General features: G+C 42.5%; 2 protein-coding genes across 2 annotated transcripts; one reads left to right on the top strand and one right to left on the bottom strand.

Annotated features, from left to right (window-relative positions):
- Positions 1–32,163: 32,163 nt before the first annotated feature.
- Positions 32,164–41,981, bottom strand: slc25a29 (solute carrier family 25 member 29). The gene is made up of 5 exons (XM_038962821.1): positions 41,663–41,981; positions 37,426–37,469; positions 35,470–35,553; positions 34,473–34,680; positions 32,164–32,931 (listed from the first exon to the last, which is right to left on the bottom strand). The coding sequence occupies exons 1-5, from the start codon at positions 41,688–41,690 to the stop codon at positions 32,363–32,365; spliced, it is 933 nt and encodes a 310-aa protein (XP_038818749.1). The 5' UTR covers positions 41,691–41,981; the 3' UTR covers positions 32,164–32,362.
- A 782-nt stretch (positions 41,982–42,763) lies between these two features.
- On the top strand, positions 42,764–47,797 carry slc25a47a (solute carrier family 25 member 47a). Its single transcript, XM_038962850.1, has 6 exons — positions 42,764–42,970; positions 44,317–44,360; positions 45,574–45,645; positions 45,767–45,946; positions 46,772–47,042; positions 47,249–47,797. The coding sequence occupies exons 1-6, from the start codon at positions 42,934–42,936 to the stop codon at positions 47,560–47,562; spliced, it is 918 nt and encodes a 305-aa protein (XP_038818778.1). The 5' UTR covers positions 42,764–42,933; the 3' UTR covers positions 47,563–47,797.
- Positions 47,798–70,683: the final 22,886 nt, after the last annotated feature.

Genomic DNA, 70,683 nt, shown 5'->3' with positions numbered 1-70,683 from the left:
TAGATGAAGGAGGGGTTGAGGTCAGGAGGTGAGGACAGATTCTCTTAAGGGAGTAATAAAGGTTTGTTATCCTGTTACCCTCTTTATTAGCTTCCTGTAGAGCCATAACATTTAAGGATTGGAGAGAAGGAGGAGTGTCTTAAGTGGGATGTAAATATCTGATGGGACAAATGTTGGGTTGTCTGATTACAGCTGTACAGAACCTTTGGGAAGAATTAAACTTGGTTGAAGCTTCTCTAGTGTCCATGGGTTATTTACTCTGAAAAATAAGAACCTAACAGCATGCATTCATTTGCATCAAGCCTGTCTTGAGCATTTGGCCATGAATTCTCATCCACATCACAGTGAATGTCCTCTTTGTTCATGCACGTTGGCAAAAACCTTATGGCATGGCGAATCCAAGCTTGACATTAGTCTGCATTGATGTCGTCGCATGGCTCATCCATGCCCAGAAGGAGGGTGGCACGGTCATGGGGATGGCAATTGTACACCTTCCACATCCATGCTGAAAAAAATCCTCAATGGGGTTGAGGAAAGGGGAGAATGGGGGCAGGTATAAGGTCATGAATCAGGGATGGGTCTGAAACCATGCCTTGTGTGGAACCTGATATTGTCCCACAATATATTTGTTAATTATTTTTACAGTATAGTTCCAACATAATACTGTGAAGTAGCATGTGCATCAAATAGTAACAGAGATAGATGGGAGGGGTTGTCACGGCTGTTGAAAGATGAGGATCAAGGTGCAGCGTGGTGAGCGTACATTTCCTTTATTTTAATCAAAATGACGCCAAAAAAACAATAAACACTACAAAACCAAACCGTGAAGCTCAAAGGCTATGTGCCCTAAACAAAGTCAACTTCCCACAAAGACAGGTGGGAAGAAAGGCTACCTAAGTATGGTTCCCAATCAGAGACAACGATAGACAGCTGTCCCTGATTGAGAACCATACCCGGCCAAAACATAGAAATATAAAATCATAGAAACACAAAACATAGAATGCCCACCCCAACTCACGCCCTGACCAAACCAAAATAGAGACATAAAAAGGATCTCTAAGGTCAGGGCGTGACAGGGGTCGATGGTACTGAAGGATTGGATTAAAAACAAACTAAAGATAACTATTGTAAAATACATTGTGTCCGTAAAATGTATATAGTGTGTACTGTATAAAATGGAAGTAGAAACCTACGTGTTGTTGTCCATTAGTTTACGACAATTAGGGGAAGGGTGCTAGGGTTAGGGGGAAATAATTAAGGAAATATTTTTTTTTAAAGATATATACAGTACCAGTCAAAAGATTGGACACAGCTACTCATTCAAGGGTTTTTATTTATTTTTACTATTTTATACATTGTAGAATAATAGTGAAGACATCAAAACTATGAAATAACACATATGGTATCATGGAGTAACAAAAAAAAAGTTAAACAAATCAAAATATATTTTAGATTTTAGATCCTTAAATGTAGCCACCCATTGCCTTGATGACAGCTTTGCACACTCTTGGCATTCTCTCAACCATCTTTACCTGGAATGATTTTTCTTGAAGTTCCCACATATGCTGAGTACTTGTTGGCAGCTTTTCCTTCACTCTGTGGTCCAACTCATCCCAAACCATCTTAATTCGGTTGAGGTTGGGTGATGTGGAGGCCAGGTCATCTGGTGCAGCACTCCATCAATCTCGTTATTGGTCAAATAGCCCTTACACAGCCTGGAGGTGAGTTGGGTCATTGTCCTGTTGAAAAACATATGATAGTCCTACTAAGCGCAAACCAGATGGGAAGGCATATCGCTGCAGAATGCTGTGGTAGCCATTCTGGTTAGGTCTGCCTTGAATTATAAATAAATCACTGACAGCGTCACCAGCAAAGCACCCCCACACTATCACACCTCCTCCTCCATGTTTCACGTGGGAATCACACAAGTGGAGATCATCCGTTCACCTACTCTGCGTCTCACAAAGACACGGCGGTTGGAAACAAAAATCTCAAATTTGGAGCAAAAGACAGATTTCCACCAGTCTAATGTCCATTGCTCGTGTTTCTTGGCCCAAGCAAGTCTCTTATTATTATTGGTGTCCTTTAGTAGTGGTTTGTTTGCTGCAATTCGACCATGAAGGCCTGAGTCACGCAGTCTCCTCTGAACAGTTGATGTTGAGATGTGTCTGTTACTTGAACTCTGTGAAGCATTTATTTGGGCTTCAATTTCTGAGGCTGGTGACTATAATGAACTTATCCTCCGCAGCAGAGGTAACTCTGGGTCTTCCTTTCCTGTGGCGGTCCTCATGAAAGCCATTTTCATCATAGCGCTTGATGGTTCTTGCGACTGCACTTGAAGAAACTTTCAAAGTTCCAGATTGACTGACCTTCATGTCTAAAAGGATTTATGGACTGTCGTTTCTATTTGCTTATTTGAGCTGTTCTTGCCATAATATGGACTTGGTCTTTTACCAAGTCCATAATAAAGAAAAAGCCTTGAATGAGTAGCCCAAGCCTCCCCCACTTCTCCTTCACCCAAATCCAGATAGCTAATTTTCTGAAAGAGCTGCAAAATCTGGACCCCTACAAATCAGCCGGGCTAGACAATCTGGACCCTCTCTTTCTACAATTGTTGCAACCCCTATTACTAGCCTGTTCAAACTCTCTTTCGTAATATCTGAGATCCCCAAAGATTGGAAAGCTGCCGCGGTCATCCCCCTCTTCAAAGGGGGAGACACTCTAGACCCAAACTGTGACAGACCTATATCTATCCTACCCTGCCTTTCTAAAGTCTCCGAAAGCCAAGTAAAATTTTATCATTTTTATTACGTATTAGGGTACCTAAGGTTTGATTATAAACGTTGTTTGACTTGTTTGGAAAAGTTTATTAGTAATGTTTGGGATTCATTTTGTATGCATTTTGACGGAGGGAAACTGGGTGGATTATTGACTGAAGCGTGCCAGCTAAACTGAGTTTTTATGGATATAAAGAAGGACATTATCGAACAAAAGGACCATTTGTGATGTATCTGGGACCTTTTGGAGTGCCAACAGAAGAAGATCATTTATTATATCGCTATTTCTGACCTTCGTGGTGCACCTGCCTGGTTGAAATATGTTTTTCATGCTTTTGTATGCGAAAAACATACAGTTTTTATGTGAGTAAGTCATTCCGTTAAAAAAAATCATGACAGCTTTGATGGAAACAGGAAGTTTCGTTACAATTTTATATATGCTGACAGGTAATTTGTTCGTTCGACATTGTGGGATCTTTCTGTGTCGGTAAAATAAATAATGTGAGAAATGGCGGTGGAAACGGCTTTTTATCCAAATATTGATATACCTAACCATCATATCAAAGTAGACTTGAAGTATTGTGATTATATGGCGTGTGGTCCTCACAGATAACCATCTGTCTCCAGACTTGAACCCCATTGAAAACCTGTGGCCTGAATAGAAGAGGGAAGTCAATAAGTGCAGACAAAGCACATCAAGGATCTGGAAAGATTCTGTATGAAGGAATGGTCTAAGATCCCTCCCAATGTGTTCTCCGATCTCATAAAACATTTTTTAGAAAAAGGTTCTGTGCCAATATTGCAAGGTGAGTTATTGAAAGGTATTGAAAACGGGGGCCAACAATTTAGACCCTATCTTTTTAAGTAAAAAATATTACTTGTTAAACAAATCTCTTTAATTGAGAAATTGTATTAGTATAACATTAAAGCATATAATATAGCTCAGTATTTGAAGTATTTATTTTATTGAATTGTTTGGTAATCTTTATCAAGGGTGTCCAAAAATTTGGACCCGACTGTATGTGCAAAATCCACATCAACCTCAACCCAAAAACAGTGTCTCTGTTCCATTGGTATCTTAATATGACATTGTGTAAATATGTCTCAAGATTAATTTTCTCTCTCTGTGAGGAGGAGTAGGAAAAGTCGGACCAATGTGCAGCGTGGTAAGTGTCCATAATTAGATTTTTTATAAATCAACATGAACACAGAACAAAAAAACACGAACAAACAACCGAAACAGTTCTGTATGGTGAAACACAGACACAGAAAATAACTACCCACAACCCATAGTGGGAAAACAGGCTACCTAAGTATGATTCTCAATCAGAGACAACGATCGACACCTTCCTCTGATTGAGAACCATACTAGGCCAAACACATAGAAATATAACACACAGAACAAAACATAGAATAACAACATAGAATGCCCACCCCAACTCACGCCCTGACCAAACTAAAATAGACATAAAAAAGGAACTAAGGTCAGAACGTGACATTCTCTCAATTCAATTCAATTCCCTTTATTGGCATGACGTAACAATGTACATATTGCCAAAGCTATTTTGGATATTTACAATATAAAATAAATAAAAATGAGAATCAAAATTGTCAACGGGACAACAGTAACAACAATAACCAAGGGTCAAAATAACCATACATTGAACAATAACAATAAACATACAGTAGAGTACATGTGCAGGGTGATTGGTCTGTCAGACACTGTCCCTCAACTTATGGCAGGCAGCAATGTAGTGCGCTGCCAACCCACAGCTCTCTGCGTCCTCCCCCAACAGGATGGGTAGCCTATCATCGTCAGAGAGGTCTTTGAAACCTTGAATAAGGGTTTCAAATTTGAGAAAATGACACTCTAATTGTTTTATATTTTTGACATTTTGTCAGGAAATGCAGCTCCGTCTCAGGTTCTGCTGTTGTGCAGTGGTTGCACAGCCTTTCCTCTACAGGGAGCCAGGTTTTCCTGTGTCTACCCTTCTCAATGGCAAGGCTGTGCTCACTGAGCCTGTACTTTGTCAAGGTTTTTCTAAGGTTTTGATCAGTAACCATGGTCAAATATTTAGCCACGGTGTACTGTCGATTTAGGGCCAGATAGCACTGCATGTTGCTTTGTGTTTGTGCTTGTGTTTCCCAATAAGCAATGTAGTTTTGTTTTGACTGTTGTAATTTGGTTTATTCTGATTGATTGGACGTTCTGGTCCTGAGGCTTCAGTGTGTTAGTAGAACAGGTTTGTGAACTCAGCCCCAAGACCAGCTGGATGAGGGGACTCTTTTCTTTGCTCAGCTCTTGGCATTGCAGGGCTTGGTAATGATATGAGAGGGGGTCACTGTATTTTAGATGTTTCCAAAACTTAATTGCTCTTTTTAAATTTGTTATTATTAGTGGATAATGGCCTAATTCTGCCCTGCATGCATTTTTTGTAGTTTTCCTCTGGACATGTAGGAGAATCTTACAGAACTCTGCATGCAGGGTTTCAATGGGGTGTTTGTCCCATTTGATGAAATCTTGTTTTGCAAGTGGACCCCACACCTCGCTGCCATAAAGTGCAATTGGTTCAATGACATATTCAATTCGTTTTAGCCACATTTTAAGGACAACAAAGTCAAATTATTGGAGTGGCCATCACAAAGCCCTGACCTGAATCCTATAGCAAATGTGTGGGCAGAACTGAAAAAGCGTGTGCGAGCAAGGAGGCCTACGAACCTGACTCAGTTGCACCAGCTCTGACTGGACGAATGGACCAAAATTCACCCAACATATTGTGGGAAGCTTGTGGAAGGCTACCCGAAACGTTTGACCCATTTAAACAATTTCAAGGCAATACTACCAAATACTAATTGAGTGTATGTAAACTTCTGACCCACTGGGAATGTGATGAAAGAAATAAAAGCTGAAATAAATAATTCTCTACTATTATTCTGACATTTCACATTCTTAAAATATAGTGGTGATCCTAACTGACCTAAGACAGGGAATTTTTACTGGCATTACATGTCAAGAATTGTGACAAACTGAGTTTAAATGTATTTGGCTAAGGTGTATGTACACTTCTGACTTCAACTGTAGATGCATGAAAGGGATAATTTGACCAAACTGTGTGGACATCAAAACCCCCTCTAACTGGCTCAAGAAATGGCGTTCAACGCGGCCCTGTCCTGCACCACTTCTATGTAGAGACCTGAGTCCGAGCCAGCAACCAGTGTACAGCATCCAGTTGAAGTCATCAACTGCCTTTTCTCTCAGGAGTGCAACAGAAGTCCACATGGAGTGAGCATGGAGAAAGATTTGTTCCAAAACTTCTCTCATATTGCTGGTATACTGGTTGGCAAATGGACAATACATAGTAGGAGTTGTGGTGGGGTTCAGGTGAGACATTGAAATTGGGACATTGTCATGGGCAACCCACTTTGAACTGTGAAGCTATCTGAAGAAAAATGAAGAAATACCAGAAGATTGAGTGCCGGGGAAGGAGAGGGTGGGTTGGTCAACTGTGCCCGTAATTTATATAGACTTGTCTAAAATGGTTATTTTGGGGAATCAGGTTGATTGAGGAGGTTTACACACTGCTACATTTATAGTTAGACTAAGAATGCATTGAGATACCGATCTGTCATAAACATGCCACTCACGACAGTGTAAGACAAAGAATAAACGGGGACAGTAATGATAAAAAGTTAATACTGGTAATAAGTAGTACAAACGGTCTATATATGATCCTGTTTGTAAATGTACAGTATATTCTAACTGCATTGGTGTATGCTAAGTTGAGGGTCTTGAATTTGTGTGACAGACTCAACGTGGAGCACAAAATTTTGGTTGAATAACATTGATAGTAGGGGTTATATTTTACCATGTTATCAGAATTCTAATGTTAAAGCATATCAATAAATATGGCTTTCTGGATGATACAGTACAATTGACTTGAGCATGTTTTAGTATGTTTATAACTATGTAAGTGGACTAGCAGTGGTGACTAACGTGTTATGAATTAGATAGAATGATTCATTGTGCAAAATGAATTTGTAGCCGGAGGCTAAGTACATATGGGGACAGAATGTTTGCATAAGAGTGTGCCAAATGATAGGTGACCATTGCTGAACATTCATACCCCAGGGTGAAGGTAACTTTACTATTGTAGTGGAACATCTGAAAAAGCTCAGTGATGATTGGAATCCGTTTGGATGGGTTCAGTCATTATTTGGTGTTATGGGAGCTACAGTATTTAATTGGTTGATTTATGGCTTAGTTTGTTTTTTACAATAATGCTGATTATAACTTGTGTTAAGAAATTGTGCAGCAAGCAATTGAGACTATTCTTTCCATGCCATTACTGACCCCTGAAGGAGCCGCCTCAGAACTCCATTTACCTGATTTATTTCCTATGTCTGATTACATGTCTGATGAAGACGATGATAATCCATAACGCCAAGGTTAAAACATTAAGTTAAGGGCCTATTGTCATGGTGACCCTGTGGCAATATGGACAGTCTCAACAAAGCTCAACAAAGTATGTACTGATGTTTGAATTTATATGTTCCTTTTCCCCTTCTGAGAATGAATTGCACTATATGAAGGGTTGAAACTCAAAGACATTTACAATTGTAATGTACTAAGTGTAAGAAAGTATTTTCTTTTCCCTCGTGTTAATGCTTGTTTAATGGAAATGCTTGTTAGTCATTTTCTATTAGGTTGAGACTTAGTCTCAACAGGGAGGAAATGTCGTGGAAAATTACATAATTAGTCATGCTATCCCGTGTTTTACTGTTTAAAGAATTGTCTCTTGTTATATGCTAGTGATTTTTCTAACCTGATACAAACTTGTCTTGGTGTGACTTAGTCATCAGGCTGGGCTTACAGCTAAGAGACATTTGGGTGCAACCGCAGCATGTGAAATCCTGTGGGTTTAATATCTACAGAAAGTCCCATGTATGGAACCTTGCAGAAAGGAGTACAATATAGTGTTTGTTGTTGTGAATGCAGTTAAACGGTTGAGCCCTCGGGCTATCAACCTTGTGCTAAAGTATCTTAAGTTTACACAGACAATGAATGACCGTTTACACACTATTTGCTGACTGCCACATATATAGAAAGGGGTTGTATGTATTTTCTCTATAAAAACATTGAACCGGCACTGTTCGTTGAGCTTTTCAACTATGCACTGTTGAGTGGATAGTTGATTCTCCATTTTTGCAAATCTTATAATAAAGTGTTGTTTGAAAGAATCTGCAGTCTCTCTTCCCTTTGATTAGATATTCCACGACAGTGCACATAATTAATAGTACTAATTAGACTTTAACTGAACATTTAAGTGATGAAAAGATAAGTAAAAGTAAAACAATATAAATAAATTACCAAAGCCCCTGTTGAGTGTACGCTCAGAGTGAGGTCTTCCTTAAGAGGGCCACAGCTGGGGTAACTACAGTGGCTTGTGAAAGTATTCACCCCCTTGGCATTTTTACTATTTTGTTGCCTAACAGCCTGGAATTAAAATATATTTTTTGGTGGTTTGTATCATTTGATTTACACAACATGCCTAACACTTTGAAGATGCAAAATATGTTTTATTGTGACACAAACAAGAAATAAGACAACAAAACAGAAAACTTGAGCGTACATAACTATTCACCCCCCCAAGTCAATACTTTGTAGAGCCACCTTTTGCAGCAATTACAGCTGCAAGCCTCTTCGGGTATGTCTCTGTAAGCTTGGCACATCTAGCCACTGGGATTTTTTCCCATTCTTCAAGGCAAAACTGCTCCAGCTCCTTCAAGTTGGATGGGTTCCGCTGTTGTACAGCAATCTTTAAGTCATACAACAGATTCTCTATTGGATTGAGTTATGGGATTTGACTTGGCTATTTCCCCTTAAACCACTCGAGTGTTGCTTTAGCAGTATGTTTAGGGTAATTGTCCTGCTGGAAGGTAAACCTCCGTCCCAGTCTCAAATCTCTGGAAGACTGAAACAGGTTTCCCTCAAGAATTTCCCTGTATTTAGTGCCATCCATCATTCCTTCAATTCTGACCAGTTTCCCTGCCGATGAAAAAATCCCCACAGCATGATGCTGCCACCACCATGCTTTACTGTTCTCGGGGTGATGAGAGGTGTTGTGTTTGAGCCATACATAGCGTTTTCCTTGAAGGCCAAAAAGCTAAATTTTAGTCTCATCTGACCAGAGTACCTTCTTCCATATGTTTGGGGAGTCTCCCATGCCTTTTGGTGAACATCAAAATGTTTGCTTATTTTTTTCTTTAAGCAATGGCTTTTCTTTGGCAACTCTTCCGTAAAGCCCAGCTCTGTGGAGTGTACGGCTTAAAGTGATCCTATGGACAGATACTCCAGTCTCGGCTGTGGAGCTTTGCAGCTCCTTCAGGGTTATCTTGAGAGCGGGACGTTAGCAGCAAGTCTATAGTTTGTGGGAGCCTAGACTTGTGGTGTGGTTTCTGGGAGGTTAGAGAAGCGTTGAGGATCCCATGACAGGAAACAAAAGTTTAAAAAATTGGTTCCGCTGGTAGTATGTTTGGAGAGCTGCTTCATAGCTGTGGAGTCCTTGAAAACACAAATGGAATGGTTGATGTGAGTACCTAAGAATTTCTTACGTTTTATATGGATTCTGTGAAGATATGAAAATAGGATGAATTGTATGTGTGTATAACTGATTACTGGAGATTTGATAAAGTAATACTGGGAATATAATGAGATCAATTTAAACAACCCATACGTATACATACGTAGGTTTTGAGTTGGTCCCTTTAATTTGATAAATATGAGGTTTAAGCACTATTAAACTGTCTACATAGTCTGAGCAGTTGTCTCAGAAACTGATTGGATGTAACGCTTGTTGTCTGGAGGAGAAGAAGAGGACCAAGGTGCAGCGTGGTAAGTGTTCATATTCTTTAATTAAAATACGTAACACTAAACCAAAACAACAAACACGACAAACGAACAGTCCAGAAAGGTGAAACAAACACTAAACCGGAAACAACCACCCACAAACACAGGTGGGAACAGGCTACCTAAATATGGTTCTCAATCAGAGACAACGATAGACAGCTGCCTCTGATTGAGAACCATACCAGGCCAAACACACAGAAATACAACACAAGGACAACAGAACACCAGACATAGAATGCCCACCCAAACTCACGCCCTGACCAACCAAAACAGAGACATAAAAAGGATCTCTAAGGTCAGGACGTGACATTGGAGTGTGTCCACTTTTGGTTAACTTACCCTAACGATGAAATTATAAAACGCTTATTGGATTTTCTCCATCCGGATACTACATTTGAAATGAAACTGCCCTTAAGGCCTGAACATTCGTTTTTTCCTTCCCAATATGAGAAGTTGCTAGATTTATTGAATACATATTCTTCCATAAAGTTAGAGCGAATTAAGATGGAAACTTGACGTAATTTAGAACGTCATACAAAGCCTAGGGTTTCCATCAAACTAAGTATCATTGCAGAGCTAATGTGATGTAGTAAAATAACTGAAATATGTAGCTTGAGAAAAGATAAGCTTTTATTACAAGGAGCAAGATCTGGTTTTAAGTCAATGAATGTCAATTTAACTCGTTGACTGCTAATCTATTCCTTTTGCGCATGTGAGAATCTCTGCGGAGACAAGCATAGCGAGGCGATTTCGAAAGTAATATGTTGTCTGTTGCCTACATGGTCTGCTGGAATAACATATTGAGAATATAGTCATATTTAAATAACTGAATCAAATAAGGGACAGTACCTACATCTAATGAATTCTAATAATAGTGCGATAGAGCTGTGACCATGATCATAATTGATATCTAAACATGGGTATTACTTATTGCAGGATACAACTGCAATGAACTGAAGTTGTGGGTAGTAAATGGCTGTAGTATTGTGCCCACAGAAATGTATTTTTTTCCTTTTTTTCTTATGGATTGACTGATGTATTTTATAAATTTGTCGCATTACATGTTACTTTTAAAGTCTTGGACATTTCATTAGTAGGAAGCTGAAAGAGAAGAGATAATTGTCAAGTTTGTTTTTAACCTTACGATAGAGGTAAGCGCAGAATGTTTGAGAATGGGTTATATTTTTTTCCTACTGGTAAGAATAGAAGAGTTAATTGGGCTCGCTGGGCTATATCGTGCTGTAAGGGATGGAGTGGGACATTTGCAGTAGAGGTCTGTCACAGCTGTTGAATGAAGTAGACAAGGTGCAGCGTGGTGAGCGTACATATTACTTTATTATTATGACATCGACAAAAACAATAAACAATCCAAAACAAACCCTCGTTGCGGGCCCCGGACTGAGCACCCTCGTAGCGGGCCCCGAACTGAGGACCCTCGTTGCGGGCCCCAGACTGGGCACCCTCGTTGCGGGCCCCAGACTGGACACCCTCGTTGCAGGCCCCGGACTGGGCACCCTCGTTGCGGGCCCCTGACTGGGCAACGTCGCTTGGGCCTGCAACGTCGCTGGAGGCTCCGTACTGTAGAACGTCGCTGGAGGCTCCGTACTGGAGAACGTCGCTGGAGGCTCCGTACTGGAGAACGTCGTTGGAGGCTCCGGACTGGAGACCGTCGCTGGAGGCTCTGGACCGGGGACCGTCGCTGGAGGCTTCGTGCCATGACTCCTCACTGGAGGCTTCGTGCCATGGATCATCACTGGAGGCTTCGTGCCATGGATCATCACTGGAGGCTTCTTGCCATGGATCATCACTGGAGGCTTCTTGCCAAGGATCATCACTGGAGGCTTCGTGCCATGGATCATCACTGGAGGCTTCTTGCCAAGGATCATCACTGGAGGCTTCGTGCCATGGATCATCACTGGAGGCTTCGTGCCATGGATCATCACTGGCGGCTTCGTGCCATGGATCATCACTGGCGGCTTCGTGCCATGGATCATCACTGGCGGCTTCGTGCCATGGATCATCACTGGTGGCTTCTTGCCATGGATAATCACTGGAGGCTTCTTGCCATGGATCATCACTGGAGGCTTCGTGCCATGGATCATCACTGGAGGCTTCTTGCCATGGATCATCACTGGAGGCTTCGTGCCATGGATCATCACTGGAGTGAGGAGACGTATGGGCAGTCTGATACGTGGAGCTGCCACAGGGCTCACCAGGCTGGGGAGACATACAGGAGGATTAGTTCTGGGCGCAGGCACAGGACTCACCAGGCTGGAGAGACATACAGGAGGCCCTGTCCTTGGCAGAGGCACCGGATATACTGGGCCGTGGAGGCGCACTGGAGGTCTAGAGCGTAGAGCCTGCACAACCCGTCCTGGCTGGGTGGTTATCTTCACCCTGCAAATGCGGGGCGCTGGCACAGGATGCACTGGGCTGTGCAGACGTACCATAGACACAGTGCGCAGAGCCGGCGCAGGATATACTGGGCCGAGGAGGCGCACTGGAGGTCTGGAGAGCAGGGCTGGCACAACCCCTCCTGGCTGGATGCTCACCCTAGCCCGGCAGATGCGGGGAGCTGGAATGTAGTGCACCGGGCTAAGAACGCGTACTGGAGACACCGTGCGCTCCACCGAATAACACGGTGCCTGACCAGTACGACACTCGCCACGGTAAGCACGGGGAGTTGGCTCAGGTCTCCAACCTGACTCAGCCAAACTCCCTGTGTGGGGGGCTGCCTCTCGGGCTTCCTTGCTAGCCGTGGTCCCTCGTAACGTTGCCGCTCTGCTTTCGCTGCCTCCAGTTCCTCGCGTGGACGGCAATACTCCCCAGCCTGCCTCCAGGGTCCCTTACCGTCCAGTATCTCCTTCCATGTCCATTTCTCCAGATAGCGCTTCTCCCCCTTACCACGCTGCTTGGTCCCTTGGTGGTGGGAAGTTCTGTCACGGCTGTTGAATGAAGTAGACCAAGGTGCAGTGTGGTGAGCGTACATATTACTTTATTATTATGACGCCGACAAAAACAATAAACAATCCAAAACAAACCGTGAAGCTTAAGGCTAAGTGCCACAAACAAAGTAAACTTCCCAGAAAGACAGGTGGGAAAAAGGTCTACCTAAGTATGGTTCTCAATCAGAGACAACGATAGACAGCTGTCCCTGATTGAGAACCCTACCCGGCCAAAACATAGAAATACAAATAATAGAACATAGAATACCCACCCCAAATCACACCCTGACCAAACCAAATAGAGACATAAAAAGGATCTCTAAGGTCAGGGCGTGACAAGGTCTGAATAGTTTGATCGGAAACACTCTGTGATCATTTCTGATTACTGGTGCTGGGTTTTATAGTTTAGGTAACACCAGTGAACTTGAGCAGGAAGTTAACCTCTCTGGGATATGTGGGACGCTAGCGTCCCAACTGGCCAACATCCAGTGAAAATGCAGAGCGCCAAATTCAAATCAATTACTATAAAAATTCAACTTTGATGAAATCACACATTCTATATACCAAATTAAAGCTACACTTGTTGTGAATCCAGCCAACAAGTCATATTTCAAAAATGCTTTACGGCGAAAGCAAACAATGCTATTATCTGAGGATAGCACCCAAGCAAACAAACACAGACCATCATATGTCAATCCTCCAGGTGCGACACAAAACGCAGAAATAAAGATATAATTCATGCCTTAACTTTGACAAGCTTCTTCTGTTGGCACTCCAAAATGTCCCATAAACAACACAAATGGTCCTTTTGTTCGATTAATTCCGTCGATATATATCCAAAATGTCCATTTATTTGGCGCGTTTGATCCAGAAAAACACAGGTTCCAACTTGCGCAACGTGACTACAAAATATCTCAAAAGTTACCTGTAAGCTTTGTCCAAACATTTCAAACTCCTTTTGTAATACAACTTTAGGTATTTTTTAACGTAAATAATAGATAAAATTGAAGACGGGATATACTGTGTTCAATACCGGAGGAAAACAAAGTGTAGCTAGCTTTCAGGTCACGCGCCTCTAACAAAGAGTACACTTCTCTCTACCCTCATTCTGAACAGTGTTACCTTCTTCATTTCTTAAAGGAAAAACCTCAACCAATTTCTAAAGACTGTTGACATCCAGTGGAAGCGATAGGAACTGCAAGAAGGTCCCTTAGAAATCTGGATTCCCAATGAAAACCCATTGAAAAGAGAGTGACCTCAAAACAAAAAACCATCTGAATGGTTTGTCCTCGGGGTTTTTCGTATCATTTTTTAAAATTAAATTTCGTAACGATACCAGGATAATTTTATATGGTTACGGAAAAGAGAGACCAGTCATATAATATAATATGGGAGTTAATTGTTAGACTTGGTGGCGAGATACATTTTGCTGTGTCTAGGGGTAGCACATGCTAAATTAAGCGCACATAAACGTTGGGGTACATTAAAACAAACGATTAATGATTTGAGGGACTACAGGGGACTTATTGTCAGGTTTTGTTTGTAGTTAAAACTTTTGGCTTGCTGTATCAGTGTAGTATAGTGAGTGCTAACAAAATGTTTTGTGTTTTTTTTCTGGAAAAATGGGGGTTTCATTGTCTCTCTTTGAAATGTTTCCCGGGGCTGTGGTCTTGGAGAGAGCAGTGAGTGAGATTGGCCATTTTTGTTTGTTTTTACCTTAAGGTTTGCAAATACCCACACACACAACACACTTGTTATGACTATTTGTTGGTGTTTTTAAAATACTATGTTTGATTTCATTGTGAGTGTTCTATTTCATTTGGGTTTAGCGAGTTTTCCATTTGTCTTTGTGCCATGGTACCTTAAAGGGGCACACACACACATGGAATTTTCTGAAGTTTTCCTTTTCTCAGTTTTAATTGAACACGTGAATTCACTTGATAAGACAAGTACTGGAAACTTACTGGAAACCTTGGATACGAAATGTATGAAATGTTTGACTGTGTTTTATTCATTTGTCAAATATAGTAAGAAACTTATTTGAATGGTTTGTATGACCTCTGTCCTGACTTTCCTGTGTGGTTTGATCACACAGGTAATTTGTAATACTAATTTGAAGGTAATTTGTAATATTGATAATTATGATGAAGTTTATAGTTCTTAGCCATATTTGTGATTTTGACCAACGGGAAGAAGGAGAGGGCATTACCTTTGACTAAGGGTAGGCTGTCTTAAGTCTGTTTTCCTATGACCGTATGGGTACAATTATTTTTCTTTATAGGAGTTATTAAGTGTAGTGATTCTAATTCTATTTTGTTATTTGAAATTATTTTGTTTAATTTTTAACAAGTAGTATTTTTATTTTTTATTTTTTACACATTACTCACATTGGGAGTCATGTGTCAAAAGGGGGGGTAACAGTCCTCTGAGGTTTTGGATTGAAGTGTACACGCCTTGATATGTAGGAGTGTATTGAGTGATATGTGAAGGAGTGTATGGTTGTGTTGTTTGTTCTATTCTGTTGTGATACAAATCTGACCAGATGAGGTCTGCTGGATTGTTGGGATTTCTCTCAATGGGTTATAGGTCTAACTTCCTGATCCTGTGGCTCTGCTGTGAAGTTGACAGCGTGATGGGGAGTATAAGCCAATTTGAACAAATAGTTTCAATAGAATGTGTTGTTATTTTCTTTAACATGTTATAGACATTGGTATTAAGAATAATTAGTCAAAGTAATAAGTAAAGTAAAATATATTTTAAATTTGAGATTCTTCAAAGTAGCCACCCTTATCCTTGATGGCAGCTTTGGTCACTGTTGGCATTCTCTCAACCAGCTTCACCTGGAATGCTTTTCCAACAGTCTTGAAGGAGTTCCCACATATGCTGAGCACTTGTTGGCTCACATCAACACCATCATCCAAGACACTCTGGACCCACTCCAATTCGCACTCAAAACTGCCCTGTCCCACCTGGACAAATGGAACACCTACGTGAGAATGCTTTTCATTGACTAAAGCTCAGCGTTCAACACCATAGTGCCCTCCAAGCACAACACTAAGCTCAGGACCCTGGGACTGAACACCTCCCTCTGCAACTGCCCCCAGGTGGTGAGGGTAGGCAACAACACATCCGCCACGCTGACCTTCAACACGGGGGCCCCTCAGGGGTGCATGCTTAGTCCCTCCCTGTACTCCCTGTTGGCCGTACATGACTGAATGGCCGCACATGACTCCAACCCCATCATTACGTCTGCCGACAACATGGCGCTGGTAGGCCTGATCACCAACGTTGATGAGACAACCTATAATGAGGAGGTCAGAGACCTGGCAGTGTGGTACCAGGACAACAACCTCTTCCTCAACATGAGCAAGACAAAGCAGCTGATCGTGGACTATAGAAAAGGAGGGCTGAGAATGCTCTCATTCACATTGACGAGGCTGTAGTGGAGCAGGTCGAGAGCTTCAATTCCTCTGTGTCCATGGTCCAGACCATGGACACAGAAAACCATTGAAAGTGTCTTGACTGGCTGCATCACTGCTTGGTATTGCAACTGCTCAGCATCCGACCACAAGGCGCTGCAGAGGGTGGTGCGTACAGCCCAGTACATCACTGGGGTCGAGCTCCCTGTTATCCACGACCTCTATACCAGGTGGTGTCAGAGGAAGTCCATAAAAATTGTCAAAGACTCCAGCCACCCAAGACATAGACGGTTCTCTCTGCTACCGCACGGCAAGCGGTACCGGAGCGCGAAGTCTGGGACCAAAAGTATCTTGAACAGCCATAAGACTGCTGAACAGTTAATCAAATGGCTACCTGGACTATTTACATTGACCATTGTTTATTATGTATCCTGATTGCCTAGTAGATTTTACCCATACCTACATGTACATATTACCTCAAATACATCGTACCCCTGCACATTGACTAGCTATTGGTACTTCTTGTATACAGCTTCATTATTGTTATTTTATTTTGTTACTATTGCTTTTTCCCCCCTTTTTTTTAACTATTCATTTTTTTCTTACCTTTTAACTCGGCATGGTTGGGAAAGAGATTGTAACTAAGCATTTCACGGTAAAGTCCACACCTGTTGTATGTTTTATCCGGCGCATATGACAAATTACATTTGATTTGTTGGCCCATCAGTCAAGAAACGACCTAAGACAAATCATCTGAAGTTTCCAAGCTGATGTACATTTTTTATATATATACTTAAATCATAGATCATTAACATATTTGAACATATTTAAGTATATCTGTGATAAATATACTTAAGCATATTTAAAATGATCTAAATTGGAACAATTTGAAACACATTTAATGTATATGTATTTATATTTTATTCGCATTTAAGTATATTAAATAGATCTACATTGAGATGCTTTTGTTGTACTTAAATAAAGAACAAAACAAATATACTTCGAATACACCTTAAGTACATTTTATGTTTATTCCTCGTAAATTAGAAATATACTAAAATGGTATTTGAATTAGAATTCCTGTATTTTACTTACACAAAAATCATATTTATGATGTGTTTTAAGTATACTTTTACAAATACAACTGTACTCATTTAACACATTAGCCATTGTCGTGGAAATTACAACACAGTTAAATGAACAGATCTAAATTGATATCGGCCGGAGAGGTTACAACAAACGTAATACTCAAAGTACAAGTCTGTCAGAAGCTCTGAAGGGGTGCTCCCCTACAGCAATCTTTATACTCATGCACAAACTAGGCATCTCTGCTCTTAAGGTGAAATAGGCTGATCATGACCTTGAACACATAGTTTCTAGGCTTTGGGCCAAAGTAACAATGTGTCCCCATCTTTGTGTTCTTCTATCAGTCCCTTCCCTGAGAGCAGTCACAGAACATCCTTACACAATAACAAGAAACAATACGCTACATGTAGTCATGCATTTGCAGAGACACAGAGGACGCTAATATTTACAGTACACTCCCTCCTTTTATCACTATAAGTGATAACAAAAATGTATTTAGCTTCTTAACATACAGTACCAGTCAAAAGTTTGGATACACATACTCATTCCAGGGTTTTTCTTTATTTTTTACTATTTTCTACATTGTAGAAAAACAGTGAAGACATCAAAACTATGAAATAACACATATGGAACCATGCAGTAACCAAAAAAGTGTTAAACAAATCAAAATATATTCGATATTCTTCAAAGTAGCCACCCTTTGCCTTGATGACAGCTTTGCAGCTTTGAAGAATCTAAAATCTAAAATTAATTTTGATTTGTTTAACACTTTTTTGGTTACTACATGATATGTGTTATTTCATAGTTTTGATGTCTTCACTATTATTATTAAATGTAGAAAATAAAAAGTGAAAATAAAGACAAACCCTTAAATGAGTAGTTGTGTCCAAACTTTTGACAGCTACGGTACGTTCAGTCAATCATCAGGAGTGTATTCAGTAAATACTAATTATTACATACAAGAGGCATAACAAAAGGCAAAAATCCATCTTAATTTTTTATCCTTTTTCCATTACCCTTTACATTATAAGTTTTCTGTTGTTTAACAACCTAGCTTAAAACCTTCAGTTACTTCATCAAACATGGATACTAACTCATTGTTGTATATTATCATCCATTATAGGGGGAAAGTTCCTGGAGAGACAGCAAGTTATCAGTATCACCCTCACAAGTACCCCCTTTGACCAGCCAATAAGTAGTCAAGTGCCTCCCTGTTTTGCAGGGTGACCTTGGGGAGTGCTTTCACTTCCTCATTCAGAGAAAACAAGGCATCTCTAGTAGCATTTCCCATTTTCTCAACTTTAATAGACTTTCTAAACTTTCTAAACCTTAATAACTCACATTTCCTGGTGCTCCTGTAACATAATCATGTACTACAAGAGAGCAGCTATTGCTGTCATTAATCAACACAGTACAATTACAAACATTTTCACCCAAATGGTTTCCTTTAATACACCATGTGGCTACCAGTGATCCTACTATAGGGATGGGTGTGACATTGCAATTGTCTGGTCTAGGTTGTGGACATCTAAAAGTACATTGAAAGATAAGTCATAGGGTAGGGATTCCTTGTGGGGGGAAGTAGCCAATGACAGTATTGGGGGACAACTTGTTAAGTTCACCCCAAAGGAAACCCCTACATATGGAGACCCTTTTCTACTCCCACAGGACCCCACCCACATACCCAACAATAAGTCTTATATGAGGTGACATTTGCCACCATTTCAGCTGGAGAGAAAACAGATTCCCTCCCTCATCTTGACCTTTTACTTATCTTTTCCTTCAGCTCACTTCTCCGGGTCTGTGGTGGTCCCTTCGGCTCACTTCTCCGGGTCTGTGGTGGTCCCTTCGGCTCACTTCTCCGGGTCTGTGGTGGTCCCTTCGGCTCACTTCTCCTTCTGGACCACTACTCTGGGTCTGTGGTGGTCCCTTCGGCTCACTTCTCCTTCTGGACCACTACTCCGGGTCTGTGGTGGTCCCTTCGGCTCACTTCTCCTTCTGGACCACTACTCCGGGTCTGTGGTGGTCCCTTCGGCTCACTTCTCCTTCTGGACCACTACTCCGGGTCTGTGGTGGTCCCTTCGGCTCACTTCTCCTTCTGGACCACTACTCCGGGTCTGTGGTGGTCCCTTCGGCTCACTTCTCCTTCTGGACCACTACTCCGGGTCTGTGGTGGTCCCTTTGGCTCACTTCTCCTTCTGGACCACTACTCCGGGTCTGTGGTGGTCCCTTCGGCTCACTTCTCCGGGTCTGTGGTGGTACCTTTGGCTCACTTCTCCTTCTGGACCACTACTCTGGGTCTATGATGGTCCCTTTGGCTCACTTCTCCTTCTGGACCACTTCTCCGGGTCTGTGGTGGCCCCTTCGGCTCACTTCTCCTTCTGGACCACTACTCCGGGTCTGTGGTGGTCCCTTTGGCTCGGCACTTTCATCTTCACCTGAACAGTCACCCACTGGAGGGCAACCAACTGTTCCAATCAACACAATAGTGCAGATCCAGACAGCAAGGCCACACAGCCTAAAGGATTGGACTCCCTCTCTCCTCCTCAGGGGCAGGAACCCGTCTGCAGAGGAGATGTGTCGCGCTGCATGAGGCAAATGGTGGTCACACATTCTAGCTAAGATCTGGTTCATCCAAAATACTGTCTGTAATCCAAGTCACTGGGAGGCTGAGGTTGGTGGATCGAGTGAGCTGAGGAGCTCTGGGCTGTAACGCGCTATGTTGAACAGGTGTCCTCACTAAGATCGATATGGTGCTCCTGGGGGAGTCTGGTACCACCAGGTCGGCTATAGAGGGGTGCACTAGCCCAGGTTGGAAACTAAGCAGGTCAAAGCCCACATGCTGTCCAGCAGTAGGATAGTGCCTGTGAGTATGTGTTAAAAATATCTACTTCATGGTGGCAACTGCCTCTGCGATACAATAACTTGAGCAGCCCACAAGAGTAAGAAAAGTAAGCAGACAAACTATATTTAGCAGTGAGTGAATAACACATTCATATCAACGCAGCAGACATCTATTTTACTGGGATGTGTATTTTACTGGGATGTGTATTTTACTGGGATGTGTATTTTACTGGGATGTGTATTTTACTGGGATGTGTATTTTACTGGGATGTGTATTTAGCTGGGATGTGTATTTTACTGGGATGTGTATTTTACTGGGATGTGTATTTTACTGGGATGTGTATTTAGCTGGGATGTGTATTTAGCTGGGATGTGTATTTTACTGGGATGTGTATTTCGCTGGGATGTGTATTTTGCTGGGATGTGTATTTAGCTGGGATGTGTATTTTGCTGGGATGTGTATTTTACTGGGATGTGTATTTTACTGGGATGTGTATCTTACTGGGATGTGTATTTTACTGGTGTATTTAGCTGGGATGTGTATTTTGCTGGGATGTGTATTTTGCTGGGATGTGTATTTTGCTGGGATGTGTATTTTACTGGGATGTGTATTTTACTGGGATGTGTATTTAGCTGGGATGTGTATTTAGCTGGGATGTGTATTTTGCTGGGATGTGTATTTTGCTGGGATGTGTATTTAGCTGGGATGTGTATTTTACTGGGATGTGTATTTGGATGGATATTTGGATACTCTATAGCTCTAAGGACGGCGGACGTAAAGGTAACGTAAAGGTAATGGCGGACTGAACGAAGTTATGTAGAGCACCTCAAGATAAAACATAATATTCGAAATATCTGCTAAATTAGACTAAAATATTAGCACTAAATAATCTGGTGGGTGATAACCTTCAATCTGGATAATAACACAAAACAAATCCTAAGATTAGAGACATTTATCGACAAATATTACGAAAACAAGCAACACCCAAACATGACGGAGAGTAAGACAGGGGAACCGATTCAAAAACGAAAACGTGACTCCTCAACCGACACTAATGATTTAATATTCTCACCACCGGCAATGGTAAAGGTCGAAACCGATCTGTTAAAATCAATAAATGACAAACTGGGTATACTTGAATTAGTTAGTAAAGATATAAAAGAGTTGAAGGCAAGCCTAGAGATGAGTGATGAAAAAGCTGCGACATTGGAGAAGGAAACACACGCGCTAAAAGGGACAGTCAATAAAATTGAAACCGAAATGAATGAAATTAAAAAGGAGAACACCGTTCTGAAGGAATGCTTACTAGACATACAAACTAGATCCATGAGAGAGAATTTGGTACTTACAGGTATCCAAGAGAAAGAAGGAGAGGTTCCTGAATCTGTAGTTAGAGAGTTCCTTTTTGCAGCGCTTCAGATTCCACGCGAAGTTATCGACAAAATCCAACTTGAACGTGTACACCGCCTCGGACAGAGAGGGCAGAGGTACGAACGCCCAATCGTTGCCAAATTTGCTTCATTTAAAGATAAAATAATGGTTAAAAGCCTGGGTAAAAGACTTGCTGGGACCAAAATTGGCATGAATGATCAGTTTCCGAAAGAAATTGCAGAACGGCGCAAAGTTCTGTATCCAATTTTCAAAGAAAATAGATTAAAAGCGAAACGAGTAGCTCTCGTCGTTGATAAACTATATATTGATAACCAGTTGTTCAGAGACACAAAGACTACTCCATGGTTATTTTAAAAATTACAAAGTTCTCATAGATGAGGAAAATAAACACAATTCAAGCCCGGTTATTGATTGTAACAATACAATACAAAATATAGCTTTTCTATAAATCTTCATATATAACTAATTGAACACAAGCACTATTTCTACATAGTGAAGATAAAAACTAAGTAAACAGAAGGCACAGTATGTGTGGATGGTGTGGTGTGTGTTTATTTTTATTTGTTATGTTTGGAAAGTTGAGTGAGTGAGTAATGAAATAGTTGCATATCCCAGAGCCAGTGTATTGCTGTGGGCCGGGTATGAGAGGGCTTTCAATGTTGTTCAGATGATGGATATACTTTTATAATGAATTATACGTCTTATTTATTTATTGTCCTATCATGGGGAACTACATTTTTAAAATAAATTATATCTAATTATTTATTATCCTATTTTAATGGTACGGTCCATGGCCCTATACCCTAGACACCCACATGAATGGCCCAGATACTAAGGAGAAGTCCCTAACTGTTTTATGTGCATGCTGTAAGCGGTCTGTATGCAGCCAAAATGAGGTCAGGGACCAAGAGCAGCACTGCCCCCTCAAGATTCTGAGCCTGCTTGGCAGGGTTGGTCCTGCAAAGCCAAAGCCCCCTAAAGGGAGAGCATAATAAACAAGGAAATTCTCAAAGCTGCTAATGAGAACCTTGACGACCTTGTACCTAGCCGGTGGGGATTCCGGTGGGGTGCCCCCACCCAGGCAGTGGCAGTGCTGGCAACACTAGCTGCAGTAACCCATGGGGAGGGGGTCACACTCGGACATTCAGAGAGGGGGTATATTATTGTGGCCCTGGTGGCACGAAATCAAGTCGGACTGCATGGAGATGCTTGGGAACATGGTCAAAATGGATGACCGTATTGTGGGTGTTTCAGGAAGAAGGTGTACATTTGACCTCCATCATTTAGGATGTGACAATGGTAAATAAATCTCTACATTTATGCTCATTTTTTGCGCGGTCTTGCAGGCCTTCTCATGCAGCTGCAACTGCAAGTACATTTGTAAATCATGATCCATCTTGAGTTGGGCTCTGGGATGGTGCAATTGTTGAGAGGGTGAGCTTATGGTTGTGTGGGGGTAAGGGCTGAATGTGTGTGGGTGTATGTGTGTATCCCACAACTGTTGCGAAGGAAGAAGTAAAAGATGTTAGGGACTATAGAGGATGATTCACAGCAATATGTAATAAAAATAGAGGTGAGGGCGATGGAAATGCATTTGGCAATGGATCTGCTTCGGTTCGGTGGATGGCGCTGTGTGCACTTTTCGAAGGATGGATCCCAGTCGGTCCGGGGCTGTGCGATGCGGGGGGTCGGGGGTGGTCTGCCGGTCATTGGGATGACAACCCAACTCGAGATGGGGGCTTTTGGCGGGTGGAATAGTGGCGACCAATTGGAGGTTTGCTTAGTGGAGATGCAAATGTCATGGTACAACTATATAGACACTCAATCATTATGTTACTTTTTAATAGGACGTTTACAAACATATATTTTGATAAAAATAATTGAAAGGTGTGTCTCATTATGGTAAGTGGTGAAATAAGTATAGCCAGTTACAATTGTAATGGCTTAGCAGATAATAAGAAAAGACGATCAGTATTTACCTGGCTAAAAGAGAAGGATTATAATATCTACTGTTTACAGGAAACCCATTCGACAGTTTTAGATGAAGTTTTGTGGAAAAAGAACTGGGGGGGCGAAATATATTTCTCCCATGGGCAAAGAAATTCAAAAGGGGTGATGGTTTTAATTAATAATAACTTTGATCCAAATGTGCAACTTGTCCAAACAGATCCTCAAGGTAGATGGATTATTTTAAATATGTTATTGGACAATAAACATATATGGCTTATTAACCTATACGGTCCGAATAATGATGATCCAAGCTTCTTTGACAATATATATAAGAATGTATCAACTCTACAAGCAACACTAGACTCTATTATTATAGTGGGAGATTTTAATACGGTCTTAAATACCTCTATGGACCGGAAAGGAAATCACACTACAAACTATCACCCTCAGGCACTTAAGGAAATCAGGAATGTCATGGATATATTGGAATTAGTGGATATATGGAGACTTAAATACCCTGACCTAGTGAGATATACATGGCGGAGGCTTAATCAAGCTAGTCGCCTTGACTACTTTCTTATATCATTCTCTCTGGCACCAAAAGTTAAAAAGTGTTTGATAGGGGACAGAATGCGGTCGGACCATCACATAATTGGCATATATATTACTCTTACAGAATTTCCACGTGGGCGAGGATATTGGAAATTTAATCAAAGCCTACTAGATGATAAATTGTTTAGAACTAGGACAGAAGAATTTATAACTGACTTTTTTAGACATAACATAGGTACAGCAGATCCCCATATTGTATGGGACACTTTTAAGTGTGGCTTTAGAGGCCATGCAATTCAGTACTCATCTATAAAACAAAAGCAATTTCGATCAAAAGAGTCCATATTAACAAAGGAAATTGAAGGACTAACAGTACAGTTAGATAACAATAAAAACGGTACCATAGAGGCACAGAATAAGTTAGAGGAAAAACAAAAAGAAATGGAGGAACTTATTCAAGAAAGATCCAGTGTAATATATTACAAAAATAAAGCGAACTGGATGGAATATGGGGAAAAATGCACCAAATTCTTTTTCAATCTTCAATATAGAAATGCTACCAAAAAAAACGTATTAAAACTTGTTACAAATGATGGAGTCACGCATGATTCACCAAATGATATTTTGAAAGAGGAAGTAAAGTACTTTAAGAATATATTTTCGTTTCAGGCTCCTCCATCTCCACTAACTGAAACTAATTGTATGGATTTTTTCCCTAATAATAATGTAAAATTAACATCTGTACAGAAAGACTCATGTGAAGGCCTAATTACAGAGGAGGAACTACTTGATGCAATTGGGGCCTTTAAGGATGGGAAAACTCCAGGACTGGATGGCATACCAGTGGAAGTATACAAACATTTTTTTGATATACTCAAAGGACCATTATTAGCTTGTTTTAACCACTCCTATATAAATGATAGATTATCAGACACGCAACAAGAAGGTGTGATATCATTATTACTGAAACAGGACCCAAGTGGTATATATAAAGATCCAGTCCATTTAAAAAATTGGAGACCTCTTACACTTCAGTGTTGTGATGCAAAAATCCTAGCAAAATGCTTGGCGCATAGAATAAAAAAAGTTTTGTCAGATATTATTCATCCTAATCAGACAGGTTTTTTACATGGACGATACATTGGAGATAATATAAGGCAAGTACTGGAAACAATAGAACACTATGAAATATCGGGGACACCAGGCCTGGTTTTCATAGCTGATTTTGAAAAGGCTTTTGATAAAGTACGACTGGAGTTTATATATAAATGCCTAGAATATTTCAATTTTGGGGAATCTCTTATAAAATGGGTAAAAATTATGTATAGTAACCCTAGGTGTAAAATAGTAAATAATGGCTACATCTCAGAAAGTTTTAAACTATCTAGAGGAGTAAAACAAGGTTGTCCACTATCGGCATATCTATTTATTATTGCCATCGAAATGTTAGCTGTTAAAATTAGATCAAACATTAATATTAAGGGATTAGAAATCCAGGGCCTAAAAACTAAGGTGTCATTGTACGCTGATGATTCATGTTTTCTTTTAAAACCACAACTAGAATCTCTCCACGGCCTCTTAGAGGATCTAGATACATTTGCTATCCTCTCTGGATTAAAACCAAATTATGATAAATGTACCATATTACGTATTGGATCACTAAAAAATACACATTTTACATTGCCATGTAGTTTACCAATTAAATGGTCTGACGGTGATGTGGACATACTCGGTATACAAATCCCAAAAGAAAGAAATGATCTCACTCCAATAAATTTTTATAGAAAGTTAGCAAAAATAGATAAGATCTTGCTACCATGGAAAGGAAAATACCTGTCTATTTGTGGGAAAATCACCCTGATTAACTCTTTAATCATATCACAGTTTACCTATTTGCTTATGGTTTTGCCTACACCTAGTGACCTGCTTTTTAAATTATATGAACAAAAAATATTCAATTTTATTTGGAACGGCAAGCCAGATAAAATTAAAAGGGCCTATTTATATAACGAATATGAATTCGGAGGGCAGAAATTATTAAATATTAAAGCATTAGACCTCTCACTAAAGGCATCAGTCATACAAAAGTTATACTTAAATCAAAACTGGTTCTCTAGTAGATTGGTACGAATGTCTCATCCTATGTTCAAGAAGGGCCTTTTTCCCTTTATTCAGATTACACCTGCTCACTTTCGGTTGCTTGAAAAGGAAATAATCTCCAAAATATCTTTATTTTTTAAGCAAGCCTTAGAAAGTTGGTTGCAATTTCAGTTTAATCCACCTGAAAGGACGGAACAAATAGTACAACAAATCTTGTGGTTAAATTCAAATATAGTAATTGATAAAAAAACTGTATTTATCGAAGAAATGTTTAAAAAAGGTATAATTTTTGTGAATGATATCATAAATAGGACTGGTGGAGTAATGTCACACATGCAGCTAACACAGACATATGGAAATGTCTGCTCTACCCAAAATTACAACCAATTAATTGCAGCATTACCACAAAAATGGAAGAGGCAGGTGGAAGGGGATAAAAGTAAGGAACTTGTATGTCGGCCTTATATTAAAGAACATAAATGGTTAAAGAAAAGTGTGATAAATAAAAACATATACCAATTTCATTTAAGGACCAAAAAACTTACAGCTGTGCCATATAAATTGCAAAATAGTTGGGAAGAGATTTTCGATGTACCCATTCCATGGCACATGGTGTATGAATTGATACGCAAAACAACGCCGGATTCAAAACTTCGAATTTTTCAATTTAAATTATTGTACAAAATTCTTGCAACTAATAGAATGTTATATATATGGGGGATACAATCTTCCCAGCTCTGTAGATTCTGCTGTGAGGAGGCAGAGTCATTAGACCATTTATTTTGGTATTGTCCGCATGTAGCTCGTTTTTGGTCACAGGTCCAGGAATGGTTGAAGAATTGCAACATTTGCGTAGAACTAACGCTACAGATAGCAATACTGGGGGATTTGAAAAGCCATAGTCAATCAATCAATAATATAATAATTATTTTAGCAAAAATGTTTATTTTTAATTTACAATCCGTGGAAGCTATGAGAATAGGAAGATTCAAATCTTTTGTGAAGCATCACAGCACAGTTGAAAAATATATGGCAAATAAAAATCCGAAATGGATGATGTTGGAAGATAGCTGGGAAAGGTTGAGTGGAGCTGAAGGGTGGGACTAATAACAAGATAAACAATGTAGGGCATACGGGATCTGTGAAATGTGTATAGGTGCGGAGCTATTGTGAAATAGCACAGTTACAAGTGGAAATCAAACTGGATGGATGGATTTTACTGGGATGTGTATTTAGCTGGGATGTGTATTTAGCTGGGATGTGTATTTTGCTGGGATGTGTATTTTGCTGGGATGTGTATTTAGCTGGGATGTGTATTTTACTGGGATGTGTATTTTGCTGGGATGTGTATTTTGCTGGGATGTGTATTTTACTGGGATGTGTATTTAGCTGGGATGTGTATTTAGCTGGGATGTGTATTTTACTGGGATGTGTATTTTGCTGGGATGTGTATTTTGCTGGGATGTGTATTTAGCTGGGATGTGTATTTAGCTGGGATGTGTATTTTGCTGGGATGTGTATTTTGCTGGGATGTGTATTTTGCTGGGATGTGTATTTTGCTGGGATGTGTATTTTGCTATGTAACATTATAAAATGCAGTATGACAGTAAAACTATTGTTTTCAAGGCAAAGGAATAATGACATGCAGAAAGATCTTAATCTGAGTCAGTCGTTTATTGATTTTCAAATGTTCTACAAGTCAAACTTGATGAACCAAAGCATGAGATACATTGACTGGCTCAGCTTCGTTAGTTTGTTACAAAAATATCAGTGTCTCCATCTTTTGAATCTTCCTTTTCCAAGCTCATGTTTGTAACAGCAAAACCCACAAGATAAGAGAAAGACAACAAAACAAATTCTGGTCAAAATCAAACATTGAGGACACCACATCTAACAGATTGAAAAATATAGGTTTTATATATATTTACATTTTCATTCCCCCTTTCAAATGATCTAACAGATTATCATCACACAAAACTTAGATCACATACTTTGTTCGCATCTTCCCAGTCCAAATTATTTTCATATGCCAGTTTTTTACTTTAGCCTCTTGTCCAGGACTGGAGGAGTATGAGAACATTAAAATGATCACAATAAAGCCCAATAAAACATTATGGTGACAAACACATAATGTGATACAGTATATAAAAAATATTAAAATGAACAATGGCAAAAACTGAATGTCACTAAGCAATATAATATTTTCACTACCCCACAACCACAATCCCAATTCACCAATTCAGCAGACTGCAGGACATCAGTATTTCAAGGGTTGTGGCTGTTTAATCCAAGCAGCAAACTACCTCGAACCAACCAAAATATATAGAAGAGAAGCTGATTGTTACAGGTCTCTAGTACATGTTTGTTCTCCTCCTGGTAAAAGTCAGAGACCATTTTGTGGGGTAACATAATGTTACATTCAACAATTCAGTACATGTGGATATGTTAGAGACTGTCATTATGATGTCACTGTCGCTGTTTTAGAGAATGCCATTATGATGTCATAGCTCTTTTAAAGAACATTACTGTGGTGTCATCGGAGATTTTCCTGAATCCGTTTCAGAAGGTTATGACAATGATAGTTATTTACTGCAGCAACACACTAGAGACAATTCAGTTTTGTGTGTGTGTGTTCTCCCCCCTTACAGTGAAGGAATAAGAGAGAACAGAGTCATTAATAACACATGAATACTGTGTCAAAGCTACCATGCTGTAGGTCCACAGATGTGTATAGCCTACTATATTAATACCCTCATACAGGAACAGCATGCAAAATGTCCCCATCATACATATCGCAGAGAGATCTGCCAATCTCTGCAAATACGACTAAGTATCTCACAAACCAGTAAAAACATACATTACCAGTCAAAAGTTTGGACACACCTACTCATTCCAGGGTTTTTCTTTATTTTTACTATTTTCTACATTTTGAATAATAGTGAAGACATCAAAACTATGAAATAACATATATGGAATCATGTAGTAACCAAAAAAAGGTGTTAAACAAATCAAAATATATCTTATAGTAGATATTCTTAACTGTAGCCAACCTGACAGCTTTGCATTCTCTCAACCACCATCATGAGGGAGTCACCTGGAATGCATTTCAATTAACAGGTGCGTCTGGTTAAAAGTTCATTTGTGGAATTTCTTTCCTTCTTAATGCATTTGAGTGAATCAGCTGTGTTGTGACAAGGTAGGGGTGGTATACAGAAGATAGCCCTACTTGGTAAAAGACCAAGTCCATATTATGGTAAGAACAGCTCAAATAAGCAAAGTGAAACGACAGTCCATTATTACTTTAAGACATGAAGGTCAGTCAATCTGGAAAATGTCAAGAACTTTGTAAGTTTCTTCAAATGCAGTTGCAAAAACCATCAAGCTCTATGACGAAACTGGCTCTCATGAGGACTGCAGGATAAGTTCATTAGAGTTACCAGCCTCAGAAATTGCAGCCCAAATAAATGCTTCACAGTGTTCAAGTAACAGACACATCTCAACATCAACTGTTCAGAGGAGACTGCGTGAATCAGGCCTTCATGGTCGAATTGCTGCAAAGAAACCACTAATAAAGGACAGCAATAAGAAGAAGAGACTTGCTTGGGCAAAGAAACACAAGCAATGGACATTAGACCAGTGGAAATCTGTCCTTTAGTCTGATGAGTCAAATTTGAGATTTTTGGTTCCAACCGCTGTGTCTTTGTGAGACGCAGAGTAGGTGAACGGATGATCTCTGCATGTGTGGCACCCACTATGAAGCATGGAGGAGGTGGTGTGATGGTGTTTTGCTGGTGAAACTGTCAGAGATTTATTTAGAATTCAAGGCACACTTAACCAGCATGGCTACCACAGCATTCTGCAGCGATACACCATCCCATCTGGTTTGCCCTTAATGGAACTATCATTTGTTTCAACTGGATAATGACCCAACACATCTCCAGGCTGTGTAAGGGCTATTTGACTAAGAAGGAGAGTGATGGAGTGCTGCATTAGATGACCTGGCCTCCACAATAACCTGACCTCAACCCAATTGACATGGTTTGGGATGAGTTGGACTGCAGAGTGAAGGAAAAGCAGCCAACAAGAGCTCAGCATGTGGAAACTCCTTCAAGACTGTTGGAAAAGCATTCCAGGTGAAGCTGGTTGAGAGAATGCAAAGCTGTCATCATGGCAAAGGGTGGCTACTTTGAAGAATCTCAAATATATTTTGATTTGTTTAACACTTTTTGATTACTACATGATTCCATATGTGTTAGTTCATAGTTTGATGTCTTCACTATTATTCTACAATATCGACTGAGTAGGTGTGTCCAAACTTTTGACTGATACTGTATATCAACTCCCCATTAGAAATCCTCTAAAATGACAGAGTTAACAGTAACAGATATACCAAAGTCTACATTATGAGGAACAAGAGACACAGATAGATTAGTTAACAGCAACCACAGTAACATTCCGGCTCAAATAATAAAACACACAAAAATCCTCTAGAATTTGCAATATTTAGACATTTTGCCAATCACATCTTTAAAAACAAAATACAATGAATCTCACATTTATACACAAGTAAAACACCAAAGACAAAACTTCCCATTACTCAGTAAAACACAAGCCATGTCCCAAAACAAAACACACAAGATACATTACATTATTGCCAACTCTAATAGGGATTCACACTTGTGCTTCAAACACAAAACGTCACATTCGGGGCTTTCATTCAGTTTTCAGATATCGCTCAGGTACATTATAGGTTGCTTTTCAGTTAGGACATGATAAGTGCTTTAACTCAACTAGTACCCTACATGTGAATCTCCTGAGAGGCCAAAGTAGACTAACGAATAGTTACTGTGCAAAGACAGAGCTATAAAAGGATAAACTGCATAACCATACCATTACAGTGCTTGTTGGTATACATGTGGTTGTACCAGTTAGTACCAGCGACTTAACCTTAACTCTTCTGGTTTATTTGAGAAATACTAGGGTCTGAGAGAGAAAGTGGCATATTAAGCTTTGGGTTCAATCTCAGTCTCACTACATTCAATTTTCTTTTTTTGTCGCATCTTCCAAAGATATAAGTGCTTCGACTTCTCCATTTCAGTAAAACTGTTCAAACGTAATAAGGCAGGAAATAACGGTTACTTTAAACATTATACCCCCCCCCCCCGCCCCCAAAGTAAATTATATATACAAGTCAAGCGCAGTCTTAGCCTGCAAATCTATAGATCTACACTACTGTTCAAAAGTTTGAGGTCACTTAGAAATGTCCTTGTTTTTGAAAGAAAAGCAAATTTTTTGTCTATTAAAATAACATCAAATTGATCAGAAATACAGCGTAGTATCCGCAAAACACCAGTCTCAACGTCAACAGTGAAGAGGCGAATCAGGGAAGCTGGCCTTCTAGGCAGAGTTGCAAAGAAAAAGCCATACCTCAGAATGGCCAATAAAAAGAAAAGATTAAGATGGGCAAAAGAACACAGACACTGGACAGAGGAACGCTGCCTAGAAGGCCAGCATCCTGGAGTCGCCTCTTCATGGTTGACGTTGAGACTGGTGTTTTGCGGGTACTATTTAATGAAGCTGCCAGTTGAGGACTTGTGAGGCGTCGGTTTCTCAAACTAGACACGTACTTCTCCTCTTGATCAGTTGTGCACCGGGGCCTCCCACTCCTCTTTCAATTCTGGTTAGAGACAGTTTGCACTGTTCTGTGAAGGGAGTAGTACACAGCATTGTACGAGATCTTCAGTTTCTTGGCAATTTCTCACATGGAATAGCCTTCATTTCTCAGAACAAGAATAGACTGACGAGTTTCAGAAGAAAGTTCTTTGTTGCTGGCCATTTTGAGCCTGTAATCGAACCCACAAATGCTTATGCTCTAGATACTCAACTAGTCTAAAGAATTCCAGTTTTATTGCTTCTTTAAAATCAGCACAACAGTTTTCAGCTGTGCTAACATAATTGCAAAAGGGTTTTCTAATGATCAATTAGACTTTTAAAATGATAAACTTGGATTAGCTAATACAACATGCCATTGGAACACAGGAGTGATGGTTGCCGATAATGGGCCTCTGTACACCTATGTAGATATTCCATTAAAAAAATTGCCGTTTCCAGCTAACATAGTCATTTACAACATTAAAAATCTCTACACTGTATTTCTGATCAATTTGATGTTATTTTAATGGATTTTTTTTTATTGCTTTTCTCTCAAAAACAAGGAAAATGTTTAAGTGACCCCAAACTTTTGAACGGTAGTGTACATATAGCTATATCAGGAGTCTATGGGTTTCCATACTCAGCGATTCAAAGGGCATTGGGTCCCAATGGGTTTCCCTCCCTCCCCCACCCCACAGTAGAGCAGCTTTGGTGGGAGTAACACCTCCAGACTCAGGTCACAAGCTGGAAGCCTGGGTCTGCTGCGGTAGCTGTGTGTGGTGAGCTGTGTTGGGGGGCCCCAGCTCACAGTCTTTGGGCCCCTCTTCCACTCCCCGTGCGTACAGCAGCACCAGCGTGACGGTGGCGAAGGTGGCAGCATTGACGGGAAACGCTCTGAGCAGGGTGGAGGTAAGACCTCGTGTGAACACTCTGAGCCCCTCTCTCCTCACGCTCTGCCGCACGCAGTCAGCGATGCTGGTGTACTGGTAGACCCCACCCACCCCATCCGCCTGGAGGCGGGACTTAATCACGTCCACTGGATAGGTGGAGAGCCAAGAGGCAATCCCGGACATCCCACCGGCGAATAGCAGTTTGGGGATCATGTAGGGGTCGTCAGGTTCACAGCCAATGGAGCGAGTCAGGACGTCATAGGCCAGGAAGTAGACTCCGAAACCGGGGGTTTCTCGGACCAGCGTGGTAACCATGCCACGGTTCACCCCCGACAGCCCCTCCCGCTTGTAGATACGGGCCAGACAGTCCAGGGAGTTCTTGTACAGCTTCCTCTTGGACTTCTTCTCCCCAGTGCCTTAGTAACACAGTATACTTATAAATACTAGTGATGGGTACCAATATGGAAAAGTTGACTCTAGGACAAACATGAAATAGGTGGCCATATATGTTTTGAAAAGGTTTTAATAGTTAGTGCCATTGGTGAACCCTTTAAAAACTGATGCTATAGACGGGTGGGTTGACAACGTCACCAAAATGATGCGTGCGCATCGCAGAGGCAAAAGGCAATGTGTTGTTATCATTCTGAATGGTCAGATCTCTAGCAGTAATGACAAGAAGCGGCCATGTGGAGAATCGTAGCTGGCTTGTTTCAGCTAGTTGTATGTTGTTCTTGAAAACATGTCTTGTTTTTAGGTGTTTTCACTTATGTCACATCAATGCTAATATGGCAAAAATGTGCTAGTTAGCTAACCAACAACTGTGACTATGTATTAGAGAAAAAATGTGTGTGTATTGTGTTATAGTTTACAATATAGTTAACATGTTGTCAATAATCCTTTGATACTAAGGCAACCCACTTTGTTTTGCCCCAAAGTTGAGTATGCATCGTCTTTGTTGCTAAACAACCCATCCGTCTATGGTGCACACGCTTTCCAACAGTGTAGGGGCAGTGCACCGAGTACATTATGCTAGCTAGCTCAGATAAGCTAAAATGACAAACTTTTGACAACTAGCTAGAAACGTTTGCTAACTAGAACAAAAACATCTGCACAAACATTAACTACACAGAATGTGCTTCTTAGAAATTATTGTTTGCTAAAGAGGTAGCTAAATGGCTAGCTTGAAAAGGCAGAGTACAATCCACAAATTGTTTAACTTGCTGGCTAGTTAGCCAAGTTGCTCCACCACCAAATACTGGGGAAACCAATGAATGAAACATGGAACACTTTTGCCCAGTAAAGTCTTCATGCAAGTGTTAACAACAGTTTTTGTTATCTTAAAGTAACAAATACCTCATCAAATCATGATATGGCACTCTCCTAAGGCAGTGTGCATGCTTGCAACAACGGTATGCTTACCACAACATACTTCACTCAAATCAATATGATATCGAATTATCAAAATTGGTCCCCAAGGTTGTCAAAAAAATGTCTAATACTTGTTCATGACTTTCTTCATAACATATAGCAACTTCAATTGAAATACGTGTGTGCATCTTTTTACATGCATGGGCATACGAGGACATCTAGTGGTCAGATGACCTGGTTTATACCTCACCATGACACGTGTAAACAAAAGCATTTTTTATTTTTAATTCAGACCGTTTTAAGCAGTCTTTTCCGAGTATTAAAATGGTGCTTTCAAGACAACTGGGAAAGCAGAAAAAAACCAGAGGTCAAATTATGATGTTGACCTCCAGGTCGGCACTCTAGAAAGATGCCGGAGGTTCCAGCTTGGAATTCTGATTTGGATGAGCGTTCAAAACTATTTTTCCCAGTCAGAGGTCTTTTTCCCCCTGAGTTGCCGGTTGTCTTGAATGCACTGAAGTCTGAGATTTTTGAGTTCCCAGCTGTTTTGAACGAGACATTAAAAGCCCATTATTTTGATAATCCCTACCTTGCATCTGCATGCGTGTCTTGGCCAGCTCCATGGGGCAGCAGATGACACACTGGATGGTTCCGGCTGCGGCCCCGGCCAGGAACTGGTTCATAGGGGTGTCATGGCCCAGGTAACGCATAGCGTTTCCCTGCACTCCAAACACTATGGCGTTGATGAAGGTTAGGCCCATTATGGGGGAGCCGATGCCTTTGTACAGCCCAAACATCTGGGGTGGGGGGTGAAGGAGGGAGAGAGAGATGGGTCAGGCAAAGAGAGGGTGAAATGGAGAAATTAAAAACATTTGATATTTCAGGCTATGGACTCATGTGGAGCATGAAAAGAGCGAGACACATAATTCTAACTCAACGCATGTTGAAGAATTAATTTATAAACTTGTTAAAACCCTTATAAAGTTTTAACAGAACACAAACCAAAATACGTATTCCCAATGCCCATATTTACTACAGGGCGCTACGTTTACCTTTTTTTACAAGGAGCATATGTGGAAAACGTAGGCGCACACAAAGAATTTAGGAGCACAATGTAAAATATTTGGGGTAATAAGGGTAGAATCCTTCATTTTTCAAGGGACACTAATGCTCTAAAATAAAAAGTGCTCTTGAATAAAAATTCCAGGTCACACAGCTAAATATTTTGGCGCATTTGCGAGTAAAATGGTCGCACTGTAGAGCTCTGTGCTACTGCCTCTCCCACCCCAATCAGCTCTGTGAGTATTCTATCAGGCCCATAACAATCAGTCACAAGACAGGTGAGGTCGTCTGAAACAGACAGGTCCAGGATCAGCGCTTAGGACAAACGGACCTCATTAATAACTCAAACAGAGCAGACTTCAATGTGGTTGTGTTGATGGGAGAGTGGCCAAAGTCTCAAACAAATCTGAAGCCTATAGGACTATACAATACCAAACATGACAACTTAACATGAGCTCATCACCTGTTTAAAGTTAAATTGGAGACATCTTCCACTTAATGATAAAGATTTAGGTAGGACTTACCGACTCCTGCCGAACGATGGACTGGAAACAGTGGTAGGTCCCGCGGTAGAGAGGCTTGTCCACATTCTGAACCTGGAGTCTCACCTGCAACACACACACAGGTCAAGGTCAAAGAGAACCTGTACGGCCAATCAGCATCCCTCCTGAACAAACCAACACTTCCTGACAACAGTATCACAACATAGCAACAAAAATGAGGGAATACAGAATAGCTTACTAGTACACACAATTATACACCACATGACCAAAAGTATGTGGACACCTGCTCGTCAAACATCTCATTCCAAAATCATGGGCATTAATATTACGTTGGTCCCCCCTTTGCTGCTATAACAGCCTCCACTCTTCTGGGAAGGCTTTCCACTATATGAAGATTGCTGCGGGGACTTGCTTCCATTCAGCCACAAGAGCATTAGTGAGGTCGGGCACTGATGTTGGGCGACTAGGCCTGGCTTGCAGTTGGAGTTCCAATTCATCCCAAAGGTATTCAATGGGGTTGGAGTCACTGCTCTGTGCAGGCCAGTCAAGTTCTTCCACACCGATCTCGACAAACCATTTCTGTATGGACCTCGCTTTGTGCACAGGGGGCATTGTCATGCTGAACCAGGAAAGGGTCTTCCCCAAACTGTTGTCACAGTTGGAAGCACAGAGTCGTCTAGAATGTAATTGTATTCTGTAGCGTTAAGATTTCCGTCACGGTAACTAAGGGGCCTAGCCCGAACCATGAAAAACAGCCCCAGACCATTATTTCTCATCCACCAAACTTTACAGTTGGCACTATGCATTTGGGCAGGTAGCGTTCTCCTGCCATCCACCAAACCAAGAGTCGTCCATCGGACTGCCAGATGGTGAAGCGTGATTCATCACTCCAGAGAACGTGTTTCTACTGCTTCAGAGTCCAATGGTGGCAAGCTTTACACCACTCCAGCCGAAACTTGGCATTGCGCATGGTGATCTTAGGCTTAGGCAGCCTAAGGCAGCTGCTCGGCCATGGAAACCCATTTCATGAAGTTCCCAACGAACAGTTCTTGTGCTGATGTTGCTTCCAGAGACATTTAGGAACTCAGTAGTGAGTGTTGCAACTGAGGACAGACAATTTTTACATGCTACGCGCTTCAGCGGTCCCGTTCTGTGAGATTATATGGCCTACCACTTAGCGGCTGAGCAGTTGTAGACGTTTCCACTTCACAATAACAGTACTTACAGTTGCCCAGGGCAGCTCTAGCAGCGCAGAAATTTTACTAACTGATTTGTTGGAAATGTGGCATCCTATGACAGTGCCAAGATGAAAGTCACTGAGCTCTTAGTAAGGCCATTCTACTGCCAATGTTTGTCTATGGAGATTGCATGGCTGTGTGCTCGATTTTATACACCTGTCAGTAATGGGTGTGGCTGAAATAGCCAAATCCACTAATTTGAAGTGGTGTCCCCATACTTTTGTATATATAGTGTATGTACTGCCATGAAGTGTGTAAACATGATTTTTCTGACACAACTTGCTAAACTCAGACATCAAAATGTTGATAGGGGATGGGGAAGAGTCCTATTCTTGTTGTGGTTCAACAAAAATAAGACAGTCAAAGTGACAGAGAGACAGGTGGCAGATTGACCTTTGCTGTACTTACTACAGTGTACTGTTGTGTAGAAGTATCTACTAACACAGTAAGACCTTTTCTGTGAAACTAATAAAGTCCTTGTTACATTAACAAGGAAATCTTCCACAATCATTAGACCTACGCAAGCAGGATGTGTATGAAATCAGCAGCATACATACATACAAACAAAACAGCATCTGTTATAGTGTGGAGAATACGGTCATCAATTTCCCCTTACTATACTGTGTTGCTGCTTTTTATGGTTGTTTGAGACAAGCAGCAACTATTGAACTTAGTGACTGCAAGCTTTATTTTCATATAATGGAAAGAAACAGCCCAAAACGATAACAACCAGACTCACCTTAACCGTGTCAAAAGGGTGTCCTACTAAGACTCCGGCAGCACCTGAAGAGAAGAATGAGAGAGCAGTCAGACAGGATAGACTACGCTATACTTAACCGAGCAGATTGTTCAAAAAAAATTACACGTAAAAATGACTGTAGCCTATATGATACACAGATAGTTTGAAAAGTTGTATTCTGGTAGGAAAAAAAAGTTATTTATAGCAACCAAAACATTGTTTCTGTAAACTAAATAAAATAGCCATGTCCGCTATTCAGATCTCAACAACAGAAATTGTAAACATAAGCCATTTAATGTTGGCTCTCACCCCACAGAGGACATCACATCAGCCTGCCAAAATATAAGCTGTGATTCATCTGAGAAGGATATGGAAACCCTGTAGCCATCAACAACAACATGTAGCCTAACTGTAGACCTGGGTTCAAATACTATTTTAAAATCTTTCAAATAGTTGAGGCATTTGCTCCAGCCTGCCTTGCGTGCCAGATGGGCAGGGTTTACAGTTGAGACTATTCCATTAGTCCATTAGCCAGGCTGGCTCAATCAAGCACCGGCAAAGTATTTAAAATGATTTCAAATAGTATTTGAATCTAGGTATGACAGACCGCTGCCTCATATATGGCAAGGCCACTGGGGAGAGACTGAGTCTCCTTCAGGAATAGCTTTGTCCAAGCGACTGCTCTGGAAGGTACTGTACATAACATGTGTACAAGCCCTCTCCTCCACTCCCCATGGCTCTGAATACAGAGTGAAACCTCAGCCCTGGGCCCTGACAGCAACTGTCCTGCTAAAGGCCTTGATATCGGCCTACATAGTTTGGCGGACTATACTCCAAACTGGCATCAAACGTTCCAAAACAAACAACATTATAGAAGGTTGGAATGTGTAGTGCACCAACAGAATGCTACAACCCAAACAGAGCTTGCAGAACTCTGTGGCTGTAGGCCATCTGTCTTTGGTATGTCTGTTCCTCTCTGGGACTGGCTAGAAGAGCAAGGCTAATCCTTACTAAGCGCCTGCTGTGCCACAGCCAGCCAATCAGAGCCAGCCTCCTTTTGTAAGCCAGGAAAAGAACAGCAGTAGGCATGTGCATGGGTCAGTGCGATCCGGGATCCTTGGGATGTCCCTACCCTAAATCCTTACCTTAACAGAGAAACTGACACGATTACTTGTGTCCTTGGCAACCGGCAGGCAAAGGGCCATTTTGGTCATATTTTACAATACCTTAGGGAGCTACAGCTACAGCAGAAAAAACTACTATCAAACTAACAGTACCCTGGGTAATTTGTAAGTTGAGTTATTTCAAATTTTCTATCTATACCGAACAAAAATATATAAAAATGCAAAAATGTCAAAGATTTTACTGAGTTACAGTTTTTATAAGGAAATCGTAAAATGAAATAAATTCATTAGGTCATAATCTATGGATTTTACATGACTGGGCAGGGGTGCAGCCATGGGTGGGCCTGGAAATGCATAGGCCCACCCACTGGGGAGCCAGGCCCACCCAATCAGAATGAGTTTTTCCCCACAAAAGAGCTTTATAACAGACAGAAATGCTCCTCAGTTTCATCAGCTGTTCGGGTGGCTGGCCTCAGATGATCCCGCAGGTGAGGAAGCCGGATGTGGAGGTCCTGGGCTGGCGTGGTTACGTGAGGTCTGCGGTTGTGAGGCCGGTTGGACGTCCTGCCAAATTCTCCAAAACAACGTTGGAGGCGGCTTATGGTAGAGAAATTAACATTACATTATCTGGCAACAGCTCTGGTGGACATTCCTGCAGTCAGCATGCCAATTGCACACTCCCTCAAAACTTGAGACACCTGTGGCATTGTGTTGTGTGACAAAACTGCACATTTTAGAGTGGCATTTTATTGTCCCCAGCACAAGGTGCACCTGTGTAATGATCATGACGTTTAATCAGCTTATTGATATGCCACACCTGTCAGGTGGATGAATTATCTTGGCAAAGGAGAAACATGCTCACCAATAGGGATGTAAACAAATTTGTGCACAACATTTGAGAGAAATACGTTTTGCTGCATATGGAACATTTCTGGGATATTTTATTTCAGCTCATGAAACATGGGACCAACAATTTACATGTTGCGTTTATATTTATATTATGCAAAGGTGTCTGCCTAGTACAAAGTACCTACGCAAGTTTTTCATTCCCCTACGGTCAGCTTGGAATGATTGCTTTGAAAGCCTAATGCAGGTTTTCAGAGGAATTGATACACAAATGCTCAAAGGCTTGGTTTGTCATAATTTACATTTTAGTCAGTTAGCAGGCGCTCTTATCCAGAGCGACTTACAGCAGCAATTAAGGTTAAGTGCCTTGCTCAAGGGCACAGGCAAATGTTTCACCTAATCAGCTCAGGGATTCGAACCAGCAACCTTTCAGTTACTGGACCAATGCTCTTAAAACACTAAAGCTACCTGCCGCCCACTTTTGCAGCGTGCCATGTTGGCAGCAAAAGTTCCAACATAATTACATTCTAGTCGGAATAGCAATTAGAATAGTATTGTTATGGAACACCTGGTGCCAACATGGAGGATAGTTTACACTCATGTATGTTTATGGCTCACCTCCAAATAGTGGGCCTAATAGGCTTACATTCCCATATAATACTAAAGTTGCCTTCTGAGTCGAGTCAGGCTTTTCACGCCACTCCACTAACGTTGAGCATGTGGATCCCTCCCCTATGGGTTTACATGTACACCAGACCCTTCCATAGCAGACCAGTGACAGCAGGAGGGAGAGTGTGATTGGTCTGTGAAGGGGTATGTGTAGATGCATATCCTTTTTACAGTAGAGCCATCTTAGGTTATCTGTTTCAGTCTGCAAATATAACAAATGTATGCACTCACTACTGTAAGTCGCTCTGGATAAGACCGTCTGCTAAATTACCAATGACCAAAGTGTCAAATGTAAATGTAATGCTACAGGACATAGGACTACATGCTTTCCATTCTTCACAGGGTGTACAGAGGACATTCAGGAGGCTTGTGGGTGGCTGGAAAACACCCGTGGTAGGATTTCTAGACCATGTCCAAGTGAGAAAGAAGGAAGGAAAGAAGTCATTTTATCTTTCTCCATCGATAGCCAAGTAATTGAATATTGACAAGTAACTTTGTATGCCTGTTATTTGACGTATAAATCATTGATTGATGGAGCAGTAACTGAAACCACAGGATGTATCACTTATCATAAATAATTTCACCAGAAGTAGACCTTTAACTTTCAACAACATAAACTTAGTCTTCCTGGAGAGAAGGGCCATCCATCTACTTTATGAACCAACCACCTATAAACAAATCTAACCAAGAAGAATAGCACCAAGGTAACATTGGAGACTACTGGCATCAGATTCCTAAATAAGGTCTAACCCTGAAATGTTGACGGTGGTTACCCATATCCCCTGGTATCCAGCTTTTCTGACACAGAGACTACTTTTTTTCTGACACCAGATAGCAGACTCAATATGGCTTGCACCGACCTGACTTACCAAATAGGCATATATCTACATTGCAACAATGTCATGCCTACCAATTATTCAGACTGTAGGCTACAGTATCTTATGGTGTCAAATTGAGTTTGTTATTCCTGGTATATGATGTTACAATCATAGCCACAGGAAGATGTTTGGGTATGGGGGATGCTGTGATTTGTACCGCAGTGCACTGCCTTAATAAAAAATATATAATAATAATAATAAAAATGTATTCATATTTTACTTTCAATGTTCAGGGGGTTCAGCACCTCTACTTCCCGCGGCTATGGTTACAATCACACAGAGTCAGTTACTGCATTGTCTGAATAGTTCCAGACAGCTACAATATGTCACGTCTTCCCATTTATATAGATATCATTTGGAAAATGTACCTTGCGTGCCCTGTCGACCCACTTGCGCCAAATACAAAAATGCGGTTTAAATCACTGAATGGGATTGCATCATCACACACTATCGATGTAACTACCTACAGTAGTTAGCCGGGTGATCATGTGAACAAGGCTAGAGTTGAACAATCTCAATGACATACATTGTGTCAATTTGTGTGAGCTATGTAAGAATTAATTTCTCAAATTGGTGTAAAGACAATTATCTGTGTGTGTGGTGTGACGATAGGTAGCCTATGACGATGGATGTGTGCGCTTGCCTTCCCTGATTGGCTTAGTGCAGCCAGTAGTTAGCTAAAGCTGCCTCCTGGGTTGGTGTGCTTCAAATCAGACTTACCTCCAATGCAGCCAGCGAGAAAGTCCATCACCACTCTTCAGTACAAATGTGCTATTAAGAGTGTCAAATATCGGTGAATTAATACGTTTTGATGCCGATTCGTTTGCCACTTAAACAGTTTGATGAAACACAGCTGCGCTAGTTGGCAACAGTCTTCGTCTCCTAGCTAGGCTAATGTGCTATCAACTTGCTAGCTAATATATCCTTGTTGCGGCCGTTAGAATCACTGAGGTATGAATAGAATAGCTACACGACCTCCATGAACTGTCCAAGCTAAGTGATTTTACGATCCCCTCTCTGTAGTAACCTCGACCCTGTGTCTGTCTAACCAACGTTTTGACAGATGACATTGGAGGTGTTTACTACCTGCTTCGGGTAAACATCGTATCCAATCACATTACAGTGCCGAAGGCACCACCCCTCTTTTCAATCTTACCCCCAACGTTTATTGGTTGTGTATGAAAATAATCGCACATTCAAGGTTGCGTCAGCAATACGGTGTGACGTTTTTGGTCATTGATGAAAACACCCCACAACCAACTCTCGTTTGAATCATTATGGCAGGTTTGAAATAATATCGATTTTACATAGGGAAATAGATGTTTCTACGCATAAGCAAACGGGCTGAAAAACATCTGGCTGCTGAAAGTTGCGATTACCATATCAGACATATGCCAAACCTAGACAAAATAGAAACTATTCCATATGTTATGGCTTAACTACCTACATTCAAGGTCACGTATGGACGAGCATGCCATGGCATAGCTACCACCTTTCAAACTTCTCGTTTTAACCTTATCAATGACATAATGTATTTCAGAACAGTTCTCAGTTTTAGACACTAGTTTTAAACACAATAAGCCTTTGTGCCATTTGTAAGGATAGTTAGTTTTTTATGTTGCACATGTTGTTATAGTCCTATTACATTTGTAATTATTTTTTCAAAAGCTTTGATAAAGCCATTCAATGTCTGTTTCAATGTGTCTTTGACACTTCATATACTGTCATTGCTTAGACACGATGACTGTTTTGAGCGCACGAACCTATCAATGGCAACTTCGGCATTATTCGGCTACACTCGGCTCCTCTGTTTCGTAACGCTCAACCGAACATACACGTGGTATTTTGGTATGAAGGACGCAGAAGATTCACATAACTGGCTCGAATAGTCCTTCTATAACAGGGAAAACAGTTTACACAACGACAATCAGTGGAAGCATGAGAAACATGCAGTGATATCGTTTTCACACAAGTTATCTTATGTTTGAAGAATGCATATTGCCGATTTCGCGGCAGGATCCATAGGAGGTACGTAACCTATTGCGATCTCGAGGCTGTATAGCGTTATTTAAAAACAACGTAGGCTAATATTAATGTTGGTTGTCCGAACCCTGAATAACAAGTTCATGGAAAATATAATTCATAGAAATTATGTGTGCGTCGTCAATAATATTTGGAGGTTCATTCGTTATAAAAGTGTGTGACCCCACTTCTTTTGGGGGCTTTTGAGGTTATACCGTAGCAGCCTAGGCCTCTGCGTATATAGATAGTCTATATATATAATAGTCTATATAATTGTACAGGATAATGTTGCCTGGAAACCCGACTTAGAATTGCATTGAAATCTCTGTCGGGCAGAAATCTGCATTTGAATCAGGAACGTTTCCTTTCACGACCTCTTTAACCCAGAATGTTTAATAAAATTATATTTGAAGGTACTTTACCTTTTGTCCATGTTCATGCTGTTGGTTCTTTTGGCGGTAGGAATGTGAGACAATATGTACACAGAGAAGTATAATTACATACACTTTTCAAAGCACTGGTAGTGCTTTCAGATTGCTATGACCTGAAGCATGCGCACAATACGAAAATACATGTATACAATGAGATGCATGCATACTTGCAGGCTCGTGCGCGTGATTACATGGTTCGGTGTATGCTTCAGGTGATAGAAATCTGAACACACTACCAGCGCTTTGAAAAGTTGATGTAATTATACTTTCCTGTGCATATATTGTCTTAAACTGCATAGACAACCACTAAAGTGGTTAAAATATAGTAAAGTGCGTTAAAATATAATTGTATCCAACATTCTGGCTTGTAGAGGTCGTGAGAGGAAGCTTGCCTGATTCAAACCCAGTTTTTTCCCCCAACATTGAATTCAATACAGTTCAATTCAGGAATGTCCAGAAGGCCTCAAAACCCAAATCCTAATCCTTTTCTAAACATAGTAACATCTTTGGCAGTCTATCCTCCTTGATTAACCAGGCCACCTCATGCACCTACTGTATGTTACTTTGTGTCAAATACGTTTTTAACAGTATTACAAAGTATCAACTTAATGTTGTGTGGCAGTCAAAATTGTTATGCCATCCCAATGTTAGGATGTTGTAAACAAGGACCAGCATGACAGACTGATACGTGCTCTCATACATGTATCTAGTCGTCTTAGCAGCTCCTTCATTTACATTTGGTGATAGAAATGTGGTCATGTTACCACAGTAACACCTGGAGTTTGCTTAATTAAGATGGTTAGCTAACACAGATGTCATCATTCACCAATCAAGCTAGCTATAATAACATTGTAATAACAATGTCACCTAGTCTGCTGTGTGTGTGGTCTTCATCATTTCCATTCCTCTGTCTAAACACAGGGGCATGTGGTGTTGCTGTGGGCTATCCTCTTGATACAGTAAAGGTAAGTGTTTTGATGTTAATGTGTTTTATTGAAGTGGAGACAAACCATACCAGTCAAAAGTTTGGACACACCTAGCCATTCAAGGGTGTTTCTTTATTTTTACTATTTTCTACATTGTAGAATAATAGTGAAGACATCAAAACTATGAAATTACACATATGGAATCATGTAGTAACCAAAAAGTGTTAAACAAATAAAAATATATTTTAGATTCTTCAAAGTAGCCACCCTTTGCCTTGATGAAAGCTTTGCACGCTCTTGGCATTCTCTCAACCAGCTTTCTGAAGAATGATTTTCCAACATTCTTGAATGAGTTCCCACATATGCTGAGCACTTGTTGGCTGCTTTTCCTTCAGTCAGACTAAAGGACAGATTTCCACCGGTCTAATGTCCATTGCTCGTGTTTCTTGGCCCAAGCAAGTCTCTTCTTATTGGTGTCCTTTAGTAGTGGTTTCTTTGCAGCAATTGGACCATTAAGGCCTGATTCACACAGTCTCCTCTGAACAGTTGATGTTGAGATGTGTCTGTTACTTGAATTCTGTGAAGCATTTATTTGGGCTGCAATCTGAGGTGCAGTTAACTCTAATCCTCTGCAGTAGAGGTAACTATGGGTCTTCCTTTCCTGTAGTGGTCCTCATGAAAGCCAGTTTCATCATAGCGCTTGATGGTTTTTGCGACTGCACTTGAAGAAACTTTAAAAGTTCTTGAAATGTTCTTTATTGACTGACCTTCATGTCTTAAAGTAATGATGGGCTGTCGTTTCACTTTGCTTATTTCAGCTGTTCTTGCCATAATATGGACTTGATCTTTTTACCAAATTGGGCTATTTTCTGTAATTGAAATGTTAATTGTTATTTGAAATGCATTCCAGGTGACTACCTCATGAAGCTGGTTGAGAGAATGTCAAGAGTGTGCAAAGCTGTCATCAAGGCAAAGGGTGGCTACTTTGAAGAATCTCAAATATAACATATATTTTGATTTGTTTAACACTTTTTTGGTTACTACGTGATTCCATATGTGTTATTTCATAGTTTTGACGTCTTCACTATTATTCTGCAATGTAGAAAATAGTAAAAAATTAAGAAAAACCCTTGAATGAGTAGGTGTGTCCAAACTTTTGACTGATACTGTACATACCTAAAGATGCTGCCATGAGCCTTATTCTGGTGATGACATAACTCCTGCCAGGCTGAACTCTTCCTGACGTTGACAGGTGAGGATACAAACTCAGAAGCAGTTCACTGGAATTTGGCATTGCTTCATAACAACGTTATCTAAAGAAGGGGTGAGTGTCAATCTTTTCCGTCATAAAGCAGTCCTAATCAGTTGGTTCATCAGTCACCTTATCTGATTGTCTAAACTGAGAAGCACACTGACCCCCCCTCCTCTCTCTCCTGTACCTCCAGGTCCATGGCTTCTTCAAAGGGATGTCCCTGCCTGTTACCACGGTTTCCATGACTTCCTCTGTGGTGTTTGGGATGTACAGGAACTGCCGTCAGTGTCTCAGTCAGCTGAGGGGAGGACCAGGAACCCCAAACACCAAACTAGAAATCTTCCTCTCCGGCCTGGCCGGCGGTGTGGCTACGGTGAGGAGTTTTATTTCTGAGGATATATATTCTTTTGTTGTTGTTTTCCAGAATGAACTTTCACAGGATTTGTGATTGTAGGACCATTGTATTTACTTTCTAAGGAAGGACAATGTCATATTATCCAAACTTGGACCTTATTGTTCACCCTGCTACCATCTAGAAGGCGGAGACAGTACAGGTGCATCAAAGCTGGGACCGAGAGACTGAAAAACAGCTTCTATCTCTAGGCCAACAGACTGTTAAATTGTCACCACTAGCCGGCCTCCGCCCATTACCCTGCCTTGTACTTAGTCACTTTTAGTAGCCGGCTACCACCCGGTACTCTACCCTGCACCTTAGAGACTGCTGCCCTATGTACATAGTCATTGAACACTGGTCACTTTAATAATGTTTACATACTGTTCTATCCACTTCAAATGTATATACTGTATTCTAGTCAAGGCTCATCCAATGTAGCTACTGCTGTACACACCTTTTCTATTCCTATACTGTCCATACTGTCTGTACACACCATCATATACATATATATTAATATTCTTGACTCTGGCTCGTTCTGATATTTCTTAATTTCTTGAGGGAATTGTGTGTAATGTTTTGTACTGTTAGGTATTACTGCACTGTTGGAGCTAGAAACATAAGCATTTTGTTGCACCTGCGATAACATCTGCAAAATATGTGTACTCGACCAATAACATTTTATTTGATTTATTGACATTATTTGGCTTTAAAATATGGTAGTCCTGTTACAGTGTAATTAGTGAGTAACTGCCAACCTGTATGTGAATTCACTGACTGTCCCGTTTCCTTATTCTGGTCTCTCAGGTGACAGTGATGTCACCAGGCGACATAGTGAAAGTCAGGCTGCAGTGTCAGACAGAGTCCATGCGAGCCAGAAAAGGGGCCAACTTGCCCAAACCCAAGTACCGCGGCCCCGTCCACTGTCTCCTGACCATCGTCAGAGAGGAGGGGGTACTGGGGCTCTACAGGGGAGCTCTGCCTCTCATGCTGAGAGACGGACCGTCCTACGCCACCTACTTCCTGACTTACAGCACACTCTGTGAGTGGTTCACCCCGACTGGAAAGAAGGGACCAGGTGGGTGAGATTCTATTTGGTCCATAGCTTACCTTTTGACCCTCCAGCTGGTTTTCTATTGGTCTAAAGTGTGGGCTTCAGTCCTCAACAGGATACAACGTTGGTCTCTTATGAATGTGTTCTACTCTACAAATGGTTAAAGTAATTATTGTTGTAGTTCATAGATAGAGCATTTAACCCTAATCCCTATCTCTTGCGATTCTCAGAGTGGACAGGGGTGATGCTGGCTGGCGGGGTGGCTGGTATGACCGGCTGGACAGTGGGTACGCCCATGGACGTGATTAAGGCCCGCCTCCAGATGGACGGAGCCAGGGATATCAAGAGATACAAGGGCTTTGTCCACTGCATCACAGAGACAGTCAGGGTGGAGGGGTCAGGGGTGTTCTTTAGGAGCTTGGGTATCAACTGTTTACGTGCCTTCCCTGTCAACATGGTGGTGTTCGCGACCTATGAACTCCTGGTCGGCTTCCTCAGAACACAGCCTGATGCTATAAAGCCCCCCAAACTAGAGTTTGAGTAGACACTGGTAGTGCTGAGCGATTAACCGAAATGTTGGTTATTTTTTGTTTTTTAAACAACTAATAGACCAATTAGTTTAATTATTTTCATTCCATTTCATTCGTTTTTTCGCACAGTTTCTCTAGAGATAAATCAGATCCGGCCTGAACTGTGCAATGTACAGTAGTATGGAGTTGAAATTTCCAATAGTTTAGAGCATAAAACGTGGTAATTAACTACAATGACCAAAATCCATTGCGCAGATGACTTGGAATGAAATAATAAATTCATCAAATAAAACAAATATAATATATACAACAACTGAAATATTTTATTAAAGTAATGTGAATAAATGATGGTTAATAAGTGATAAGCAGTAATGGGAAGTCACTACCATCATGGGACTATGATTAATTGTTTTATTCTGTGTTACAGTATTCAACCCACATAATGCATAGTGCATTTAATGTTTAAAAAAATAAATAATTAAAACTGTAATTATTTTGTAATAATCTAACGGAAACCGAACCGACTTCAAAAAACATAAATCGCTCGGCACTAGACACTGGACTTGAGAGACTAATGTACCTCTCTCTCTTGATTGTACTCCTCTCTCCTCTCTCTTGATTGCACTCTCTCACACTCCCGGTTCGTCTGTCTGACTGTCTGTCTGACCTTTCTGTCTGACTGTGTTTTTCTGTCTCCCTCTCTCTCCCTCTCTCTCTCTCTCTCTCTTTTGGGTCAGTAGAGGGGTTAGATCAGTGGTCACCGATCGGTCAATCGTGATCGACTGATCGATCTCCAAGGCATCTCTAGTCGATCTTCAAATATTTCTGTAAAAAAATAACTCTAAAGCATTGCGTTACTTTTTTTTTGGTATTCCTCTTGTGCAGTTGGCGGTAGGTGCACCCGATTCAGCTGCCCTGCGTGCTGGGTAGCCGAAGTGTTCAGATTTTGAACCGTTTCATGTGTCTGAAAGGACAAACTCTGCCTTCCCCACGGGCCCGGAGAGCAAATCAAGTGCACTATAGGCCTACTGCTGACCAATCGGATGGCTCAGATGACCGTGTCTGCAGTAACGTAGCAGGAATAAAAGGAAGCTACAGCAAAGTTGTGAGATTTAAAAACGTTTAAAACCATGACTAGATAGAGACTGTCTACGAATACAGCAAAGAGATGCTGTTTTTATGAGTGAGTTTAAGTTCTTACTCAGCACATACAGTTGAAGTAGGACGTTTACATACACTTAGTTTGGAGTCATTAAAACTCATTTGTCAACCACTCCACACATTTCTTGTAATCAAACTATAGTTTTGGCAAGTCGGTTAGGACATCTACTTTGTGCATGACACAAGTAATTTTTCCAACAATTGTTTACAGACATATTATTTCACTTATTATTCACTGTATCACAATTCCAGTGGGTCAGAAGTTTACATACACTAAGTTGACTGTCCCTTTAAACAGCTTGGAAAATTCCAGAAAATGATGTAATGGCTTTAGAAGCTTCTGATAGGCTAATTGACATCAATTGAGTCAATTGGAGGTGTACCTGTGGATCTATTTCAAGGCCTACCTTCAAACTCAGTGCATCTTTGCTTGACATCATGGGAAAATCAAAAGAAATCAGCCAAGACCTCAGAAAAACCTCCATAAGTCTGGTTCATCCTTGGGAGCAATTTCCATACGCCTGAAGGTACCACGTTCATCTGTACAAACAATAGTACGCAAGTATAAACACCATGGGACCACTCGGCCGTCATACCGCTCAAGAAGGAGATGCGTTCTGTCTCCTAGAGATGAACAAACTTTGGTGCAAAAAGTGCAAATCAATCCCAGAACAACAGCAAAGGACCGTGTGAAGATGCTGGAGGAAACAGGTATAAAAGTATCTATTTCCACAGTAAAAACGAGTCCTATATTGACATAACCTGAAAGGCCGCTCAGCAAGGAAGAAGCCACTGCTCCAAAACCGCCATAAAAAAGCCAGACTACAGTATGCAACTGCACATGGGGACAAAGATCATACTTTTTGGAGAAATGTCCTCTGGTCTGATGAAACTAAAATAGAACTGTTTGGCCATAATGACCATCGTTATGTTTGGAGGATAAAGGGGGATGCTTGCAAGCCGAAGAACACCATCCCAACTGTGATGCACGGGGGTGGCAGCATCATGTTGTGGGGGTGCTTTGCTGCAGGAGGGACTGGTGCACTTCACAAAATAGATGGCATCATGGGGCAGGAAATAGATGGCATCATGAGGTAGGAAAATTATGTAGATATATTGAAGCAACATCTCAAGACATCAATCAGGAAGTTAAAGCTTGGTCACAAATGGGTCTTCCAAATGGACAATGACTCCAAGCATACTTCCAAAGCTGTGGCAAAATGTATTTAAGACAACAAAGTCAAGGTATTGGAGTGGGCATCACAAAGCCCTGACCTCTAACCTATCAAACATTTGTGGGCAGAACTGAAAAATCGTGTGTGAGAAAGGAGGCCTACAAACCTGACTCAGTTACAGCAGCTCTGTCTGAGGAATGTGCCAAAATTCACCCAATTTATTTTGGGAAGCTTGTGGAAAGCTTCCCGAAACGTTTGACCCAAGTTAAACAATTTCATGGCATTGCTACCAAATACTAATTGAGTGTATGTAAACTTCTGACCCACTGGGAATGTGATGAAAGAAATAAAAGCTGAAATAAATCATTCTCTCTACTATTATTCTGACATTTCACATTCTTAAAATGAAGTGGTGATCCTAACTGACCTAAGGAAAGGATTTTTACTAGGATTAAATGTCAGGAATTGTGACAAACTGAGTTTAAATGTATTTGGCTAAGGTGTATGTACACTTCTGACTTCAACTGTAAATCGTACTTGCACTTGTGCTACAACAAGCACTGCAGCTGCAATGAATGAGTAGGAAAGTGTATCGATAGGCTTATGTTGTTGTTATTAGCAGCTTGGGTCTTTTCAATATCAAGGAATGTTTCACTTTCTCTGGTCATAGGAGTAACAACATGAATTTCTGTATGAGACAGAAATAATCAAATCAAACTTTTTTTGCCACATGCGCCGAATACAACAAGTGTAGACTTTACCGTGAAATGCTTACTTACAAGCCCTTAACCAACAGTGCAGTTCAAGAAGAAGAAAATATTTACCAAGTAGACAAAAATAAAAAGTAATAATAAAAAGTAACACAAAAAGAATAACAATAACGAGTCTATATACATGGTGCACCGGTACCGAGTCAGTGTGCAGGGGTACCGGCTAGTTGAGGTAATCTGTACATGTAGGTGGGGGCGAAGTGAGGTAACAAACAAACAGCGAGTAGAAGCAGTGTACAAGAGGAGGAGGGGAGGTGGGTGGGGGTGGTGTCAATGTAAATTGTCCGGTGGCAATTTTTATGAATTGTTAAGCAGTCTAATGGCTTGGGGTAGAAGTTGTTGCAGATCCTTTTGCTCCTAGACTTGGGGCTCCGGTACCGCTTGCCTTGCGGTAGCAGAGAAAACAGTCTATAACTTGGATGACTGGAGTCTCTGACAATTTTATGGGCTTTCCTCTGACACCACCTTTATATACTGTAGGTCCTGGATGGCAGGAAGCTTGGCCCCAGTGATGTACTGGGCCGTTTGCACTACACTCTGTAGCGCTTCACGGTCAGATGCTGAGCGGTTGCCATACCAGGCGGTGATGCTACCGGGTCAGGATGCTCTAGATGGTGCAGCTGTAGAAACTTTTGAGGATCTGGGGGCCCATGCCAAATCTTTTCAGTCTCCTGAGGGGGAATAGGTTTTGTCATGCCCTCTTCATGACTGTCTTGGTATGTTTGGACCATGATAGTTTGTTGGTGATGTGGACACCAAGGAACTTGAAACTCCTGACCCACTACACTACAGCACCGTCGATGTTAATGGGGGGCTGTTCGGCCCTCCTTTTCCTGTAGTCCACGATCAGCTCCTTTGTCTTGCTAACATTGAGGGAGAAGTTGTTGTCTTGGCACCACACTGCCAGTTCTCTGACCTCCCTATAGGCCGTCTCATCATTGTCGGTGATCAGGCCTACCACTGTTGTGTCATAAGCAAACTTAATGATGGTGTTGGAGTCGTGTTTGGCCACCCAGTCGTGGATGAACAGGGAATAAATTAAATCAAATTTTATTTGTCACATACACATGGTTAGCAGATGTTAATGCGAGGGTAGCGAAATGCTTGTGCTTCTAGTTCCGACAATGCAGTAATAACCAACAAGTAATCTAACCTAACAATTCCACAACTACTACCTTATACACACAAGTGTAAAGGGATAAAGAATATGTACATAAAGATATATGAATGAGTGATGGTACAGAACGGCATAGGCAAGATGCAGTAGATGGTATAGAGTACAGTATATACATATGAGATGAGTAATGTAGGGTATATAAACAAAGTGGCATAGTTTAAAGTGGCTAGTGATACATGTATTACATAAAGATGGCAAGATGCAGTAGATGATATAGAGTACAGTATATACATATGAGATGAGTAATGTAGGGTATGTAAACATTATATTAAGTGGCATTGTTTAAAGTGGCTAGTGATACATTTTTACATAATTTCCATCAATTCCCATTATTAAAGTGGCTGGAGTTGAGTCAGTATGTTGGCAGCGGCCACTAAATGTTAGTGGTGGCTGTTTAACAGTCTGATGGCCTTGAGATAGAAGCTGTGAGTGAGTGCTTTTGGTGACAAGCCAAATTTCTTCAGCATCCTGAGGTTGAAGAGGCGCTGCTGCACCTTCTTCACAACGCTGTCTGTGTGGGTGGACCAATTCAGTTTGTCCGTGATTTGTACACCGAGGAACTTAAAACTTTCCACCTTCTCCACTACTGTCCCGTCGATGTGGATAGGGGGGTGCTCCCTCTGCTGTTTCCTGAAGTCCACAATCATCTGCTTTGTATTGTTGACGTTGAGTGTGAGGTTATTTTCCTGACACCACACTCCGAGGGCCCTCACCTCCTCCCTGTAGGCCGTCTCGTCGTTGTTGGTAATCAAGCCTACCACTGTAGTGTCGTCCGCAAACTTGATGATTGAGTTGGAGGCTTGCATGGCCACGCAGTCGTGGGTGAACAGGGAGTACAGGAGAGGGCTCAGAACGCACCCTTGTGGGGCCCCAGTGTTGAGGATCAGCGGGGTGGAGATGTTGTTACCTACCCTCACCACCTGGGGGCGGCCCGTCAGGAAGTCCAGGACCCAGTTGCACAGGGCGGGGTCGAGACCCAGGGTCTTGAGCTTGATGACGAGTTTGGAGGGTACTATGGTGTTAAATACAGGAGGGGACTAAGTACACCCCCCTGAGGGGCCCCAGTGGTAAGGATCAGCGTGGCAGACGTGTTGTTGCCTACTCTTACCACCTGGGGGCGGCCCGTCAGGAAGTCCAGGATCCAGTTGCAGAGGGAGGAGTTTAGTCCCAGGGTCCTTAGCTTAGAGATGAGCATTGAGGGCACTGTGGTGTTGAACGCTGAGCCTTAGTTGATGAACAGCATCCTCACATAGGTGTTCCTTTTGTCCAGGTGGGAAGGGCGGTGTGTAGTTCAATTGAGATTGCGTCATCTGTGGATCTGTTGGGGCGGTGTGCGAATTGGAGTGGGTCTAGGGTGTCCGGATGCTGTTGATGTGAGCCATGACCAGCCTTTCAAAGCACTTCATGGCTACCGAAGTGAGTGCCATGGGGCGATAATAATTTAGGCAGGTTACCTTCGCTTCCTTGGGCACAGAGACTATGGTGGTGTGCTTGAAACATGTAGGGATTATAGACTCGGTCAGGAGAGGTTGGAAATGTCAGTGAAGACACTTTACAGTTGGTCCGCGCATGCTTTGAGTACACGTCCTAGTAATCCGTCTAGCCGGTTTAAAGGTTTTGTTCACATCGGCTACCGAGAGCGTTATCACACAGTGGTCCAGAACAGCTGGTGCTTTCGTGCATGCTTCAGTGTTGCTTGCCTCAAAGCGAGCATAAAAGGCATTTAGCTCATCTGGTAGGCTCGTGTCACTGGGCAGCTCGCATCTGGGTTTCCCTTTGTAGTCCATATTAGTTTTCAAGCCCTGCCACATCTGACGAGTGTGATTTAATTTTTAACATTGTATTGACGCTTTGATGGTTTGTCTGAGGGCAGAGCGGGATTTCTTATAAGCGTCCGGATTAGTCTCCCACTCCTTGAAAGCGACAGCTCTAGCCTTTAGCTCGATGTGGATGTTGCCTGTAATCCATGGCTTCTGGTTGGGATATGTTCGTACAGTCACTGTGCACGACGTCATCGATGCACTTATTGATGAAGCCGATGACTGAGGTGGTGTATTCCTCAATGCCATTGGATGAATCCCGGAACATATTGCAGTCTGTGCTAGCAAAACCGTCCTGTAGTGTAGCATCTGCGTCATCTGACCACTTCCGTATTGAGTGAGTCACTGGTACTTCCTGCTTTAGTTTTTGCTTGTAAGCCGGAATCAGGAGGATAGAATCGTGGTCAGATTCGCCAAATGGATGGCGGGGGAGAGCTTTGTATGCATCTCTGTGTGTGGAGTAAAGGTGGTCTAGGATATTTTCCCCCCTGGTTGCACATGTGACATGCTGGTAAAAAATTATGTAAAACTGATTTCAGTTTGCCTGCATTAAAGTCCCTGGCCACTAGGAGCGCCGCTTCTGGGTGAGCATTTTCTTCTTTGCTTATGGCCTTATAGAGTTGGTTGAGAGCTTTCTTAGTGGCAGCTTCACTTTGTGGTGGTAAATAGATGGCTACGAATAATATAGATGAGAACTCTCTTGGTAGATATTGTGGTCTACAGCTTATCATAAGGTACTCTACCTCAGGCAAGCAATACCTCGAGACTTCTTTAATATTAGGCATTGCGCACCAGCTGTTATTGACTAAAAGACACACACACCCACCCCTCGTCTCACCAGAGGTAGCGTCTCTGTTCTGCATGGAAAATCCCTCCAGCTCTATATTGTCCGTTTCTTTGTTCAGCCACGTCTCGGTGAAACATAAAATGTTACAGTTTTTAATGTCCCGTTGGTAGGATAAGCTTAATAGTATGTCATCTATTTTATTTTCTAATGATTGCACATTAGCAAGGAGAATGGAAAGCATTGGGAGTTTACTCGTTCGCCTCCGGCTTCTCAGAAGGATCCCCAATCTGGTTCCCCTTTTCCGGCGTCTTTTCTTCACGCAAAAGGTGTGGATCTTGGCCTGTTCCAGTGATAGCAGGAAATCCTTCTCATCGGACTCGTTAAAGGAAAAAGTTTATTTCCGTGGTGAGTAATCGCTTTTCTGATTTCCAGAAGTTATTTTTGGTCATAAGAGATGGTAGCAGCAACATTATGTACACAATAAGTTAAAAAATAAGTTACACAAACGCAAAAAAATTTGCACATTTGGTTGGGAGAATGTAAAACGTCAGCCATGTTCTTCGGCGCCATCTTTATGTTTAAATAATGCAGTGCGACTCGAGTTTCGCCATCAGCTGGAAGATGGTGTCCCTTTTTGGTCAGTGTCAGCAGAGGAAAAGGAGAGCGGAGTGACGTTGAGAGGCAGACCGTCAGTCTGCTGTTCTCTCCCTCCACTGAGACTGACCATCAGATGCAGGCACCATCAGCCCAGTAAAATAAATAAAATAAAAATGATTTTATTGTATGCTCACTCAGCTGTAAATGTACAAGTAATAGAACAATTGATCTATAACCGGTGTGATCACATAGCCTACATCAAATTTTAAAATATGAAATATATTTTAATGGTCCAAACAAAAATGCATTGGCAGGGCAATTCAAGTAAAGCCAATATGCAGTGATAATGTATTGGACCTATAGCCTACTGCACAAACCTCATTGCTACAGTACTGTTTTCAATATCTTAATGTTGCATAGGATTACGTTTTTTTCAGTCATGTAAAAAAAAAAATGAGCGGTACATCTCGGCTTGTATTTTGACTCAGGAAGTGATCATGACCCAGAAAAGGTTAGTGACCACTTGGTTAGATGATATGCACATGCTTTTCTGGGCTAAGGACTCAAAGGGTGTACCCCTCGGGCCTCAGTGTCTTCTGAATTTCATTCTTGCCCCTTAATCTGGGAAGCCAGGTGTGTTGGACACTTAAGAAATAAGGCCTGAGGAGGTGTGGTATATGGCCAATATACTACGGCTAAGGGTTGCTCTTAAGCATGACACAACGCAGAGTGTCTGGACACAGCCCTTAGCTGTGGTATATTGGTCATAAATCACAAGACCCCGAGGTGCCTTATTGCTATTATAAACTGGTTACCAACGTAATTAGAGCACTTAAAATAAATGTTTTGTCTTACCTGTGGAATACGGTCTGATATACCACGACTGTCAGCCAATCAGCATTCAGGGCTCAAACCACCCAGTTTATAATGGTCAATAAGTACTGAGAAATTATCAATATCAGTGAGAGTACCATGAAAAAACGACAAATAGCTTGACTGTGACCCTGTATGACAGCAGTTTTTCCACCACTGGTCTTCGCAACTCCTGCCTCTCCTCCCTTGTAGCTTAGTTGGTAGAACATGGATCTTGCAACGCCAGGGTTGTGGGTTCGATTCCCAAGGGGGACCAGTATGGAAAATGTATGTCACTCTGGATAAGAGCGTCTGCAAAATGTAAATGTCTGTCATCAAAGCAGAGAAAGATAAGATTAGGCAAGATGGCATCTAGCAAGCTGAAGAGTACGGGTCTGTTTTGTAGGCACTTTTGTACTTGAATCAATTTTATTTGCAATAATTGAGCATTTTATCAATGCGCTGCAAAGTGCACAATTTTAAAAGGGATTGTTGATTGAGGCTAAAATGACTGCAGGAGCGGTAATGATGGTATGACTACGGGGACTAGTGAGAGAGTGGTATGACTACAGGGACTGGAGAGAGAGTGGTATGACTAAGGGGACTGGAGAGAGAGTGGTATGACTAAGGGGACTGGAGAGAGAGTGGTATGACTACGGGGACTGGAGAGAGAGTGGTATGACTACGGGGACTGGAGAGAGAGTGGTTATGACTACAGGGACTGGAGAGAGAGTGGTATTACTAAGGGGACCGGAGAGAGAGTGGTATTACTAAGGGGACCGGAGAGAGAGTGGTATGACTACGGGGACTGGAGAGAGAGTGGTATGACTACGGGGACTGGAGAGAGAGTGGTATGACTACAGGGACTGGAGAGAGAGTGGTATGACTAAGGGGACTGGAGAGAGAGTGGTATGACTACGGGGACTGGAGAGAGAGTGGTATGACTACGGGGACTGGAGAGAGAGTGGTATGAATATGGGGACTGGACAGAGAGTGGTATGACTACAGGGACTGGAGAGAGAGAGTGGTATGACTAAGGGGACTGGAGAGAGAGTGGTATGACTAAGGGGACTGGAGAGAGAGTGGTATGACTACGGGGACTGGAGAGAGAGTGGTATGACTACAGGGACTAGTGAGAGAGTGGTATGAATATGGGGACTGGACAGAGAGTGGTATGACTACAGGGACTGGAGAGAGAGTGGTATGACTAAGGGGACTGGAGAGAGAGTGGTATGACTAAGGGGACTGGAGAGAGAGTGGTATGACTACGGGGACTGGAGAGAGAGTGGTATGACTACGGGGACTGGAGAGAGAGTGGTTATGACTACAGGGACTGGAGAGAGAGTGGTATTACTAAGGGGACCGGAGAGAGAGTGGTATTACTAAGGGGACCGGAGAGAGAGTGGTATGACTACGGGGACTGGAGAGAGAGTGGTATGACTACGGGGACTGGAGAGAGAGTGGTCTGACTACGGGGACTGGAGAGAGAGTGGTATTACTAAGGGGACTGGAGAGAGAATGGTATTACTAAGGGGACCGGAGAGAGAGTGGTATGACTACGGGGACTGGAGAGAGAGTGGTATGACTACAGGGACTGGAGAGAGAGTGGTATGACTACAGGGACTGGAGAGAGAGTGGTATGACTACAGGGACTGGAGAGAGAGTGGTATGACTACAGGGACTGGAGAGAGAGTGGTATTACTAAGGGGACTGGAGAGAGAGTGGTATGACTACGGGGACTGGAGAGAGAGTGGTATGACTACAGGGACTGGAGAGAGAGTGGTATGACTACGGGGACTGGAGAGAGAGTGGTATGACTACGGGGACTGGAGAGAGAGTGGTATGAATATGGGGACTGGACAGAGAGTGGTATGACTACAGGGACTGGAGAGAGAGTGGTATGACTAAGGGGACTGGAGAGAGAGTGGTATGACTAAGGGGACTGGAGAGAGAGTGGTATGACTACGTGGACTGGAGAGAGAGTGGTATGACTACAGGGACTAGTGAGAGAGTGGTATGATTATGGGGACTGGACAGAGAGTGGTATGACTACAGGGACTGGAGAGAGAGTGGTATGACTAAGGGGACTGGAGAGAGAGTGGTATGACTAAGGGGACTGGAGAGAGAGTGGTATGACTACGGGGACTGGAGAGGGAGTGGTATGACTACGGGGACTGGAGAGAGAGTGGTTATGACTACAGGGACTGGAGAGAGAGTGGTATTACTAAGGGGACCGGAGAGAGAGTGGTATTACTAAGGGGACCGGAGAGAGAGTGGTATGACTACGGGGACTGGAGAGAGAGTGGTATGACTACGGGGACTGGAGAGAGAGTGGTATGACTACAGGGACTAGTGAGAGAGTGGTATGAATATGGGGACTGGACAAAGAGTGGTATAGCTACAGGGACTAGTGAGAGAGTGGTATGAGTAGGTGTCCCCCCTTCCTGCCATGCTACTGTAGCTAGGAAGCTAACGTAGCTAGCTTGCTATCACACAAGCTTAATTGTTAATATATGGTTATTTTGTTAACCAATTCATTTACCAACGGTTCAGTTAATGTATAATGCTTCTACACCTGCATTGCTTGCTGTTTGGAGTTTTAGGCTGGGTTTCTGTACAGCACTTTGTAACATCAGCTGATGTAAGAAGGGCTATATAAATACATTTGATTGATATGACTATGGGGACTGGAGAGAGAGTGGTATGACTACAGGGACTGGAGAGAGAGTGGTATGACTACAGGGACTGGAGAGAGAGTGGTATGACTACAGGGACTGGAGAGAGAGTGGTATGACTACAGGGACTGGAGAGAGAGTGGTATGACTACAGGGAGAGAGAGTGATATGCCTACAGGGACTGGAGAGAGAGTGGTATGACTACAGGGAGAGAGAGTCATATGACTACAGGGACTGGAGAGAGAGTGGTATGACTACAGGGAGAGAGAGTCATATGACTACAGGGACTGGAGAGAGAGTGGTATGACTACAGGGAGAGAGAGTCATATGACTACAGGGACTGGAGAGAGAGTGGTATGACTACAGGGACTGGAGAGAGAGTGGTATGACTACAGGGACTGGAGAGAGAGTGGTATGACTACAGGGAGAGAGAGTCATATGACTACAGGGACTGGAGAGAGAGTGGTATGACTACAGGGAGAGAGAGTCATATGACTACAGGGACTGGAGAGAGAGTGGTATGACTACAGGGACTGGAGAGAGAGTGGTATGACTACAGGGACTGGAGAGAGAGTGGTATGACTACAGGGAGAGAGAGTGGTATGACTACAGGGAGAGAGAGTCATATGACTACAGGGACTGGAGAGAGAGTGGTATGACTACGGGGACTAGAGAGAGAGTGGTATTACTACGGGGACTGGAGAGAGAGTGGTATGACTACAGGGACTGGAGAGAGAGTGGTATGACTACAGGGACTGGAGAGAGATGTATGACTACAGGGAGAGAGAGTGTTATGACCACAGGGACTGGAGAGAGTGGTATGCCTACAGGGAGAGAGAGTGTCATGACTACAGGGACTGGAGAGAGAGTGGTATGACTACAGGGACTGGAGAGAGAGTGTTATGACTACGGGGACTGGAGAGAGAGTGGTTATGACTACAGGGACTGGAGAGAGAGTCGTATGACTAAAGGGACTGGAGAGAGATGTATGACTACAGGGAGAGAGAGTCTTATGACGACAGGGACTGGAGAGAGTGGTATGCCTACAGGGAGAGAGAGTGGTATGACTACAGGGACTGGAGAGAGAGTGGTATGACTACAGGGACTGGAGAGAGAGTGTTATGACTACGGGGACTGGAGAGAGAGTGGTTATGACTACAGGGACTGGAGAGAGAGTGGTATGACTACAGGGAGAGAGAGTGGTATGACTACAGGGACTGGAGAGAGAGTGGTTATGACTACAGGGACTAGTGAGAGAGTGGTATGACTACAGGGACTGGAGAGAGAGTGGTTATGACTACAGGGACTGGAGAGAGAGTGGTATGACTACAGGGACTGGAGAGAGAATGGTATTACTACAGGGACTGGAGAGAGAGTGGTATGACTACAGGGACTGGAGAGAGAGTGGTATGACTACAGGGACTGGAGAGAGATGTATGACTACAGGGAGAGAGAGTGTTATGACCACAGGGACTGGAGAGAGTGGTATGCCTACAGGGAGAGAGAGTGTCATGACTACAGGGACTGGAGAGAGAGTGGTATGACTACAGGGACTGGAGAGAGAGTGTTATGACTACGGGGACTGGAGAGAGAGTGGTTATGACTACAGGGACTGGAGAGAGAGTCGTATGACTAAAGGGACTGGAGAGAGATGTATGACTACAGGGAGAGAGAGTCTTATGACGACAGGGACTGGAGAGAGTGGTATGCCTACAGGGAGAGAGAGTGGTATGACTACAGGGACTGGAGAGAGAGTGGTATGACTACAGGGACTGGAGAGAGAGTGTTATGACTACGGGGACTGGAGAGAGAGTGGTTATGACTACAGGGACTGGAGAGAGAGTGGTATGACTACAGGGAGAGAGAGTGGTATGACTACAGGGACTGGAGAGAGAGTGGTTATGACTACAGGGACTAGTGAGAGAGTGGTATGACTACAGGGACTGGAGAGAGAGTGGTTATGACTACAGGGACTGGAGAGAGAGTGGTATGACTACAGGGACTGGAGAGAGAATGGTATTACTACAGGGACTGGAGAGAGAGTGGTATGACTACGGGGACTGGAGAGAGAGTGGTATGACTACCGGGACTGGAGAGAGAGTGGTATGACTACAGGGACTGGAGAGAGAGTGGTATGACTACAGGGACTGGAGAGAGAGTGGTATGACTACAGGGACTGGAGAGAGAGTGGTATGACTACAGGGACTGGAGAGAGAGTGGTATGACTACAGGGACTGGAGAGAGAGTGGTATTACTAAGGGGACTGGAGAGAGAGTGGTATGACTACGGGGACTGGAGAGAGAGTGGTATGACTACAGGGACTGGAGAGAGAGTGGTATGACTACGGGGACTGGAGAGAGAGTGGTATGACTACAGGGACTGGAGAGAGAGTGGTATGACTAAGGGGACTGGAGAGAGAGTGGTATGACTACGGGGACTGGAGAGAGAGTGGTATGACTACGGGGACTGGAGAGAGAGTGGTATGAATATGGGGACTGGACAGAGAGTCGTATGACTACAGGGACTGGAGAGAGAGTGGTATGACTAAGGGGACTGGAGAGAGAGTGGTATGACTAAGGGGACTGGAGAGAGAGTGGTATGACTACGTGGACTGGAGAGAGAGTGGTATGACTACAGGGACTAGTGAGAGAGTGGTATGAATATTGGGACTGGACAGAGAGTGGTATGACTACAGGGACTGGAGAGAGAGTGGTATGACTAAGGGGACTGGAGAGAGAGTGGTATGACTAAGGGGACTGGAGAGAGAGTGGTATGACTACGGGGACTGGAGAGAGAGTGGTATGACTACGGGGACTGGAGAGAGAGTGGTTATGACTACAGGGACTGGAGAGAGAGTGGTATTACTAAGGGGACCGGAGAGAGAGTGGTATTACTAAGGGGACCGGAGAGAGAGTGGTATGACTACGGGGACTGGAGAGAGAGTGGTATGACTACGGGGACTGGAGAGAGAGTGGTATGACTACGGGGACTGGAGAGAGAGTGGTATTACTAAGGGGACTGGAGAGAGAATGGTATTACTAAGGGGACCGGAGAGAGAGTGGTATGACTACGGGGACTGGAGAGAGAGTGGTATGACTACAGGGACTGGAGAGAGAGTGGTATGACTACAGGGACTGGAGAGAGAGTGGTATGACTACAGGGACTGGAGAGAGAGTGGTATGACTACAGGGACTGGAGAGAGAGTGGTATGACTACAGGGACTGGAGAGAGAGTGGTATGACTACGGGGACTGGAGAGAGAGTGGTATGACTACGGGGACTGGAGAGAGAGTGGTATGAATATGGGGACTGGACAGAGAGTGGTATGACTACAGGGACTGGAGAGAGAGTGGTATGACTAAGGGGACTGGAGAGAGAGTGGTATGACTAAGGGGACTGGAGAGAGAGTGGTATGACTACGGGGACTGGAGAGAGAGTGGTATGACTAAGGGGACTGGAGAGAGAGTGGTATGACTACGGGGACTGGAGAGAGAGTGGTATGACTACGGGGACTGGAGAGAGAGTGGTTATGACTACAGGGACTGGAGAGAGAGTGGTATTACTAAGGGGACCGGAGAGAGAGTGGTATTACTAAGGGGACCGGAGAGAGAGTGGTATGACTACGGGGACTGGAGAGAGAGTGGTATGACTACGGGGACTGGAGAGAGAGTGGTATGACTACAGGGACTAGTGAGAGAGTGGTATGAATATGGGGACTGGACAAAGAGTGGTATAGCTACAGGGACTAGTGAGAGAGTGGTATGAGTAGGTGTCCCCCCTTCCTGCCATGCTACTGTAGCTAGGAAGCTAACGTAGCTAGCTTGCTATCACACAAGCTTAATTGTTAATATATGGTTATTTTGTTAACCTATTCATTTACCAACGGTTCAGTTAATGTATAATGCTTCTACACCTGCATTGCTTGCTGTTTGGAGTTTTAGGCTGGGTTTCTGTACAGCACTTTGTAACATCAGCTGATGTAAGAAGGGCTATATAAATACATTTGATTGATATGACTATGGGGACTGGAGAGAGAGTGGTATGACTACAGGGACTGGAGAGAGAGTGGTATGACTACAGGGACTGGAGAGAGAGTGGTATGACTACAGGGACTGGAGAGAGAGTGGTATGACTACAGGGACTGGAGAGAGAGTGGTATGACTACAGGGAGAGAGAGTGATATGCCTACAGGGACTGGAGAGAGAGTGGTATGACTACAGGGAGAGAGAGTCATATGACTACAGGGACTGGAGAGAGAGTGGTATGACTACAGGGAGAGAGAGTCATATGACTACAGGGACTGGAGAGAGAGTGGTATGACTACAGGGAGAGATAGTCATATGACTACACGGACTGGAGAGAGAGTGGTATGACTACAGGGACTGGAGAGAGAGTGGTATGACTACAGGGACTGGAGAGAGAGTGGTATGACTACAGGGAGAGAGAGTCATATGACTACAGGGACTGGAGAGAGAGTGGTATGACTACAGGGACTGGAGAGAGAGTGGTATGACTACAGGGACTGGAGAGAGAGTGGTATGACTACAGGGAGAGAGAGTGGTATGACTACAGGGAGAGAGAGTCATATGACTACAAGGACTGGAGAGAGAGTGGTATGACTACGGGGACTAGAGAGAGAGTGGTATTACTACGGGGACTGGAGAGAGAGTGGTATTACTATGGGGACTGGAGAGAGAGTGGTATGACTACAGGGACTGGAGAGAGAGTGGTATGACTACAGGGACTGGAGAGAGATGTATGACTACAGGGAGAGAGAGTGTTATGACCACAGGGACTGGAGAGAGTGGTATGCCTACAGGGAGAGAGAGTGTCATGACTACAGGGACTGGAGAGAGTGGTATGACTACGGGGACTGGAGAGAGAGTCGTATGACTAAAGGGACTGGAGAGAGATGTATGACTACAGGGAGAGAGAGTCTTATGACGACAGGGACTGGAGAGAGTGGTATGCCTACAGGGAGAGAGAGTGGTATGACTACAGGGACTGGAGAGAGAGTGGTATGACTACAGGGACTGGAGAGAGAGTGTTATGACTACGGGGACTGGAGAGAGAGTGGTTATGACTACAGGGACTGGAGAGAGAGTGGTATGACTACAGGGAGAGAGAGTGGTATGACTACAGGGACTGGAGAGAGAGTGGTTATGACTACAGGGAGAGAGAGTGATATGCCTACAGGGACTGGAGAGAGAGTGGTTATGACTACAGGGAGAGAGAGTGTTATGACTACGGGGACTGGAGAGAGAGTGGTTATGACTACAGGGACTGGAGAGAGAGTGGTTATGACTACAGGGACTAGTGAGAGAGTGGTATGACTACAGGGACTGGAGAGAGAGTGGTTATGACTACAGGGACTGGAGAGAGAGGGTATACTACAGGACTGGAGAGAGATGGTATAAACGGGGACTGGAGAGAGAGTGGTATGACTACGGGACTGGAGAGAGAGTGGTATGACTACGGGACTGGAGAGAGAGTGTATTACTAACGGGGACTGGAGAGAGAGAGTGGTTATGACTACAGGGACTAGTGAGAGAGTGGTATGACTACAGGGACTGGAGAGAGAGTGGTATGACTACAGGGACTGGAGAGTGGTATGACTACAGGGACTGGAGAGAGAGTGGTATTACTAAGGGGACCGGAGAGAGAGTGGTATTACTAAGGGGAGTGGAGAGAGAGTGGTATTACTAAGGGAACTGGAGAGAGAGTGGTATTACTAAGGGGACTGGAGAGAGAGTGGTATTACTAAGGGGACTGGAGAGATAGTGGTATTACTAAGGGGACTGGAGAGAGAAGTGGTATTACTAAGGGGACTGGAGAGATAGTGGTATTACTAAGGGGACTGGAGAGAGAAGTGGTATTACTAAGGGGACTGGAGAGAGAGTGGTATTACTAAGGGGACTGGAGAGAGAAGTGGTATGACTACGGGGACTGGAGAGAGAGTGGTATTACTAAGGGGACTGGAGAGAGAGTGGTATTACTAAGGGGACTGGAGAGAGAAGTGGTATGACTACGGGGACTGAAGAGAGAGTGGTATTACTAAGGGGACTGGAGAGAGAGTGGTATTACTAAGGGGACTGGAGAGAGAGTGGTATGACTACGGGGACTGGAGAGAGAGTGGTATTACTAAGGGGACTGGAGAGAGAGTGGTATTACTAAGGGGACCGGAGAGAGAGTGGTATTACTAAGGGGACTGGAGAGAGAATGGTATTACTAAGGGGACCGGAGAGAGAGTGGTATGACTACGGGGACCGGAGAGAGAGTGGTATGACTACAGGGACTGGAGAGAGAAGTGGTATTACTAAGGGGACCGGAGAGAGAAGTGGTATGACTACGGGGACTGGAGAGAGAGTGGTATTACTACGGGGACTGGAGAGAGAGTGGTATGACTACGGGGACTGGAGAGAGAGTGGTATGACTACAGGGACTGGAGAGAGTGAAATGCACAACAAAGGAACATGTGTGAAAAGTAGAAACTCAGAGTAATTGTTTTTGAAACAATATAAGGGCAGTTATAGTATTTTGTGCCCGCCAAGATTTGAACGTTCATAATACTTACAGCTCATGACCTAACAGTGGCAAAATCTTGCCCTCTGTGTCCTTTGTCTCTTGCTGCCGAGGTTCAGCCTACTTTGCATGCTGACAGTTAGCCTCGCCTACAACTTTATAACAAACACAGTAGATAAACAAAGAACTCATGCCACTTCCTAGGAGCAATATGATGGTACTGTCAGTAGTATGACTCATCTCTGTGTTGAATTTGAGGGCTGTATTCTGTGTTTTACTCAGGTATCCTGTGATGAATAGTTTCTGTTCATGGACAATGCTGTAACCATAGATCTCTCTCTCTCTGTCTCTGTCTCTCTGTCTCTCTGTGTGTGTGACATATAAATAATGTACTCCCTCTTCATGAAATAGTGTTACAATGATGCCTGTTTAGTGGGATACTGCTATGAGGTGAGTGATGGCTGCTGATCTATGCTTGACTTCGAGGCTTCTATCTTCTAAAGCCATTCAAGGGGGTGTTGGTCACATATATGTATAGTGTGTGTGTGTGTGTGTGTGTGTGTGTGTGTGTGTGTGTGTGTGTGTGTGTGTGTGTGTGTGTGTGTGTGTGTGTGTGTGTGTGTGTGTGTGTGTGTGTGTGTGTGTGTGTATGTGTATGTGTGTGTGTGTGTTTTATTTATTTTAGATATTTATTCTGAAACTTAAAATTGTACATTTGACTTTGGGCAGAATGTGTATGAAATGCACCAAATAAATGCATCACCTTCCTCACACAGCATCACCCTCCTCACACTACCCTCCCATGAGTGATGAGTCCCATATCAGGCGTGAGCCAAATATTTCCAAGGGCCATTTGACTTTGTGAAACTCCAACAAGACATTTAACCAGGTGGCAAAGATGAACCAGGGTTGAACATGTTTGTCTGAGGTCTATAGGAGAGTGTAGAAGCTCGGGGCATGAGGCTGATATTTAGGTTGGCTAACGTTAGATTACAATAGAACTGTCTCAGTTGGTGATTGCTACTGAGTACCTCAGATTCCTGGGCCATATTCTGCTGCGGTGGTACACTACCGCTCTCTACTGGCCACGTATGGAACTGAGCCAAACACCACCAACACTGTTGCTTAATATTCACAAACAATGCCTCAAATCCTGCAGCATTTAATTCTAGCAACTTTCAGGGAGATGATAGATCTATTGTTTAGTAAAATAATCAAATAAAATCACATTATCCAGAACTGATGTGGGAGAGGGATAACCTTTGAAATCAAGGTTCTCGACTTGTTTATTTCCCACAAACATGCTGAATAATCGTGATCACATGCACACACAAAGGCATGCAGGCATGCTTGCACACACACACATACATACACGCACATGCACACACAAAGACATTTATGCACGCGTGCAAACACACAAACATCACTGAGCGCTTTGAACTTGAAGGACAGTCATAGAATAATCGTAGTAATGTGGCTTCAGGTCAAAGCATGAGAAGCCTCTATCCAGTCCTGACCTGACCTGTCAATAATATGAAAGAAGAGGATGAATAAACAAACAGAATAGGTGAATGGAGGTCATCTGAGGACAGCCCCAGAGAGGTCTGTACCGCCAGTGTAATGGGCTATACATTAAACCACAGGGGGGGTCGCTAATTTGTACTAACAACCAACTAGACGCCAATCACCATAAAGATCTGTGCACATTTGGGTATAAGGGCTTCTCCTGGAAACTGGGCTCTCTAACAAAGACATAGTTGATGAAATTCTAGGTATTACAGACTGTGTATTGTGAAACAAGAAAAACCCTCAATGTTTCCTTTGTTCTCTGCTCATAATTAAACCCTGCATGTCTTTTCCCCTTATGCAACGAAAACGGCATGCAATTATGCAGGCTTCTACAGATCTCACTGAGCTAAGTTACAAGCTGGCTAACTATGCACCACACTACGTTTGGACAGGGATAGATTTATTAATTTGTAACCTATTGAAAATGTGTTCATGTTCAAGTCTCCACTTGCATTCCCTGTTGCTAAGGCCAAAGGCAGGAAGCCACATCAGAATAGAAGAGTGACCTAATCAGAGGCCATTGTGGTGCTTGGTGCAGCTATACAGACCTTTCTTACCACTACGTCACCTGCTCATTGTGGATTGGACTGATTGAAGAGGGTTGAAAAGTGAATACTGGAGATTACATGTCTGGTCTGCATGTGGACAGTCATTGAGTACGTTTACATGCACACTAATGATTCAATATTAAACTGATTATGGCAGTAGGCCGAGTATTGGCATTAGTCATGTAAACCCCTTACTCTGTTTATCTTAACCGGCTTTAGGCCTTACTTGAAGTAAGCATACGGCGATTAAAACAGCTGGTTTTCTGAGCAATCTTTCTAATTATTAGAACATGTAAACAGCTGAATCAGCGTTCCAGTGGTGTATTTGATCTGCACATGTACCAGCACCGGGTAACACAACCTTCCCTCTTATCCATGAGAGAAGTGAGTTCAGAAAAACTGAAAGTATGCATCTTGTAAATAGTTTTCACATACACACTTTATATGTCAAAACTCAAAAATAACAGTCACTTGTAGAAGGTTTATTTTGATTGGTGATTTTCTGCATTTATAAAAAGTCCCATCAGTAGCCTGATTTCAGATGTGTCCATGTAAACAGAATTATTAGGGAAATCATTCTTCTTGCAAAGCATGTAAACGTTTTACACAAACTATTATATTAACTTGACTATCCACAATAATCACATTATTATGCATGTAATGCATGTAACCATGCTCAATAGTATGCCCTCTACAACATTCCAGCCACAGCCTGTCTATGTGTTGTGTGGCTGCTTGAACAGGCTGGCTTTGAACACTGGTCATCTGTGTGCCACAAGACTGTCAGCTCACTTTGCTTAATCCCAAAGAGCTGATGCAACTCTTCAGACGTCTCTCAGGCAAGGTTACTCATCACGCCAGCGTAGTCCACAGAACCACCTTCTTTTATATACAGATACACAAACTCATCCAAGATCAGTGAATGTCATTTAGATGGCAAGATAGGTCATTATGAATGCACCTTTAGTTGCCTCCTCTCAGATCACGTTAGGCCAAAAGAAGAAAGAGATAAGAAAATGCCACTGAGATCTTTGACGGACAAGCTGATCACATGAAGCAGCTCAGCCTAGTCAGCATTCTGGCCCGGGGTTGAGATCTCTTTCACTAAGCCAATATTGTGTACTCCCCGTTTGCAATAGTATGACATTGCATTAATCAGTGGTTGACTCATATCGACGGAACCATTTATGTGTCTTTGATTTGTATGTATGTTGTTCAGCGTTGCATAATCACCCCCCCAGAGTGAGGCTTTATATCAACCCCAACTGGCATGACTTTGCCAACATTCTTAATCAACGTGTGCCATTTCTGTAAACTGAGAAATAAATACAACTAAATGTGCTCAGAGTTGCTTCCAAACACCAGCTCTCATCTCCTCCCTCTGCAGTGCAGTAACATTGCAGGCTGTCTAACATCACCATAGAAAATATGAGATCATTTTAGGGGGCTGGAAGGAGAGACAGACACTTGTTCACATCCGGTTTGAAAAGCTCAATTTTGTTGTCAGAATCAGTCCTTGGTAAGCAGCACTTAGGTCCCCATTCACCCAGTGCTATTTGGGCTATTTTGGGCGTTCTGCGCTTCCCCGGTGGTGACGTGTGCTGCTGAGTAAATCTGCAGCTCCGACGGCCCCGGCCTGTTACCTCAGATGGCACTGAGAGAATGACAGTCAGGGGAGAGGGATGGGAGGAGAAGAAACAGTTGTCTGCTTGATTGGGAGACCATGGCTCTGCAGAGGACAAGATGTTGTTTTTAGTTTGCCATAGTTTATATAGCTGTATGTACACTCAGCTAGCAGGGTTCCACATGACAGACATGATAAATGTTTAACAGATGCTAGTCTGGACTGAACGTATGAAAACAGAGCAAGATGTACAGACAACCATATCAGACCCATATCAAGGCAGGTAAATCAGAAAGGCTTCATATCATGTATCTGTATGAAGAGTTTCAGAGAAAGAGAATAGAGTGGAAAAAAGAGAGGGAGGTGAGCAAAGACAGAGTGGATCATGAGCCAAGTGGGTCTCATGCCTCGGCAGCCTTGATGTTAGTCCTGCCCACTCACTCGGCCGGTGGGGGGGGGAGAGAGAGAGAGAGTGAGAGAGCTGCACTATGGTAGAGGGTTCAGCTTAGGTCAGCTACTCACAGATCAGAGAACATGAATCTGGATCTGCACACACATACAGGAGGGGAGAGGTAGAGGAAGTGTAATATACATAAACTGTATGTTAAATAGATTTATACACACCCTATTGAGTTGTGTTTTCCCACAGCCAAGCCAAACGTTGCTTAACCCTGCACCCTTTAAACATATATTTTCTTATGTGTGTAATACTTTCCTCTGTTATTCTAGATATCTCTGTGTTGTTCATCACATTCTGTCCTTGTTTCATCTCCCACAGTAGACTCTAGGATGCTGTCATAGCTGGGTTGCACAATTCTTGGCCACCATCATATTGGATAATCAGCTATATCATTAGAGGACATGATGACTGACTCACCATACAGCTGGATGCGGGGGGGGGGGGTTGTCCTGTAAACCATTGCTTCTCTATACATTTCTAACCAAAGGCTTGGTGATTAGTAAAGCTGCTAAATCAGGGTTTTTAGTCAAAAAACAACGTGGTCAGCATAAACTTCTGACGTAGTCGTCACTCCAGGACCTAGTCATAATTCCGTGAGTCGCTCCGTTCTACAGTAGTATGACATGTAGTGACTCCCTGACCTCTAGCAGCTTTGATGATGTGAGGATGACGCCTGTCAATCATTCACAAGAAGGTAAATAAATACAAGATCTTTGGGGCAGAGTTGGTGTGTGTGTGGTGCATGTGTTTACATAGCAGAGGTTGTTCACCTTGCATTGCATGAGAGGAGAAAGAAAAAACCCTGGTAAGTAACCCACTCCCCCCTCTGTGAAAGGTCAGGGTTGAGGTTTGGTTTGTGTGTGCATGTTCCCTTCCCACAGTTCCAGCTCGCTACCCGCTCTGCCCTCTACTCTCCGTGGTGCTGTTCCAACTGTTCTAACGCAGGGGACTAACAAGCACAGCACTTGGGAGAGGAGAGGACGTCAAGGGTGTATTAACCCCCACTTCTGCACCCATATGAACCTGCATACACATCCCTGCTCTGTATCAAACTTCCTAAATGGTACAGTTAAAATTATAAATTAATAATGATTTTCCCATTTAGCAGATGCTTTTATCCAAAGTGACTTTCAGTAGTACGTGCATACATTTCCGTATGGGTGAACCCAGCGGGAAAATAACCATGTCCATGTGACCTGACCAGGAAAAAATGTCTTTGCAAATGGGACTTCCTAAAAACACAGCCCTTAGAAACAGCTATGACCGGAAGGGACTTTTCCGTAGCAGGTTAGGAGAGCATTTTCCCTAACCCTTTTCATAACCTTAATCTAATTATCATAACCTGCTATGTTAATTCTCCTAAAATGCCTCTTAAGTTCTCCAAACCTGCTATTAATAA

Source organism: Salvelinus namaycush, chromosome 24, assembly GCF_016432855.1.
Source record: "Salvelinus namaycush isolate Seneca chromosome 24, SaNama_1.0, whole genome shotgun sequence".
NCBI lineage: Eukaryota > Metazoa > Chordata > Actinopteri > Salmoniformes > Salmonidae > Salvelinus > Salvelinus namaycush.
The sequence above is the reverse complement of the archived record's forward strand: the minus strand, read 5'-3'. Positions and strand labels throughout refer to the sequence as shown.

Excerpts from the sequence above, each read along its gene's own strand:
- slc25a29 (XM_038962821.1), bottom strand. The coding sequence starts at position 41,690 with ATGGACTTTCTCGCTGGCTGCATTGGAG. Across the intron at positions 37,470-41,662 it reads TCTCGCTGGCTGCATTGGAG|GTGCTGCCGGAGTCTTAGTA; the intron begins GTAAGTCTGATT and ends TCTTCTCTTCAG. Across the intron at positions 35,554-37,425 it reads ACCCTTTTGACACGGTTAAG|GTGAGACTCCAGGTTCAGAA; the intron begins GTGAGTCTGGTT and ends TGTGTGTTGCAG.
- slc25a47a (XM_038962850.1), top strand. The coding sequence starts at position 42,934 with ATGCATATTGCCGATTTCGCGGCAGGATCCATAGGAG. Across the intron at positions 42,971-44,316 it reads CGCGGCAGGATCCATAGGAG|GGGCATGTGGTGTTGCTGTG; the intron begins GTACGTAACCTA and ends GTCTAAACACAG. Across the intron at positions 45,646-45,766 it reads CAACGTTATCTAAAGAAGGG|GTCCATGGCTTCTTCAAAGG; the intron begins GTGAGTGTCAAT and ends CTGTACCTCCAG.